We start from the raw sequence: 60948 nt of genomic DNA on the forward strand, positions 1-60948 counted from the left end.
GGTAGATCCAACGTGGGAGGAAAGACAGCATTTATGCACCAGAACTACAGCAGAGGACATAATCTTGCAGTTCTTCAGTCAATCTGAGGCACTTTTTAAAGGAAATGACTGCAGTGAATCCACCCCTTTCTGACCAACACTTTTATAATGCATTTGGACGCTTCTAGTCCTTCCTCCAGGGCAACATATATTTTTCCAATATTTTTAAGTATCATCCAGGACATGATGTTCCAGTTCAGCATTTCTGATGTATCAATTAACTTGAGTGACTTGGAAGGCTTACCTTGAAGTTGTGCACATAATGTTGACATTAAAAAAGAAAATGCTGCCAGCATTTGTTGAAGTGCCAAAATGAAAGTGCTCTGGTCAGGCTCACACCAGCCACCTCATTGTTCCCATCCTATCTCACAGGATAATCAGAAAGTGTCTAGGCAATTCTCCACCCTTTCCTCATTTTCTCTGCAGGGAAGCATGAGATCAGCAGCTTTCTCCTTTTGTTCGTTCCTTTTCATGAGTGGTATTTGTTTTGATTTATTCATTTTCTTAAATAGAAAAAAATATTTATCCTGGGGTAGAATACAAGGACACCTGCAGCCTAGGGAAGCTGCCTCTCGAGACCCCCCTATAGCCAGATCTACTTTACAGAGTCATTATCAGCACTTACATCTTAGGTTTAAATCTTAGGTTTCTGCTCAGAATTGCATTATAAGAAATTTCCTCCAACAGTAGAGGCTGCAAAGGGAGATTAACCTGGCTGGGCTAAAGAAAGCCTTTGTGAATGCCAACTTCGTGATTAGCAGGTTTGTAATTGCTAATTTGGCATTCCAGTGTTTAGCGATGCCTCTGGAAGCAGGAGCTGTTAGTGGTATAGAAATGTTTACATTTACCTCCCAGCTAGCTTAGTCACCATTCAAAGACCTAAACCTGCTGCTTCCAGGAAATTAAATCACTTCTCATAACATATAAATAAAAGGAACACAAATAGCAACCAAAAGAAAGATTTAAGAGTCAAAATAGGAAGCACAAAATAGGAAACAAAATAGGAAGTCTGGATAACTACATAAGCATTCAAGTAAAATCTATTTTGGGACTGTTACTCTCCCATTTCACAGAGATTGGTCACCATTCCAGGTCAATATCTCTACATCTGTAAAGTCTGTAGCAATGCCAGATGACAAACAACATATAGCTTCTATTAATATCCTCCTTTAGAAATCATGAATGGTACCTCTACCTATCAACAACATAAGCAAGTAGCCACAGGAAAACCTACGGGACATGACTTTGGTGGTGCAGAATTCCTTTTTTAAAGCTTCCCTTGCTTTACTTGCAGTAATTCTGATACCTTGGTTATCTATCTCTTCCCTGCCTTGCTTTCCTAGCTGTGTAACAAAGGGGCTAATGACACAAATTAATGGGATAAGAGCTTCTGGCCACAAGCTAATTCATACTATTCAAGGCAAGACAGGCCAATGAGAAAAGTGCCTGAAGTGTGCCATGGGCAACCACGGTTCTGGTAGCACAAGGTGTACTTTTAACGACTGGCAGAACAACAAAAAGAAAGAACTTGAGGTCAAATTGATTCCCAGACATGAATATCAAGCACTGACTTTAACAAAAATTCTTTGGTACGTCTAATGGCAGAATGACATAGAGGGTGATACTTCCATTGTGATCCACTTTTTCAGCCTCAGATGTGCCTCTCACTGCTACCCTCCTGCATTGCCTCATTTCACGGATTCCCATTATTTTCTGTCTTATTTCCAACCATTTTCTGAAGAGTCACTTTCATTCTTCTCTCAAAGCTGCTACAAAGTATAGCTCACATATGCAGAATAATATGAAGTGATTAGCAAAAATGACCAATTTCCAACTCTTAAACTTTTCTGTGTTCATCTTTTAAACCACATTTGGATCTACAGTAATTGCTAGCTTCCAGTCTCCTAATGTCATACTCCTTCCCTCCCTCCCTGCTAGATACCCATCCACGTGAGGATTTAAGAAAGGGAGCCAAGGCAAGCTTTCCGCCCTCTGGCAGTACCACAGGTTCCTGCACAGAGCAGAGAAGTGTTCCACACAGCAGTGCCTAGGACTCTCTGCCTATGAGTTTAGTGCATTTCAGTTGCATGCCACAAGGGATTACCCTGTGGATTATCTTCAGATACATGTAGCAGAGGTAATTCACCTTTTAATCCATATTTAGCAAAAGCCTTTCAAGAAAAAGAAAAAAAAAAAAAAAAAGAAAAAGAAAAAACATCACTATCTGTCACTACATGACTTCTACTGAATTCACAGTGCACTCCACATGAATTTCTGAAGCATCTTCAAGTCCCTTTAGACATTTACATGACCTACGCTGAACCTAGTAGCTTAGAAGTTCTATAACCCTTCTGGTCAATATTTCTCCCTTTGATTAGCTTCCCACATCTACTGAAGAAAACTTGTCTATAAGATTTAGGGGACACCACAGAGACACAAAGAGTACCTGATCAGATTTGGTATGCATGAGATTTCAGCAATTATGTCAAATTAGGTCCAGGTTTTCAAATTCTAGATCCAGTTAATAATATGCAGTATTCAAAGCAAATTAGGCTCTTTATATGTCTAAGCATCTAATTTGCATGTGCAATCAAATATGTAGATACTAATGGTCTCAAATGGATTTATTTTCTCATTCTCATGATAAATGGGAGGCTGAATTATTCCCAGCTGAAAATTTCGCCCTGGTCATTTAAACACATCTAAGGCAGTTATAGCATATGAGCTATGGCAGCTTGATATGAGCCTGTTGTATTTTAATCTTACCCAACACTTCCAAATACGTGATCTCTGTTCAGTTCCCTGCAACTTCAATGATTTGGAATAATGTTTCTCATGGCTTCATCTGTCATAGAGCACAGTTTCTAAACACATTATTACAGCTCAGCACATTCACTTCAGCCAGGACACCCAGAAGAGTTACTGAGGTCCTTGTCCCAGCCTGAAAAGCAAAGGAAACTGCTGTAGTTATTTGTGTCCAAAATCAGAAGATGTGCAGTGAATGAGGCAGCCAGGGGATGAGATGGGATGTTTTTGTGATCAGGGCAATGAAACACCACTTTGGGGAACTGGATTCTGTCATCACATTTGCCACATTCTCCCTTTTGCTATGATTTAAGTAATTTAAAACAAATGGTCTGAATGTGTTGACAGGTCAGTATTTCAAAGGCTAACTTGAACCTAGGAAGTCTCTATGGCTAGTAGAGAAGGACAGATTCCTCCAGAGGTGATCTGAAATCTCAAGTTAGACACTGCTCCAACCAATGTTTCTCAGCACGGACCATGGAACATCTAAACGTGATTTGCAAAATACATTAAATAACAACAGTAACTTAAACATGTTTAAATTTGGGCTATTCTTCGTTCCTGTAATTGCACATTTATATCTTCTTATAATTCTTAGTAATACTTGCTGCCTATTTTGAAAAAAATAAAATAAAATCCTAAGCTTACTTAACACATTTAGCTGTCATAGTCTTTTAGCTCCCTGTAATTCTAAATGTTCTTAGTCCTGAAATTGCTCCATCACTGCTTTTAATTTGGCCTTGTCTCTTACTGTGTTGTGCTTGAATCACAGCTGAATAATTGGTCTCAGTACAGAGCATGAACAACAGAATATCAGGAAAAGCAAATTAGTCCATCCATTACAGCAGGTACAGTCTGCTAATGAAATTATGGACTAGAAGCTCATGTCCTTGTAGCTAATGTAAAGGTTCATTAAAGAATAGGACATAAATTCTGCTTTTTATTCAGCTGAGCCTGTAGCTTTGAACAGATGACTTCCAAAACCCATTCTTATGATTGTAGAAGTAAGAGGCAAGTTAAAAAGCCTTTGGAAAACAAAATATATTTTAATTGTCAAATTAGGAAGCCAATATTTGGTATTTTAAGCTTAGAGGGATAGATATTGGACTTACTCTATAAAATGATCAAATTAATTCAGTGAAATTGAATCAGCTCAAAAACTAGAAGTTTCCATACAGGCTTAGACGTTTCTTTTAAGTTTACAATCCTAATGATCATACAATTTCTATTTTAACAACAAATATGCCTTGTTTGGATAAAGACTATCTCTGTGACAAGCATCTAAGAGCCACATGCAAAAAATACTGACTTTGTGGCATTTTTATTTAAGGGCGAGCTGAGTAGATCTCTTCAGTGGATGACCATAAAGTGCACTGAAAAAGTCAGTTTCCCTTCTTTTTCCTTTCATGTCCTTACAAGATGTACTGTCTTAGGAAGTAATACATTCACGAAGCCTCAGGAGGTAACTCCTAGTTGAGAAGGGAACAGCTGTAGTACCAACAGAAAGGGAAGGATCAGCTCAGGGTAGTGCAAGGACCCACGGTGGTATTTCAGGCTGTAGCAGGTGCAGAGAAATCAAAGGCTTCCTGGAGTCAAAGAAAAGGATTTCTCAGTTACTGGATCAAAACAACTTTGGTCACTAGTACTGAAACTATTTCTCAGACTGCTTTCAGCAACGTGGTTTTTACTGGAACTTCGTGTGTGAGAGCTAGCTGCTATCTATCTGAGAAGCCTACATTTGAAAACACTGGCTGTAAATAATTTTGGTAAGATTTTAAGGCAAGTTTCACTGAATATAGTGTCTAAAATCTTACAGGTCTGCCCCTGACTGATGCAGGGAAAGAGAACAACCATTCTTACATAAAATCAATACCGTGCAGGGCATGAGCACAAGGTCCACGGGTCAAACCAAAACTTGGCACCCAAGAAAATGTTTCCTCTCCATACAACTGAGATGATGTCACGTACACAAATGCACCAGGATCATGGCTTTCTTTCCTTCATCCACATGGACAGTAGAGAAGCTTGTTGCACTAGGTTACTGCTCTCTGCAGACACCAACAACCAAACTACCAAACAGAAAGGAAGGAAGGAAGGAAGGAAGGAAGGAAGGAAGGAAGGAAGGAAGGAAGGAAGGAAGGAAGGAAGGAAGGGAAAGAAACAACTGTTTTAGTCTTTGTTTATATAATTGAAGTGATGGATAAAATGCGACCAAATCATCTAAACAAATGCTCTTTCATTTTTAGTCATATTTTCTAAGCATAAAGATGGCATCATCTTAGGGGTAATATTAGTTTTAGAGATGTGTATTTCATAAGGCTTGGAAGTCTGCATTCTCTTTAAATTTGCATGTCTCTGTGTGATAATTCTATTTCTTAAAGTATGTATATACTAAAGTAAAACAGCCACATAAAAATCAGACTAGAGATAATACAGCATAAGTAAATCTGAAGTTTGGCATCTCTTGTGAGTTCAAAGCTTATTTTCTTCTTTAGAGTATTTGGCTTGTGGTATGATGATAGCATCAGTGCATCAGGCATAAGTTTCGCCTTCAAAAATTGCCTGGTTTAAAGCTTTAAAACTTTTTGATCTTTACTACAAGAATAGCTGTTGCTTTAGCATAGGAGATCCCATGGAGCTGGAATCAGCAGAGTTTTATTATTTTCTGGGCAATATGGTTAACATGAAGAATTTCAGAAGAAAAACTTCCAAAGTGTTGTTTGATTTAATATTTTGCTTGTGCTCTAGAGATAATCAGCATAATTTCTATCTTGAAAAATAAAGCACATGCTAAGGCTTAGGAAAGGCATTAAAGTGAAACCATCAGGAAACCATATATTCCAGCCTTCATTTCCATAAACAGCCTCCTGATTTGTATGAGTTGGCAGGAGGGGGGTAGTATGCCAGCAAACACCTCTGCATATTGGTGTGGGTAAGCATTACCATAGCCATAATACCTGTGCTAACCACTGCACCAGCACACACTAAGCACTAGCATTAACCACTGCCCCTCAGGGGCACAGCTGGCAAACTCAAAATAATTCCAAGTGCTTTCTGCAGAAGGCTTGTGCCACTGTTCCTGGGTTGTGGGGAGAGGCTAGGAGGAGAAGATTGCCCCAGGATGTGGAGATGGCTGTGGGTAAACACTGAACAAACCTTGCGAATGAAAATAAGCGGCCTCCGTTGCAGCTTCCTTGGCGCCAACGCTCTTCCTGCTGGAGCACAGCCTTGGCAAGCAGCTGGGATAAGCACTTTGTCAGACCGCGCTTCGTGCTTTGGAGCAATGCCTGACTGGCTGGTGACAGCAATCAGCTGTCATCAGCCAAACCTACTTTCATGCATTTTTACGTCTGGTGTATCAAACTGTTCGTCTTTGTTTCTCTCCTGGTGCATGGTTCATGGAGCTGCTGTCCCAAGCTGCTCACCAGTCATCAACATTTTTTTTTCCCCTGCTGCTCTTCTCGTTTTATCGATTGTTCCAGGCTGCCTATTGCCCTTCTACTTGACCTTTTTGTTTCTTTTGACATACACAAAATTAGTATAGTTAAGGTGTCTGGTCCAAAGACTTCTGAAGGCTCAAAAGCATTGCAATGGGGCACAGAGACTTGCCTTGAGGTCATTTGTCTGCTTCCAGCACAGGCCAGGGCTTAACAAAGGACATCTTTTAGCTGTTCAGTAACATAAAAGTGCACAGCTGGTCCCAAGCCAGGTCCTGACATTGATCATTGTTATCACAAAACCAGTCACCACAACTGCAATTAATTTAGACTTCTGTAAGCAGACACATGAGGGAGGTAAATGGCTTGGTACATGATACAATCTCAGTCCTGAAAAAATAAAAACAAAAATGTGCTTCAAAGCTCTGCACTGAAAATTACTTTTTTAACAGAACCAATGCAGGATGAATCATCACAGCTCTGTTGTAGTAAAAGTTTCCTTTCAATGTGAATCTGATTTTTTTTTCCACCTCATATTTAATGGTACTAAAGTAAGGTTGCACCTTTGCATCAAGAAGATTCAGGAAAAATTGTTTTACATAAGTAATGCCACCACAAAGATGGGTCATATAGACTGAATCCAGCTGTGTAAATACCTCTTTTCTGATGACATCAAAAAAGCTTCCTACAAAGTAATTCAAGTGTTGATAAAGATGATTTGTCAGGGGTGTAACACTTTTTTTCATTCCTTGTGGATCAGAGTGATAAGATACTATTCTATGGAATTCCCCATAAAGGAGAAGTTATGGTCTCAGAAGAGATCTACACAAAAAGAGGCATGCAACAGGACTAAGCCATAAGCAAAATAACACGCTCAAAAACTCTACCTAATACTGAAGTTCCAGAAAACAAGATAATCTGACTCGGATTAGGACCCTCTTCGCATATGACACTCCACTCTGAATTTGTTACGAGAGTTACAAGATTTGTGAACACTTGGGCACGTTACACTGCTGCCAGTGATAATCGCAGTGTAGATCATTCTGCAAGAAATTGGATTGATGTCTGTTTCAAAATGTTGTATGCAGAGTCATTCCTCAGCAGCAAGAACAATTTGGTTGGAGGTGCTGAATGTCTTCATGTCCTACCTTTTCTAACAAGACTTCTACGTTTAAGCTTTCAGGGAGACATCCCATAACCTGTCCTTTCTACAACATACCTAGCTCTGCCAGACCTGCTGAACAAACAACCTTCAAGGATGAGATTATTGCTATAAAAACAACATTAAAATTGCAGTCACTAGTGTATAGAAAGCTGCCAAGGCTTTGTGCCTTATTAGATACAGACTACAATATAAGACATTACATGATATATGGCCTTTTTCTGAATTGCTACAGTTTTATGGATATTGGGAAAAATCTACCTTTCGGTTATGCTCGGTCTAATAGACATTATCATAAAAACATTTGACTTGGACTAGATGCAGAAGATAACCCAGCTGGTAACTTTCCATCTTGTCAGGAACATTAAGCCCATTCCCTGAAATAAATTGCTTGTTCAGTTTCATGTGTCCACTGTGGCTAAGCACCCTGTTACTGTAAGATGGAAAAAGACAGATTCATCAGCAACCACAGAGACCAGTCCCAAAAATACTCGGGCAGAGATTAGGCCTTGGGTTGGCACAGTGCCTGGGAGTGAATTATATCCATGCCACTGGACTTAGTGGCCTTTCTCACATGGCTCTTACTATATATTCGTACAGTGACTTGGTATTTAGCTCCATTTATTGATTTTTTCCCCAAGTATCTATTCCATAACTATTAGAAGATTTCCAGTGATGGCATGTTTGGCACCCAGAAGCCTCCTCTCTCTTACTTAGTTTGGTTTTTATGCCTCTCTTCACTAGGTATTTTAGGTTCATTTTACTGTTCTTTGTCCTACCAGCTCTGTTTCCTGGTACAAATTTCTAGTAATTCACTGTAAGCATGGATGTTTGACCAGCCCCAGGCTTGAGAAGACTTCAGTGGGAGTACAAGAAAGTGACTTCTACCTAGAAAAGCAGAGGATGAGAAAAAAATATTCAGAACACAACGCAAACTTGAACTGGAACGCACTTTCTGCTGGAAGACTGACTTTATGTTGGTTGGCAATGGAGCTCCATCATTTGATTGTAGCAATTACTCCACAGAAAGAAAAGGATTGATCATCAAGGATGTATGGCAGGTCTTCACAAGTTATCCTTCCCCGTGCGGACACCGTGGGTATCATGACTCTTCCAATAGAGAAGCTATTGCACGGAGTAGCTGCACTGAACTCTGTAACCTAGTATTTGTTCAGAAAGCACAGCTGTTTTGCCAGTTATAGCCAGCACTAAACTAGGCTCTTTTCAGCACTGAAGAAGTATCTCATATACTATTTTTTGTTTTCAGCATGACGGCTTTTATTCAGGATATGACAAATGGGATTTCTGTGATCTCAGCTCAGCTCTATCTGCTGATAGAGACATTATTTTTGGCTGCAATGTCACTATTGCTTTAAATAATTTACATTGGAAACATTCAGGATGAATTTCACAAAGAGATGCCTGCAATGGAAATCACAGTGTTTCCTGTAGCATCCTGATCTGGGACCCTGTCTAGAAGAAAGAAGAAAACCTGCGCTCAGCCCCTACTCCCTCCTGTACATTAGGAAGGGCTCTGCACGGCTTCTCGAGAAACTCAGGCGCTGCAGGGCCTGCCTGCAGTGCAGTGCATATTTCCGAGATAACCTCAGACCAGCTGGCTAGGACCCACTAGAAATCCAGCCTTGGTGCTTTCAGGCTTCTGAGGGCAGGTGTTCAGGGCAGAGAAAAGCAGAGAAAGGAGGCGGGACACCATACAGATGTAAAGCTTATAGGCACTGGACCAGGGATCTTTAATTCCACTTTTTGCTTTTGTTAATTTATTTTACTTGTAATGAACAGCTTGCATCTGAAGAACAGATCTTGCCATATACTTCCATCAGTTCCGTTCTTAGGTTGTGAATTCAAGCAATGAAAAAAGTTGTGAAAATATATTAAAAAAAAAAAAAAAAAAGCACAGACGGTGTCCTTTGGCCCTGAGACAGTAAAGTGTACTGCATTTTTTCAAAGACTTGAGAAATGCTTGCTAGCAGGAAAATTCCTGAAAGTGAAAAATCCTAAAAGTGAAAATTCTAACATATCTGTCAAAAAAGAACTGTGTTTTGGGGAAAAGAAGATAAAAAATAAATAAAGCTACTGGTGTTTCAAAGCTTGCTGTAAACTGGGGGCAGCTGATAACATTTACATTGAAGAAGCCCAGGACCCCTTTGATCTTCAATTTCTTGCTTATTTGTGCTACTGATAATGACCACTGTAGCCAGTGTCTAGCCCATATCCATCCATTCAAAATATAAAATAGCTCCTGTTATAAGTCAGTAATGGTGGGTTTCTGTGTCAGTTTGCAGAAGGGGCTCTTGAAATACTGCTGGTTTTGGCTTTAGGGAAACAACCAGCACTCAGACTTCGCCCGTCACGGAAAGCGCTGTGCAAATGAGCAGTTTCTTAAATAAATGGCTTAGGAGTTCACTGATCCTGTTCTCAGTGCACTATGCCTTTATTACCAAACGTATGACCACCTTGGCAATAAAACTAAGTTTCAACAGAACTACAAAAAGACGGTAAGTGTATGGAGACCAAATTCACATCCACCCCTTAGCAAGGCTGGAAGAGTTGTGAGGTCCATGAATGAAGAAGGCTGCACAGCTGCTACCCATATTAAACACTGCAGTGGAGGAAACCTCACTCTATAAAAGTCAGTCATGCCCTAAGCAGCTTTTCCAATGAGGAACTCTCATGGTATTTGCTGGAGATAAAAAAACAGCATTGTTTAAATGCAAGGGTTATATTTTTATTGGAAGTAATCCTAGATCCACTGAAACTACTTGCAAATTTTCATTGATTTTAGGATGGAATCTTAACCACTTCTGATGGAGAACAGATGAACTCCATAGGATGGCAAATCACTTAACTTTACATGTTTTAGTACAGGAATTTAAAGAAGAGCAAGAGGCATCCTTCCCAGCATGCTTACAGTGAAGTGTAGTCACTGCCCTATTGTTCCTGCTCTTAATAACCTATAAATCAGGTCTACCTCAGCTGCTATCTGATTGCACATGTTGTCTTTGATGTCTGAGTTGTACAACATGATAGTAATATTCAAATTAATTGATAATTATAAATGAATTAACACAGCTACAATTCAACATGAGACAGTTGGGTTAGATGTCAGCCTACAAACATGTTAATGTTAGGTTTCAAAAATCCCAAGTGGCTGCCCGCAGTAGACAGCTGGAAAGCTCAGGTTTTTATATCACCAGCATCAAAATGGAGCCTGATCATAGGCCTGATGGCTCTTCCTAGGTGGATTTCTTCATGTACTCCATACCTTTCTGAAGTCAGCAGGCCTCCTTATGTGCATCAGTAACTTGTCTTCTTAGCCTCTGTTGCAAAGCTGAGAAGAGATAGAAATAAAGAAAATACTTCGTTTCTGATAAATGAAATAGTCTAATCAAATACAATGTGGAAAGCCCCTGCAGAAATGTATTTATAACACACAGGATGTTGAAACAAACAACTCAGTGATAGAGGGAGAATGACTGTAAGAAGCGAAGTGTCCAAGTAGTGCATCAGGATGTGAGTTGGCAAGAACGGTGCAGAACCAGATGTAGTCTGTGAATCAGCAGCTCTGGAATGCCAGCACAGAAAGAATGGCAGTAATGATCCAAGAGGGGACAAAGGCATGTAGAAATTGTTCCAAGACCATTTTAGCAAAGCACATGTTTCTAATCTACATATTCCTGTGATGGTAAAGTAATGTCTGAAACTCTTATTAGCTTAGTTCCTCAAAGCATTAATTGAGGTCAAGCAGAGTTCCTGAGATCCTGAACAGATGAAATCCTTTGCTAACCAGACACTCAGGAAAAAATCAAAAAGAAAAAAAAAATAACAATGACAACATAAAACCACCCATGTTTTAGGAAAAAAAAAAAAAAGACCTATTTTCTGGCGGGTAAAGACAAAACACTGACTTACTGCTGCTTAGTTTCCAAATCTGAATTTAGTGGCTGAATTCTGCTCTGGCTGGCACTGAAATGGGCCGAGGGTGAGCGGGGGGAGCGATGCCGCGCTGCTGGCGTTCTGGTGCCAAGCGCAGGATTCCTTTCAGCGGGTGGGGATGAGAGACATGCTGTGGGCAAGGGAAGCATTTGTCCCCAGCTAACTTTGGCTGTTTGCTAAACAGTCCTAGGAGAGGTGTGGGGCCTGTGGGAGAGCTCGGTGTGTATCCTTACCCTCACCCGGCTGGCTGCTCTCTCTCCTTGACAGTGGGGGAAGTAGGGTAGCACCCAGCCTTCAGAGGTCCTTTGGCCTCTATAAAAGGACACTTGTACAGGTCAGTGACAGTCCATAGACTCTATTCTATTTGTCACTATTCTATTTGTCTTCACTCCCATGAAGGGTGAGGGATGTGACATGGGCTGTGTGAATTCATAGCCCCTGAGTACTCCTAGAGAAAAACATCATTAGATTAGGTTCACTGGAGAAAGCACATGAAATTTCTGTGTCTGTACAGGGAAAAAGCATGTGATACAGTTGGAAGAATTATCTTTCTTTTGATGAATTAATCCCTACTACAGGAAATTTTGAAGGGGCTAGAATATATCCACTTCAAATGTCACCTACTGATTTTATAGTCAATTTTCCTTTTCATGTTGAACAGAAAAAAAAAAACACACATTGATTTATAGAATCTCAAAATAACCTTTCCTCCAACTTTCAACCCAGAAGAAACCGTAAAAGGGTTTCTCTTGGTTAAAGAGGTCTCTCACCCTCTATCAGCTGACTGAGGCTGTGCCCTGCTCTGCTCGGCGTACAAGGAGGACGTTGTTAGCAGCCCGAGAACACCGCTGCCCTCCACACAGAAATCACATGAGAAGACCTTCACGGTGCCTAGATGGGTCGGTTGGCAAGGGCAGGACTGATAGTGATGGGAAGCTTACTTTGTGTGTTTATAATTACCACATGCACTGCTCAGGATATTTTTACTTCTTTTTTTCTCGTGTCTCTGCTGTCAGCACAGTCAAATCTCTTTACATCTTCCATACTCTACCTGCAATGAATTAACTACCTACATTTTCCTTGAAATCTATTTTAGCATTAAAGTGGAGGAATAATCCTATCGCCGAGGAAGCAGTACCTTTTTTTTTTTTTTTTTTTTTTTTTTTTTTCTTTCAATTAAAAATGAGTTCCAGCTTTGACTACTTCTCTGAGTTACTTTGATCAGGTTCAGAACAGAGATGCTGTGTCCCTTTCAGAGAGCAGGACAGTAACCCCGCTGCTGTTGTTTATAGTAGTGAAGTCCTTGGGTGTAGTTTGGATGAAGATAGGACAGGAAAAGGGAAATACAGTGAGAACGTCTAGTGTTTCATTCTGCTTCTCAGTTGAAAAATCCCATCCAAGACGGTAAAGCATTTTAGCATGGATTTTAATCAGGGGAACATTGTTTTTAGAGGACAATTGCAAAAGCACTCTGCCTTAGAAGGGCGCCGTGCTGTGCTCTGAGGCACATTGTGAAGTTACATTCTTTTCAGTCCCACTGCGCCCAAACTAAGAGCTAAGAGAAATTTAATAATACTCTGTGTGGGCCTTTTGCACTTGTTGAAATTACAGCTGCAATTGTGTGACGGAAGGGAGTAGCAACACGAGTTTTCTCCCACTGCTAAAGAATCGCAATCCTAACTAGAAAAGACCTCTGGTAGGATACAAAAGTTTTGTCACTCTTCTGTTCCTTCATCACTGGCTGCTGCACAGAGCGCTTACACGTGACAAAACCATACCGTGAGTGCTGAAGATATCTCTGTGCTGGGAAGCAGCCTAATGTTTCTTGCAGAACAGCAAGCAAATAACTGGCAGGGATATGCTGCAACTGGTGGGACAGATGAGCCCACCAGTTAGAAGTGTAAGATGATGTTTCCCATTACAAAGCACCTGGGAATTTGAGAAATTTTGATTATTATTTTTTTTAATACTGTTTGAGTATGAGAGGAAATTGCTGAAACCTCTGCTATTTTCAGTTATTGAATGGAGAGCCTAATCTTTGTCCTAACAAGAGCTGATTCCTGTTCAATGCCTCTTGAAAAAAACTTGAAATAATGCAATTCAAAACAAATAGATCAGAGTAAAGAATTGTCACTCGTGTTTCACATGCAGTTGACCTACATACAGCCAGTGTGTAATCTTTCTCCTTCACTTCATGGTTTGTTTAGATAATATAGATATTTTGCTCTTTGAAGGAAAAAGGTAGAAAAGAAGAGGTAAAACAAAATGTCAAAAAACAATCTGAACAAAGAAAAACCCCACAAACAAACAAGAAACCCTGTGCCTAATGCCTTGTATTTGCAGATCAAATACAGAACTGTTTCCAGCTGTTCCTGAAAAGCTTACAGCTTTCAATATTACCTTGTTGAACAGAAAATTATGAAGAAATGGAAAAATTAAGAGAGAATTTGTTTGTAAAAGTATGAGACTTCAATAAATGGATTAAAATAAGATGATCTGTGTCTTGAAACAGAGATCAGAGGTATGGCTCTGCATTTGGTTCTTTGTCAGTTGTGCCATGGTCTTGGGACTTTTCTTTTTTTTTTTTTTTTTTTTTTTTTTTTGCGCTTTTAACCCAGGCAGAGAAATGGCATGCAAGGGAGAAAAGTTCTGGAAAGGTTCATTAAAGCTTATGTAAATAGCAGTTCCTGTTTTGGATGGGCACTGGGAGTGCAGTTTTTTAAATTTTTTTAACAAGGATTCAGTGAACACTGAAGCAGCCTCAACACTGAAGGTCTCTACATTTCTTTACAAACTTTATACAGACATACAAGGTAAGATTAAAATAAAATACATCTACAAAATAGCTCTAATTAATCAAAAAGATCTGCAGCTTGGATTACTCTATTAATTAACCTCAATATTTAAAGTGATGTGTCTTTTTTTATTATTATTATTTTTATTTTATATGAATCACAAGCTAACCACTAGCTGTAAAAAGCTAATACGTGGAGTTTTTTGGTACAAAATCCAGTAGACACAGAGCAATCAGGATGACTATGAGTTTGGCAAAGCCTACATATTCTTTCTGCAAGTTCACCTGGCTACCTTCCCAACCTGAATTGCCAGATCTTGATGACAATGATAATTTCACATTGAGAAGCCAAAGCACACGCCTTAAGAAAATAAAATAGTACATAGCAAAATGAATGAAAAAGTTTTCTGCACTGACTCTCGCTAGTTTATGTGGAGTTGTTTATTGTAGATTGTCATACAGCAGGTAAACAGCATATTGTGAAAATAATATAATACAGTCAGTTGTACAGATCCAATGCTTGTGTTTTAAAATGATGCAGCTTGTTGGGACAAATGCTGCAAGTTTTGTCATCAAGATACTTGTTTCTCTAACAAAGTAATTAAGCGTTCTGTTGAAAAGGGTATTTTTTCTACGGCAACCTCAGAAATACCGAAGCGTTTATGATAGTTATCCATTGCATTCCTTTGCATGGTTAAAAGGCAAATATCCATTATCTGATTATTTCAGTGACAGCACTTAAGCTCCAGTAACATTATTTGAAAATACAAGGCAGCCAAAGAAATTGAATTTTGGCAGTGTGTCATCACATGCAGGTAATGTTAAGTTCTTATTCGTCAGTCATCAGTTCAACTCACCTAGAAACATGGTATGGCAAAGCAGAAAAACATCAAAAGGAAATTCACTCAATCAAAGTAATGATTCCATATTTTGATTTCAGCAAATGAAATTTCCATAGTCTTACTCATCAACTTTTTCTCAGCCCATACCCCCTCAATAATTCTTTAGGAACTCATAAGCATTGCTCCAGGGTTAAGGCTGGACACAAATGCCTACCTATTGTTTGAATGAGTAATATTGCATATAGATGAGTCAGACTGTGATTACCTGCTGTAGGAGTCTGGTATTAGATAGGATACTAAACCATTTCCTATCTTCAAATTCCACATCTTGAACTTCCTTATGTTTAGTCATGACTCAATTGCAACAGTGAAATATTGCAAAATATTGATGTTGCTCTACTAGTTAAATTTAATTTTAATTGCACATGTGGACAATTTTATGGTTGGATTCTTAATTATTGAAATGCATTAAATGATAATAAGGGCCCTTTAACAAGCTGGAGTTTATGAAAATAAATTGTATATTTAGGGGCAACAAGAAAATAGTAAAAATGTCCCCCAAAATAACATATGGTAGCTTATTTTTCACGCAATTGCCTTTGTTGTTCCATCCAAAGAAGATGATTACTCTGATACTCACATGAAGCAATCTATAAATTAAAAGGAAAATCATATGCTGTGCTCTGTCAGTGAAATGTTGGATTTTGATCTTTGCAAAGTGTCCATTAAATATATTTACTACATGAGTAAATCATTTTTAACACCATGTGGGCAGATAACTTCAATACACAATTCCATACTTCAGGTTTGTTTTCATTAAATTAGCTCTATCTATCATTCAGTTTAACCTGTAGTCATTGCTAATAATGTCTCCAGAACCTGGTGGGAAAGGTGCTCAATAGCCCATTATTGGCAGACTGTTTAGTCAGTCTCTAAAGGATTCATCCTATTTTGCTCGTTATTTTTCTTTCAAGTATACCACAGGCATTTGTCTCTCCAGCATAGAAGTGAAATGTTTATTTAAAACATTTACAAAGCCAAATTCAGAGTTTTTGGTGGGTTTTGTTTGTTTGTTTGTTTTGTTAATAGAGAAAGTGTGGTACTAGGGATGACAGGAACAACTGAAAAGTCCTGGCACAGCAGGAGGAGGGGAGGATCTGCACATACATGTGTGCCAGCAATGCGGTTACCACAAAATCGCAGAATAGTTGAAGTTGGAAGCAAGCTCTGGGGATCATCCTGTCCTGCCCCTGGCTAACATCCTTTACATGAATACCATTTGGTGGCTGCATCTTCTGTGTGCTAATACCTCGTGTCAGAGTCTAACAAGTCCTTTCAGGGGTCTCATGACAGAGCTCTTTACAGAGAGTACTTCAGTACAAAGTCTGAATCAATAACATGTTAATGGGTTCTGTCTGATCTTTGCAAAATGCAGAGATAACTGATCTGGTTCGCTGTCACTTGAACACTTTGGTTCAAATGAGTGCCACACACAGATTCTGCTTTGGAAAACTGCCCCCAAAGTATATGAAATATGTGCAGAACATATGAAATTTATCATGTAATTTAAAAGCATGTTCTGAGACTGATGCATTGTTACTATAGGCATATTTTAATTTTTATTTCCATTTTTTATGGAAATCTCATTAAGGTGGATTCTAATTTGCAATTAAGAGCTCCATGAGTAAATTCAAGCATCTGACTAAAACTCCTGCTGCTTAAGGAGGATGTAATTCAGCATTCATCCCAGATAAGCTTTAGGCATCCAGAATGTGGCTGTCCAAAGCTAAGGCAGTTCACTTTGGCTCTTGAGTCTACATGGCCTCTTTTATTGTTTATTTTTATTTTGCCTTAAATTTAATGTTGAACCTTGAGGAGAGATCAAAGCCACAAACACAGGTAACCTCACAGGAAGCCTCCCTGAAGCAAAAAGAACCTTGTCTCCCATTTCTTTCTCTTTTATATAAATATACCTGTTAGCACCACAGTAAATTCTGTTGACCATGTATATAAATAGGTATAAAATTCAACTTATTACCATGTAATTACCATGTCTAGCAGGAATAAAAGCAAAGCAATATTACTTTTGTCACTTGTGTGTACAGATAAAAACAGAAGAAAGGGATTTGCAAAGTAAAAATCTGCCATGTTCATGTAATTTATTTTCTCAGAGCAGAAATGTTATTTAGATTTAAAACAAAACAAAACAAAACACTTTTATATACTGGAACACACTGGTGTTAGCACTCTGATATATTTAATGCAAATTACTTTTTCTGAAAGGGTTTCCTGTAAAATCTTCTATATCTTATCAGGTGTCCAGTGATCTTAATCTGGTCTTAAGATTTATACCTCACTGGAATTTTTAGTTAATTCTAAAGCAATGTAGCCAGCATGCTAGTACTTGGTTTTTTTTTTGAAGACCAAGTCATGCTATTGAGCTGCGAGGTACAGAAAGAAGGGGAATGCTTGTCTCCCAGAGAGAGAGCTCTGCCACTTTCCCGGTCTACATGCAAATAAGAGAAAACAAAAATATTCTTCATACTCAGAGCAGAAAAGTTCTTGGTACACTCCCAACAGCCACAAAATCCTCAGTTGGGATTTCTCAGGAAATCTTTTATTTGGCCAAGCAAGATGAGCTCTAAGCCATTCAGAGTTTAAAAAAGAGTCTTCCAAGCTTACAAGCACTGCTTCTTGTTCTCTGGGTTCACATCTTAGCACTGTCTAGAACATAGCAACAAAGGACTGAGAAAGACTTCTTGGGTCACTGAATGATGTCCCAGGCAGTCCAAGAATCACTGCAATGGATGCTTAGTCTTAGGAGAGCCCCACGACTGCTCCATGACCTATCCCACACCTCAGAGTGCACACTGCTCCTGATTGCCTCTACAGGTTTAAGACACGAAGAAATAAGACACAAAGACACAAAGGACAAGAGCTGTACCTCTGATGGACCATAAGAAGAAAGCATGAGTGATCATTTCCCAACATCCTTACCATAGTAAGAATTAGAAGCAAACTGTCCAAAAGCTCCTTCAATATTCCTAGATACCCCAGAAGCAGCAGCAGTGCATCTTGCCAAAGTGGTGACTTGGAAGCAAAACGGAAGATTACGTTGGTGAGACTCAGAATGAATGGGTACACAAAGACGAATTTGGTAACAATGGAGGAAGGGCCTGTTCCAGAGAAAACACTTCAAAAGGGACCCTGATACCCTCACAGAAACTTATGATGCTGCTAACTCTGAACAGCATTAAGAAAAATGTAAACTTGGCCTGAAGCACACAAGAACTGTTGATGTCTCACACTAGAAGTCTGATGTTAACTCAATTAATTTCAAATACTTCTTCACTTTGGAAAATCTTCTGAAGAACTTTGAAGTGCATCTGTAAAAACATTTTACATGTTATTCTACAATCATTTTACTGATTAGTATGAGTGAAAATATTTTTCATCAAGAATTAATTTCAATTTTTTTTCCAGAATTTCCAATTTGCCTTCATCCCCTTTGGAGTTTGTATCTATACAAGATATCAGCACTGGAAGGAAAAAAAAAACATGATACTCCTTATGCAAATTAAATTCTCACTGTAAGAATTTCAGTTCTGAACAGGCTGCAGAATCAGTGCTCATCACTGCGCACTTCGAGCATATGTATGTATATATACACAGATACCTACCTCAAGTGTGTGAAAAGCAGCTAACCTGAACAGCTCAACATGATGGCATAAGGTCTGTGCAGACCTGCTGAGCTCTCTCCTTGATAGAGACAAGACTTCCTATCTGCAGTGGCTTTAATAAATAACCTTCTACAGGCCGATCTGCCAATCTGCAGTGGCCAATGAACCATGTGCTTCAGCTTCCTCCCTCTCAACTCCTTCTTCTTATCCCAACCATCACATACTCTTCAAGGTAAACCCTTAAATCCACATCACTAAATGCTCTTTGGAGGAATGAGGAGATCTATTACCTTGTGTGCTGCTTGTTAAATTCACGGCCAGCACAAAGGAGATATAGAATATTCTGATTTTACTCATGGTAAGCAATGCTCTTAGTTAGGCTCTTATCATGCTCTCAGCTACCTGCAAGGGACTTTATTTCCCATTTTAAAAGACATAAATGCTACTGAAATCTCTGGTTGTTTCTTTCTCTTGTAGTTGGCAGCAAGTCCAATGCTTTTGAGGGATTCCAGAAATGGAGATTTTATCAACTGAGGATATAATTTCCTTATTTTTCCATGCAAGTACAAACCCTGTCTTCACAGCTGTAACCAAGGAAGGAAGCATTCTTTGGCAGGCGTGAAGAAACTATTGTTTCTGAAAGACGTTCATATGGACAAATCAGAAAACAACAGTTTAAGAGGCATGGGAATCACAAAGGCAATTTCAGTTCCACTAGTCCACTTTTTCTTTTACTTTCTGGCAATGTTTTGTAACATTCTCCAAACAATTATGAAAACAAAAAGGCCGTTGATGTTCGCTGAAGAACTTAGAAGTACCATGGTCTGCTTTGAGGATGAATCTATGTCTTCTTCATATCACAAATAAAAGGATTTTCATAAATTGTTCTCACCGTTCCTTTGCCTTCATGCATGTTATTCACCATTCTTGGTAGGTGTCATGATAGGAGTTATCATGAAGAGGAAGAGCAAATTACGGAAGAGAAAATTAAATGTGATTAGAGCAAGGGGTGAGAAAGATTAAACAAAGAGCCATACTTCTTTTGAACTGCCTGTGATGCCTGCTAGATATTGATGAAGCAAGAAATATATCAAGGAAAAGGCTGGGTAGGCAGGGTATGGCTATAACAAAGCTGAAACTGACTGCCTACATGAATGAAATACGGATGTGATGGGAGTTTATTCAAGATGACAAAAGCTCTTCAGAAGTTGCCAGAAAGTGATTAGTACCTGCCTCATTCCTTCCTTGCCTTCTTTTTTTTAAAAACTCAGCCACTCCTTAGTGTGCTAAGTCAGCACCTTGGCACCAAAGCTTCTGAATACCAAGAACCACTGCTTTTCCACATAGTATCTCCATGCTGTAACATCTGGCAAGCATCCAGATTATAAAAGAAGACTTTTGCTAAAAACTTGAAAAGCTGATGAAACCTCTCTACTGTATCCTGTGGACGGCACGATAAAAGAGCTTGGTGAAGAAATGACTTGGAGGAAATGGAGAAGACTGTATGAGTTACACTATGACAGCTACAAGTGCATGCATGCACACACACACACCCCATTCCCTCTGCTTAGGGCAGCTCTCCAGCTAACGAAGACTCACTTTTCTGCATGCAAGGCACGCATCCATTTATGGGAAGACGAGAAGTCGGGATGGTGAGTCTGCCTGAGGTCAGCAGGAAATTAAGATAATACAACAGGTTTATTTGGATGCACAGCTCTCCCATCCTCTCATCCCCCACGAATGGTTTGTTTACCATCACCAGAGAAATTTGTTCTGCATACAACTTTAAGAAGTGCTCCCAGCCTAGCAATTTCCAACTGAAAGTCAGTTCTGGTCTGTATATCTCATGTGCTGTCACCAACAATAAACGTCAGAACTGAGATAATTCTGTTGATAAAAGACCCAGAAAAAGCTTTGGATTCCTCTCCTCCAGCATTACTTCTGCAAAGCTTACGAAGTAGAGTAATAAAATACATTTTTTGCCAATAGATTTGAGACATGATTTTAAATATAACCATGCTTCTTATTTGCTAAGTAAAAAGCTGTGTGCAGTCAGCTTTTTAAAGGAACATGTGAAAAGATGTTTTTTGAAAAGCTACATCAGTAGTCTGCTTACTCCTTTGGTATCTGTAAATCCAAATTCAGTAAAATACACGAATGCAGACTTTTTCTACAAGTGCCTGATGAACCACACTTAATCCCAGTGGAGGCAAAGTGTCAGAGAAGGTTTCATAAGACCATCAGAAGTTTTTTTTTTTTTTAAATCAGTGAACATAAAATCTTGCTGAATACCCTGTACAAAATGACACTGAAGTGCTCTCTCTCTCTTTCTCAAAATGATGGGGCACTGCACACGATTTTTGACACCCTCATAACTAGCTATATGAAACCACTGCTGACACTGCTTTGAAGCACACGATATATACTTTGAAATACACAATATATAATACCAATGTATTTTGATAGAAAATAACATCATATAAATGTATGATGATAATACATAGCCTGGCATTTCCTTGTCATTCAATCTACTTTCCATTCTCTACTTTCTCTGAGTCTGGGGTCAGAAATAAGACAAATTAGTTATGACCTAACTGGGATTATATTGGAGTGATGCTTTTTGGCACATAAAAGCACTTAGAATATTAAAGCAAGCTGATCTATACGTTATATCAATGGGGAGCTGTGACTAAAACTTTAAAGGATGCATGATCTTTGGATCTATTATTGATTGTAAAGTTCACCATGTAACTTGTGTCCCTTAATTTTAATTTTTATTTTTTGCCATTTAAAAGTAAACAAATCTTGAGTGGTTTTAGATAATCAAAAGCACAGCTCTGACGTAGATTTCCCTAACAAGATTTGATCCTTAGATTCTCAGCTATATCTGCTATAACTCCCATGTGAAATAATTTTCAGAGCTTTTTTTTTTTTTTTTTTTTAGCTAACAATGCACATCTAATCTCACTCTTTGAAACAGCTAAGCCTTTTTTGCCATGACTATAAAAAAGTGGTTCAGGCAGGAATAAGCAAGCTAAAATACAATCCAGTGGTGATTAGTAAGGATTATAAACAATGGAAAGCAACTGAGAATAGGGATTTACAATGGGATGTTTCAGACAACACATGCCAAATGTTTTTAATGGTTAAAATATAAACACAGTCCAAAAGTAGGTTCCTTCTTCAAGGAAAATTCAGAGTCGATGCTTTAGGTAGTCAGGTTACAAAACATTTGTGTTAATTTGCGCAAAGAAGGTGAAATATCTAAAATCCAACATTATTCCTAGAGCTTGCTTTTGCTTCTAATTAGTCTAACATTGTTAGAAATAACCAAATACGATCTTGATGATTAGGAATAAGATAGAGTTGTTGTTTTTTGTTGTTGTTGTTGTTTTTCTGAGTTTTATGCATTTCCAGTAAAAATAAAATAAAATAAAATAAAACTGCTTTGTAGAACTACTCATATTTAGGACAAGATGTTGTTCACATAGCATCAGATGCTTGTTTCATCTTTCTAGTTCACAAGAAAGTCTAAACTTGCCTGGGACAGGAGATGTGTTCCACATCATACTGTTTACTGGAAATTAAAAAAAAGCTTTATAATTTCATAACTGAATGAAAGCTTCAGATAATCTAGTTTGACTTCAACGCTGTCTTAGGACACTAAACTTCAACTGCCAATTTTCTGCTGGTCTCAGTAATGTATTTAGTTATTGAGTTCCTGAAGCTGAATTGACCAATCACGGTCTATTGGTAAAGAGACTTTAAAATGCATTTGAATAAGCTGCCTGAGCCATATTTTTCTGTTACTTTTAATTATGCTTTCCCAGTGTCAGACAATGTCTCTAGAGTACATAAATCATCTTAATAGCCTTTATTTAGATAGAGTGTTACAGGCAACAAAATTTTTTGTCCAAGGTACAGCATATCCTGCAGGCATATTAATGCCTCTTTTGTTGTACAAATTGATTTGCAAATTCAGAATAAATTTGACCTGGAACACAGCTTAAATTCTCAAAAGTCACGTGCTGTATTTTTCCAGCACACTGCAAATTAAAATGAGAAGAGCACTTGAGGAACACTGAATGTCAACAAGTACTGTCAACTGATGAATTTCAAAATTTAATTCTTTAAAAAGGCAGGAGGAAGCAGCTTTAATTTGCTTCTCCACAAACACCTGGTTTAAAGATTTATTCAAATAGGTATTTTTTTTCTTTTCTTTTTCAAATCAAAAATTTTTTTCTTTTTCAAATCATTTTACTCTACTGAAACAATTTTGTTGGTTAATTACATCATTATCCAGATACAGTTTCACAGGAATGCTCAGGTTTGCCAATTCTCTTTGTTTAACATGCTTTTATTGCTAGCAAAGACCAGAGATCTAAAGGAATGCAAATCATTAAAGAATCCAGAGGTTTATTGCCCAGGTCATGAATGAGAAGAAACATACATCGCTCTTTACTGAGAAACTTTACTGAAATTACTTGTCAGATAAAATGTTTCTTTTGAAAACGTATTTGATCTATAAGGTCACACCAGGTTTAAATACCAAACAGAAAGATTCAGTTTTGTGACAATCAATGCATATTTTTCTTTTACTATGATAAATTACTTTTAAATAGTTTCTTAGTGTAAATTACCAAAAATGTATGCTACAGACAAAGCATTACGTAGCAATATGGAAGATAGTAAGTATATTTCCAATAGAAAAAGAGGAGCTTTTTGTAACATTTTTCTGTGACAAAATGAGAAGGATATTTACCAGGATATTTGGTCTTTGCTCTGTTTTCAAGAAAATGACACCACATCTGTAGACAAAAGTCACATGTTACAGCCAACAGAGGTAACATCCTGCCCTATTTGTGCACGCTGCATCGTGTCAGACGTAAAGTAGGTCTGGTAAGAGGATGAATGCTGAATATTTTGAACAGCTGATCACTGAAGAGAAACTTCAAAACAGAATACCAGAAATGGATATGAGAACGTGCTTGTTTAGTTCAGCAGAGCTCATGCAAGAAGCCAGTGTAAGAAAAACCATCAGTCAGTTCTCCAATGAGCTTCCCTAGAACCAACAGCCTAGAAGTGGGCAGTTTCTTCTCCATAGTTGACACTTCCTGGTATTTTTTATTTCCATCATAATTAAAATGAATAATCACCTATTCACAAGTTTCTATTCTTTGTGAAGTTTGCTGTTTAAACATTTAAAAGGCAAGTGAGCCCAAACATCTATTTTCTTGCAAATCAAGTCACTATGAGGTTTCTTCCTTACTGAGATGTTCATACATTGGGTATTACAGGTCAGCAAAGGTAGCTAACGATACACCCTCTTTGGTTATGGATAACGAGAACTTTAAGTTTCTTAAATAGGCTGGGTAAAGGATGTGTCAGCAGCTGAAATACTTCTTGGACTAGTAGCCATAAAACTGTTGATTTTGCAGCCAGCACATATTCATTTCTCATGAATGAAAGCAACTGAATTGGAAAAGTAAGAAGTATGTTACGTGCCCTTCATCAAAATAATGCCCTCCTATCATAGGAAATCTGTGAGAACCCAAACCCAGCAGCTGTATAAGACCATCCCTCGCCATAAGCCTGTGAATAATCCCAGAAATAACTGCATTAGACACATTAATATGTCTTACTGACTGATATAAATTCATAATTTCTAAAACAGCAATCAACAGAAATAGGCTTTATGACATCTTAGGGCTAACAACGATTATGTTTAAAACATTTTATTGAAAACACAGATAAACAGAACAGTAAACAGATGTCCATATATCACAAGCTAGGTGTTGTGAAGCAGCAGTGCACCTTCTAAAGACCTGGTAAACACCCTGGCCTTACCAGACAACTATTTCCACATGTACTGATAGGCTGGGAGGTGTAATTATTGCTGCCCTGAATAAGACTGCACAGTCCTGCAGAACTAACTACAGCAGAAAAATAAACTTGTTACAACATGAACTCAATCTAGAAGACTTTGCTTACCTCATAACAAACTAGACACAAAAATATTCTTTGTATTAGAGTGTAAAAAAATGCAGATGAAACTAGATTATTAGGTATTTTTTTCTGTCCTGTGGATTAGTTTGGAAGCAATGTTCACCCTCCGTACCTAACCTACGTGTAAATATACCCTTCAAATCCTTCATCTGCAAAGGGCCTTGAAAATGGAGCCTGATTTCAGATGGTCCCTGTAAAATTTGAAGTCTTTTACTGTTATTAAAGGGTTGGTACTCTAGGTCATTCTGGACATTGACTAATTTAAGAAAAAAGCTCCCTTTCTTGTTAACTTCTAGACTATATGAGAAGTTTCCATTATACCTCGTGATTTCTGTAAGGAAGCAGCCTGAGCTGAGCTGCGAGCTCGTACTTTGCCCGTTTGAACGTTCATACTATTCCGGGATGTAGGAGGTATGGTGGCAAACCTGTGAAAAACTGATCTGAAAGATCTCTGATCTTAGTGGTTTGGCTGGACAACATTTTAGCCTGCAATCCGTAAGTTTCTGTCGACTACAATTAGAGCTGTGATCAGTACTGAGCAAAACTTGGAATAAACCAACCAACCGAAACAAAATACTGTTGTTTTTGTTTGTTTGTTTGTTTTTTAAATTGGGCTGAAAAGGCATTTCTACAGCCTTATTTTCCCAAAGTCGGACACGGCAAGTCCTGCACCTGGTTCCACTGAAGGGCTTTTTGGTTTGATCACCGCACAAACCACCAAAGGGCGGTTGTAACACTAAATACGGGTGTGGATCCATGAAATGTGGATGTAGATTTCAACATCCTGAAGCCTTCACCTCACACCTTGGGCTCGGCGTCCCTTACCAAACCCAATTCCCCCAAAAATGAGGGCCGGGGACCACCCTCACAACCCACCCCCCAGCTCCTGAGGGAGCCCCGCCCCTCACCGAGCCAGCCCCCTCACCGCAGCCCCGCCCCTCCCTCACAGCACCCTCTGCGCATGCGCCTTAGCCCTCCCGCCTCATCCCGAGCCCGCCCCAAGGCGGGCAGCGGGGCGGGGCTCTGCGGAGGGTGACGTCACCCCCTGCTCGGCCCGGGGAGGGGGCGGGGCCGGGCCTGGCCGGCAGCGGGCGCCGCCATGGCTGCCATATTGGGGCGGGAGTGAGAGCGGGAGGCGGCGGCCGGCCGGGGCCCTTCCCTGCTCCCCGTTCCCCTCAGCCCGGGCGGACTCGGGTCTCCCGGCGGCGGAGCTGTCTTGAGAGACCCCGCCCGGAGCCGGACGGGCGGCGGTGAAAGGAGGAAGGGGGGGTCAGGGGGGACAAGAGGGGAGCGGAGCTGAGCTGAGCGGAGCTGAGCGCCCCGCGGGCGGCGGCGCCCTAAGATGGCGGACCCGGCGGAGTGTAACATCAAAGTGATGTGCCGCTTCAGGCCCCTCAACGAGTCCGAGGTGACCCGCGGCGACAAGTACATCGCCAAGTTCCAGGGCGACGACACCGTCGTCATCGCGGTGAGGGGCGGCACGGGCCGGGGGGGGAGGGGGTTGGGGTGGGCACGGAGGGGGCCGTGAGGTGGCTGAGGGGGGCGGCGGGAAGGGGGGGGCTCCCTGAGGCGCCCTGAGGCACCCTGAGGCGCTGTTGGAGCCGTCGGGGCGAGGAGACGCGGAACAAGGCGGGCTGCGGCTCGTCGGGGCTCCTCGGCTGTAAACCAGCCATCGGCCGATAACTTTGTGTTGTTTTTTTTTTTTTTTTTTTTTTTTTTTTTCCTTTCTTTTTTCTTTTCTTCAAGCCAGAATAAACTGAGACCATTTGGCTTATTACGCGCCTATAAATGCGTTTTAATTAAGCCGCCTTGTGAAGTCCGAGGCCTGTTATAAAACAATCAGAATCTTGCAGGGGAGAAGATAATCCCCTCCTTTTTGTGCAGCGTGTCACATTGAGCTGCAGAGGGGAGCTGGAATTTAAAATACGGGGGTTCGTGGCTCCGGTTGGTTGGTGTTGTGCAAGCACTTTATTCACAGTATTTATTTTTGCAAACTTGTAACTTGTGTTTTCATATAAATACTTTTTTCTCTAGACACATTGCTGGCTTTGCATCGGCGAAAGTAACTTGGAGATTTCAGTTACAATCAGGCTTCAATTTAGTCTGTGGTGTACCGTTTCTTGAGGCTACCAACAATAGCTTCCTCTTTCACCATACCTGAAGTCGAAGCAAGGCAATTTAGCAATGTGCCCCTTTTTAGTATCAATCACTTAATATTAGTCTGTTAAAGTTCAACCACGTTTGTCCATAAAATATGGAATTCAATGAGTCTGGAGCTACAAGAAGGGCAGGAAGCTCATGAAATGAGGTAATTTGAGACTTACTTCAGTTGGCAAGTCAGTGTGTTGGAGTATATCTCTTATTTAAGTTGTACAGGTAAACTCCTCAGAGTAAGGAACCAAACCTGGAAAATTTAATTAGAATAAGTGATCTCACTTCAATCATTGAGGATCCGTTCATTATGGCAGTGTATGTTCTGCTTAAAATCCAAGATTAGTTTTAGAAACCTTGATGTGTTCTGACTTTTTTTTTAAAACAATTTTTCCATATCTTCTTAAAGTAGCTCATGGTCTAGAGAGACCAAAAAAAAGCATTCATTGTTTGTATGCTCTCTAAATACACTTTAAAAAATATCTGAAATGTAAACTAGGCTGAGATAGCACTAAATCTGTGTAGAGAACAGTCTGATGGTACGCTCCAGAGGGATCATGTGGGGCTCTCTGCTGGGACTTGGCAGGGAATTAATATTTAGAGTTACAATTTCCCTTTGGTGTTTTCTGCATTGGTTAAAACTAAAAAAAACCCTTCAGTGGTCCCAGATGTAGGATTTGCTGTGTCTGACTTTAGAAATATAACCACCTAAAATTAGTAGATTGGATAGCAGTGACAGTATTTGAATTTTGTTTCACAAAATCTTACTATAGGGTTGATGTTTTGTGGGTTTTGACTTTTTATAATAGTGGATATAGGACAAGATTGACGTTCTCAAAGTTGGAACTAGATTATCAAAAACTGTTCAGGCAATTACTTTAACCTATGGACTTTTTTTTTTTTTTTCTTTTTTTAAAGAAGCTGACAGGTCTTGCAAAGTCTTGGACCTTCCAACCTAATGATGTAGTCAACCACCTCTCCTGTGTGTTGTGGGATTGCCAAAGAGAGGATGGTAACAGAAACAGGTCTTCACATGAAACAGTTTCTAAAAACATTCCTCCACAGGCTGAATGTTTGGTTGCCATCAGCTGATTGATTTCCGTATTTATTCATGCAAGTGATTTTGGCTGCCTGTTGAACAGCAGCTGAGCCACTTTTATAGCTGCTTTCCTTAGCTGCCTCGAACTGAGCAGCCCGAAGGACTTTCACCTTTCAAATCCATGCTGAACCAGTGAGGGCTTCTTTAATAATATTCGGGAGTTGCCTGGAATGGCAGATCGGAGGTGAAAGCTAGGAGGCAGTGGAAGCAGAGCGTGTAGCAGACTGCGGATTTGACTCCTCTGTGGAAGAGGGTGGGGAGGCAGATCAGTGACTATGGCCAAACCCTTTTCCTCCTCCCTTCTTGACTCCCCTGTCATCTCTGAGCTATCTGTCCTCCCTTCCCCCTTCTTTCCCTAGCTCCTGTGTAATTACGGCATGGTTGTCTTTCTGGACAAGTGAGTTGTTTTCATTTGTGTTAGATAAAATGCTTGTTTTAATTGTAGCTAGTGCATAGCAGCAATTTGAGGGGACATGTGGTGTCCGTCTGTTCTGAAGAGTAGACTTTGGAACAAAGTGCTGTCCTTCCATGGGTTCTCTTTTTTTTTTTTTAAGCTAGTAAAGAGCTTTTACATTATTAATTTAAAGGATTTTTTTCTATTTTAATACACGACAAAGTGTTTTTAAATGGTTCTTTCCCTTAAGTAAATAAAAGGCTTCTGTTAAAACGGACAAAGGGGTGGCTTGTTATGAGTATATGATGTTTATGTTAAACATGATAAATCTACCTTTATGCTGCAGTTGATAGGAACTTGCTCATGAGTTTCAGGCTTTTGAATAAGATGGAACAAAGAGGAACAGCAAAGCTATAATAGGTGTGATTGTCCTTTGTTTTCTTCAAATGTAAAACTACTTGAGACTGGATAACTTTGTAGTTCTGCATAGCATATCTGCACCTTTTTAAAAAGGAAAAATCAACATTTCTATACCCAGTCTTGCTTATCTCACAACCGTCCAAAAGATAAATCACTGAATGCAGTCATACTTGGTCTTTTTCGGACTGACACCTGAACTGAAAACACTATCAAATGGCTGAAGTGGTGAGGTGTTATGGACAGTCGCACAAATAGGCGGTATCCCTTTGTCCTCCAGATGTTTCAAGGCATGATTATAGTATATTAATTATTTTATGGCTTTTAAAAAAAAAATCTGCCTGCCTGTATTTTCATATTTGTTTAGAGTCCTGTTTCCTAGGTTTAAGCTGTAACCACTGTGAAGAATTTGAGACATTTAGCTTTCTCTTTTGTTGCCTTTTTAACTAATATTGGATCGTAAATGAGAGCAAAGCTAGGTTTAAGTTGCATTAGAATCAGATTAATGAAGATCACTTGTTATTACTGGAGCTTTTGGCACAAGATTATTCAAAAGGAAAATGTAATTCATGTGTGTTGCTGCAGGAAAGGCTGTGCTGGACCATGTAAATGTAAGAAGCAAAGTATGTTCTTGAAAACTTTTCTGTTATTTTACTAGTTTGAATAAAAGCACGCACTTGACTGGAAACACAAAATAATTAGTGCTTGCAGTACAACTTAAAACATAAATCAAAAATAATCTTTAGCTGAAACAATGGTGTTATTTCACTGTTGTTTTTTAGTACTTTTATGAAGTGGTAGATAATGGAGACATTTTTCAGAGGATACTGGTGTGACAACTTAACAGAAAGCAAATACTCTCACAGTGATATTTAAAGGATGATGCTCAGTGGCTGCTGTACCACTTTCTTAAAACACCTTGCTTGTCTCATGTTTATTTTTTGTTCTGAAATTCAGTGACTGTTTTTATGCTAGCAGCATTGACTTCTCTTTAGAAGAAACATTATGCTAAAGCAAAGCTTTGCTCGAACTCTTGTTCCAAAACTTCTGTTTTTATGCTGGAAATAGTTTCCAGTCACTTTTTTTTTGGTGATTAAAATCTTGTGTTTTAGTCCTTCTTCTGCTGCAAAAATTAACTGTTTTCATGTTGATGCTTGAAATGCAGTATTTGCACAGAAATAAGAAAAAGGGCAGAAAGAGCTGAGATTGGCTAACTGCTCAGTATTTCACTAACTGCTCCGTATCAGCCACAGTTTCCTAAGTGTAGAGCTAGGACAAGAAGAAAGCACTGGTAGGTGTGTTCGAGCAGTAATACCTTAGCTTAGCGCTGGGAAGAACTGAGTCAGGTATTTGACATCATACTTTCCAGAGATCATGGGGTGTGAGGCTTTTCTTTTCACGTATTTTGTGCTCGTGGGAAGAACATTAAAGTTGCAAAACGTAAAGGAGGGAGGTAGGCCCGTTACTTCTTGCTTCAGCCTCCCTCCAAGGCAAAGTTAGGGCAGGTGTGATGGCGTTTCAGTGGTCTGTTATAGCAAGAGGAGGTTAACAGCTGGTCTTTAACTGCAAAACTCTCTGCTTGAATGTAAACCCTGTGTTCAGGTCAGCTACTGCTTCAGTCATGTAGGCAGATGTTCTTTCTGAGTGCTTGCAAAGTTTTTGCTGTGGGACAACATCCTTTAGTACAAAGAGCTATGAGAGCTGTCTGCTGGCTGATAGCAGAACAAACGCCAGGCAAGGAGTGAATGTAAGTATCAAATCCCCTCTCTGGAGAGAGGAAGTGGGAGGCTCTGCTTAGTTGCTTGATGCATTGTGTCACTTATAGGGCATGTGTTTAATTTTTTTTGTAGGTTTTAGTAGGATTGCTGAAAATTTTGGAGTATGTCAAGCAGTGTCATATCCCATTAATGCCAATACATTGCTATCACCACTGTGGATGTCTTGTGGTAATGCTGCATGGACCTCTTATATTTTCATTACCTTCATGTTATCCAACTGTTTACTTCTTGGGGAAGAAAAGGCATCTGATGCAGAAAAAAATATCTGACACTTTAATCTGTCTTGATTAATCCCTTAAAGGTAATGGCCAGGCTTTCTAGGGCAGGGTAATCTGTGTGATACTATTCCTGCTTTGTTTACAACAGAAAGTAGACTGTAGGAGCAGTGATAAAACATGGTATGCAGGTGTCATTGATGTGAAACCACTAGGTGGGAATAACTTGTATTCTTAAATGTAATTATCCAGGAACCTGCTTGGTTAAACCTACTTGGTGAGGTATTGATTCCCTAATGATGGAGGAGGGACGTGCCTCTGATGTGGGCTTGTCACAGGTGTGATAAAGAGATGTACTGCAGGCTGGGAGGGGAGGAAAGGATGTAACTGGGGTTTTGAATGCTTTGAAGTTGTATTTGAGCTTCGTCTAGAAAAGTGCAATGCTGAGGGCACATAAACAAATACACCATGCACCACCCGCAAGGGATGGGGTCTGAACAGGGCTGTTTTTGAGAATTCTTTGGGTTGTAATTAATTTCTGTAGTTGGTAGCAGTTGTTGAGGGAGATTGATCTCTTTCATTTATACAGGGAAAGCTGTGAGGCACGTGACAGATTCCAATTAAAGGCATTATTGCCTGCGTGAAGTCCTTGCAGCTTGGCTTCCTCATCATACTAATCTATGGCATTCATCATGTGCACTACTCTTTATATTAACACTTTCTAAATGAAAAGAGACACTAATTATGAGATACTCTCAAGTTACCTTTCAGATGCCTTCATAAGAGAACAGAGCCAAATTAGAGTAACTAGTCTCGAAGTATTCTGTGTGTAGGGATTAGTCTTGAGTTACTAAACACGATTTTCCTTTTACACAGATGAAAAAGAAGAGTGTAAATCATTCAGCCTTCACTTGCCAGAAGAGTGTGTGTGTATGTGTTGGGGAGGACCTTGCTTCTGAACAGCATTTAAAACTTAGAGAAGGAAAGCTTTTCGGAACCAGTAAGCTACCGGATAGTTGCAGACCAGCTCAGGTCTTTTGTACAGTAGATTATAAACAAGGCATCTTCCCGTACTGGGAAGTGGGCTGGTTTCATTCATTTAGTTATTTTTAGCTGGATTTCTTTGAAGGGAATAAAAAACTGCTGTTTGGCATTGGATATATTCTGTAGTAATATAGAAATATGAAATGTGTGTACATTCAAATATAGTATGGAAAATAATGCTTGCATTTCAGTGGACTTCTCTGTTCCCATAGTTGTCATGCTCTGTTGGGGACAGCAAAGATAAGTTGTGTTGGGATCTGTGAGCAGGTAGTGTTGTTAATAGTAGCTGCATAAACTGTCCAAAGATCCTGTCCATGAACTTTCCAGTATTCTTCTAAAATATTTGAAAATTTTATGAAGATGCAACTTAATTGGAGCTATTACTCCTGAAAATAGTTAGATAATAGTTTGGAGAATTTAACAATTTAAGCTAATAAAATTTAACGTTGCATGGATTATTTGCAGTGATCATAGAATCACAGGGTGGTTTGGGTTGGGAGGGACCTCTACGGATCTTCTAGTCCAGGCTCTCTGCTGTGGGCAGGGACATCTTTCACTGGACCAGGCTGCCCAAAGCTAAATCCAGCCTGCCCGAATATCGCCAGGAATGGGGTATCCATGCTTTCTCTGGGCAACCTGTGCCAGTGCCTCACCACCCTCACTGTGGAAAAATTGATTTCTTTTATCCAATCTAAATCTACTCGCTTTCAATTTAAAAACTTGTCACTCCACATGCTGGTAAAGTCACTCCCCATCTTTCTGATGAACTCCCTTCATCTATTCAAAGTCATAAGGTCTCTCTGGAGTCTTCTCTTCTCCAGGCCAAACAGCCCCAGCTCCCTCAGCCTGTCTGCACAGGAGAGGTGCTCCAGCCCCATGATCATTCTCGTGGCCTTCTCTGGACTCATACAAACACACAGATGATCTTGAGCGTGAAACAAATCTGCCTAAAGTTTTGCCATGTGGGTAACTTGCAGTGTTACTTGCAGCCAAGTTGAAGGCTTTTTGAAATAATAGCTGCTCGTGAGAGAGAAAATGTAAGACTAGTGTTATCTTTTCCACAGTGACTTAACCTTTTTACATAACGTGTTCTCAGCCTTAATTTTCTTACCTGAGGGTTACTTGGACTTGGTTGTTTGTCTTCTGGTGTATATAGTGGCATCTGTTCTACCTCTAGAACATAAGAATTGGAGGTGCCTTTAAAGCTAAAATGAGTAATTGGGAAGGCTTGTGATTTCCCCTCTGTGAAAGAAATGTTCTGGCAGACTTTAGCACCTTAGGGATAGTTCTTGCCTACTGAGTCTTGTGGTTTCTTAAGCATATGTACACAGTGAACTCTGTAATTATTTTATTTTTTCCAAGAGAGAGCTCATCTATCTGAATTTGAGCCTTCTAAGCGGATGGATATGCGTTGGATCTAACGAGCTTTGTTTGGTGTTCTGCTAGATGTTATTAAAAGGCAAATGGAAGGTCAGGCTGGGGAATGTGGTGGGTGGGCGAAAGATGGAAATTAGACTTGTTTCACTGCCAGGGAGGCAGTTCCAGAGTATCCTTGGGGGAGGGAGGGACAGGATGCTGACGAATTAAATTTAGGCAAAATGGAGCACTTAACAGTTGCAGTGAGCTGAGCAGCAGGAACTGATTTAGAACCTGTGTAAACCTTGGCTGTCTGCAAAGATGCTAAATCAAGGTCCAAAAATGCTATGAAAACTTCAGCTTAAGATGAGCATAATAATTCATATCCTAATGGTCTGTCAGCTGGTTATAACTGTTATAAAAATCCAGCATTCCTTTCAGAAAGCTGTGTCAGAGCTTCCTCTTCTGGGGTCTTCCGAAACGAGCCTTCTGTGAAAGGTTCCCTTCTCCCAAAGTGGCCTTTTCCTTCTGTTTATGGAGCCTTATTTTAGGGTTATCATGTATGGAGAAATAGTTCTTGTGCTGACTGTAGGTGATCTCAGCTTTTCTTTTGGTTTGAGGTTTTGAACGAATATTATGAACACAGCTATTCTGTGTGATGTGGTGTAAGTTGCTCTTAGTAATTTAGGTTTACCAGAGTAAACACACTACCAGAGGAGTGGAAGAGAATAAAGAAGACAATAAAGGGTTCTCAGATGTACAGACTAGGCATTGGTTTACATTGTAAATCAAGTAAGTTGAGGTGATGTGGTAGAATAGTTTTGGAGAACTATTTAGGTTGCACTTTGAAAGCAAATATATTTAATTCAAGGCCTTATTTGTAGGCAAGCTTGTGAAGAGTTAGGCAACACAACTATATACATAAGCCGATTTCCTCACTACAGCCTTGAAGTGCTTAAAATAAAACGTAAGGTTGGACTGAGACTGAATAGGCTACTTCTAAACTATATGAACAAACACCTTTCAGTTGTACTTACAGAAGAATTACTTATAAAAAATCCTGTGTCTCTTTCTACAGTCCAAGCCATATATATTTGACCGTGTATTCCAGTCAAACACATCCCAGGAACAAGTATACAATGATTGTGCTAAAAAGATTGTCAAAGGTAAGGTGGAACAAGCTGTGTCATATTTGTGTGGATTTTGAAGTTGAAAACTAATACTTCTGTTGCTTCCCTTTATCTTTGCAGTATTTAATAAGAGCCAACATTGTTCATAGCAGTATAAAATCGCTCTGTAGTTGAGCTGATATGTCAGTACTAAAAAATGCTGTTTCAGCTGTTTGCCGTGTTTGATAATATTTACCTGTCATTATATTTGTAAAAATCTCTGTAGAAGATTGCTTAAAACAATTAGTATGAAATTAATAAAAGACTGCTTTTGTTTGAAAACAACTTGCGAGTAGTTTGTTTATTTATTGGTATCGGAAAACATCCTACAATTGTTTTAGTTTGGAGGAATGTAAGATGAAATGAAACTTGAGAAACCATATGTAGACTATTGAACTTTTCTTAGCTTTTTAATTTAATACACAGTTTAAAGGAGGCTTTTGATGTGATTCTTTTTCAAACTCGTATTAATCAGAAAAGTGAATTGCTGTAAAAAAAAAAAAAAAAAAATCCATGCTCCTGCGAGCATTTAACTCTTCAGTGAGTTAAATAGTAATCAGGATTAGATCAGAAGTTTGTTCCTTAAAAAAATGGAGTTAACTAAGAATTGTACCCAGCCGCTTTGCTCCCCTTCCCCCATCTAAAAATCTAATCTTTGTTTCTCTTTGTTTGCTTGTTGGATGTGATTCCACAGTAACTCACCTTTAAATAAACAAACAAAACTACCTTACCCCTCAATTTAAATCTTGGTGTTGGTTCATTCATGATTTAAAATACAAACCTATGGCTGAAGGGTAAGGTACTTGAAACTTAGGGCATAGCCTATTGCCTTAACGATCAGATACTTAAACTTTACTGTGAAGGCAGCAAATACCATAATGTTCTCATGTATGATTTCTTCCTCTGAATTGTCAAATGCAATCTGTTCAACCTAGCAGTTGGATTGATTTCCTTTTTGTTCCTGACTCCGAAGTCTTGATTTTTCTGGCTGAAGGAATCTAATAGAGTAAACTTCTAAAATAGAGTCAGTGGTAGCTTATTACATTTAAAGGGGTAGGGAGGAACATCATTCCCAAACGTGGAATGATTTAACTTGATAAATGCGTTAGAAACTGTCTTCTTGTGTTTCTATTTCATTTGACTTTCCTTCTTCTAAAGGAAATTAACACTAATGAGAATATTCTTTCCTTCTAGATGTACTTGAGGGGTACAATGGTACAATATTTGCTTACGGGCAAACATCATCTGGAAAGACACACACAATGGAAGTAAGAAATCTTGAAATAATTTTATCTTAATATCACTGTCATCTATTTTCATCACAGTAGTCTTATTTTCCTAGACAGGTGTCAGCTTGTTCTTGTAGAATCAGAATGGTTTGGGTTGGAAGGGACCTTTAAAGACCATCTAGTTCCAGCTTCCCCTGCCACAGGCATGGAAATCTTCCAGTAGATCAGGTTGCTCGAAGCCCTGTCCAACCTAACCTTGAATGAATGCTTCCAGAGTTGGGACATCCAGATCTTTCATTTCAATTTTCTTTTCCATTGCAACATTTGGATACCCAAGATGTTTTTGAGGACTGAGAATGGCAATTACTGAATTTATTTAGCCCTCAGTAGCTGGCTTTAGAAACACAAGAATATCATTCATGGTAGATTTCTCACTTTTAGCTGTTTGGAAGCTCCTGGCAAAAGCTGGGCCTAAATGGGCAGTCAGACATTTCCTCTACAGATAACCTAAGTACACTGTACCTGCCGGCATTTTAAAATTAGCTTGTCTGACTTTTTGTTTCTCCTTCAAGTACTTGGTGCTGTTGTATTAAGTATGAATGTTTTGTTGTTTCTCTTTCTAATAAGGGGAAGCTTCACGACCCGGATGGAATGGGAATTATTCCAAGAATAGTGCAAGACATTTTTAATTATATTTACTCTATGGATGAAAATCTTGAATTTCATATTAAGGTAAACTTTTCTTTAGTGTTAATTATTTAATCTATGCTATAACTACAAGTAGTCTGTGGTTAAATTGATGTTCTTTATCTGTTTCAAATGCCTGTAGCTTGGAAAATCTAAATGTTATTTCAGAAGTAAATGGCACTTAACAAATTAAGTTAACATTTCAATCTTGTTTCCATTAAACAGTGATGGTGGTTATATTGATAACCAATGGAAGTGCTGATAGTGCTTGAAGCTTTAGATAAAAATGTTTTCTTCCTAAAGGTGTATTTTAGTTCATAATAATCATACTGGATCTTTGTGGTTGAAAAGCTAAGCATTTTTGTTTTCTTACGCTGTATCTGTATTTCCCTTTGCACTTCTAGGTGTCATATTTTGAAATATACTTGGATAAAATAAGGGACCTTTTGGATGGTAAGCCTTTTATTATTGAACATAGCAAGTAAATCTGTCTGGAGAGAAATGTGAAGAAAAAAAGTTGTAGTGTGATACTAAGATAAATATGCAGTGTGCTAATAGTAGTCCATATGTTACAGGTACATCAAAATAAGAAAGCGTGCAGCTAATCCATATGATGCAACTAAAGCTGCAGTAGTGGTTGTTTAATTTATGTTTGGTTTTGAAAAGTGTTGCTGAAAAATAACATCTGTGACTTGTATGTGTAATAAATGTCCAAAAATATCATAGATGCCTTAGCTTTAGAACTTTTCTCTTCCAGTTTCGAAGACCAATCTTTCTGTTCATGAAGACAAAAATAGAGTTCCCTATGTAAAGGTTAGTGTTGGTCTGATACCATTTTGGTCTCCTACTCTTCTAGTGTACACTTCTTACTTCTGGCTTGTTGGTATTTTACCTTTTGTTTTGCTCTTTTTTTTTAAAGGGTTGCACAGAGCGTTTTGTATGTAGTCCAGAAGAAGTTATGGATACTATAGATGAAGGAAAGTCGAATCGACATGTAGCAGTTACAAGTAAGTGTTATCCTTATCTCCTTTAGTGCTTTATTGGTTACCTTCTGGTATATCTTAAAAAGTGTGGAAGACTAAAATGGTGAACTAAATTGTGGTGTTTTAAAGGTCTAATGCAAGCAGTTTCAGCATCTTTTTAAGAAACAAGTCTTTCAATTTGTTTCTTGTTAGGTGTTATGACTTAAGCTTGGATTGGAAAGAGAAATTAAGTGATCAGTGAAGAGCTCTGAATCATTAGAGGGGAAAACAAGTTTAGTCCTGTGTTATGAATAGTGCAGGATACTAGCTTGTGAAGTTCCAATTAACCTATGCATCTACAAGTAAGGCACAGTGGCTCAACTACAGTTTGTCAATTTTGTTTCAACTTCTTAGAAGAGCTGATCAGAATATATATTCAGACATGCTGCAGATTTAAGCAGCATCCTATTGTCCCAAGCATTTTGGCCTGAGGCACACAGCTGAGTTGCAAGGAGTCATGTCATGGGTCTCCGAACTCTGTAAGATCCAGGATTACAAAATGACGGAGGTTTGTCAGTTATTTTTCCCATTTATTTAGGAGAAGAAAGAACATGCAGTTACAAAAAAAAATTAAAATATATCCCATGTCTTTGATTAAGAATTGGGAATTGGGAAAGAAAAAGTCTGATAATGCAAAAATTCTCTTTATTGTTCGTAGGTGTTCAGCTTCTGAAATGGAGACTAGGCAAAATAACAGAAACAGCACAAATTTGTAAAGAAAGGTGTTCTTTCATGTTCAGCTGCTTCTGTGGTATCAGTTAGCTGGTCCTTTTAAGCCTATGAAGGGTTTATGGTTAAAAGGAAGAAGTAGACAGACATTATCATTTAGATTGCAGTCAGCTTAGATTATGTTAACGATTTAAAGTAATTCAGGTTGAATACGAGTTTTTACCCTGCATGCCTCACAGTAGAGGGGGGCAGTAAGTATTTAAACCAGAAGGAGATGTGAGAGAGTTCGGCCATCTAGTTCAAATTTTCATGAAACTATTAAATGCAATATACTGCGAACAAAGTGCTGTGGTATCATAGTGAATGTGTGCCTTCTGCTCTAATACATTAGATTAAGTGTGACATCCATAGTTGACAGGCTAGCCAACCTTATCAGCACGTTTGTGGTATTAATAGAAGCCCAAGGGAGACTGGATCTTTGTTACTCTGTTAGGTGGTACCACTGGTTGCTGCCTCTAGCTTTACTGTCAGGGAGAATACTGCGTTCAGTTTCATTTGCTTTAAATTTCTTGCTTCACTGTTGGGAAGATGCTATTTAGTCAAGTTAGAGTGGTTATACAAGTATTTTTGACAGTTTATATGTTTCTTTTTATTATAGATATGAATGAACACAGCTCTCGAAGTCATAGTATTTTTCTCATTAATGTAAAACAAGAGAATACTCAAACAGAACAGAAGCTAAGTGGAAAGCTTTATCTTGTGGATTTGGCAGGTAGTGAAAAGGTAACGTTACATTCCTTTTCCATTCTTTAAAGAATGATCTACTTCTCACAATTGAACACTTTCCAGTAATACTGATTGTTCAGTTGTCATCTGTGAATTGTTTTTTTTAACTTTGATCTTGAAATGTGGTCCTAGTCTTTACTGGCTTTTAAATACTACCTCTAAGCATATTTGCATTTCTGGAGTGAGGGCTTGTAAATATGGCACAGGGTGGGGAAGTAGGCTAGAGTTCAGTCTCAGTGTCTGAGAGCAAGAAAAACTGTATAGGTGTGTTGGCTAGACAGGTACTGGAGTCAAAAGGGTATTTATGGATATGGGATATCTAAATTTTCTTTTGTAGTGGTACCAAGTTCCTTATTTTGAAGTTCTGATGAACATTACAACGACAGCTTGCTTTCCTGTGTTAGTAGTTTAAAGAAGGGAAGGAAACATCATCTACCATGTTGCTTATTCTATATTACTGTTACACTTCTTACTGTAATTTACCTTTTTAAGACCTAAATTTTTGATGTTTTTCCTTCTGGGATTATTCTTATTTGTCTCCAGTCTGTCCTGCTTAGTGTTGCCTTTGACATTGTTCTATAACATTGTCATCTCTGATCCTTTGTTTAATTCTGAATGTTTCTTCATGGTCATCTTTTTTAGTTTTTGTCTTTTTTTTTTTTTTTTTAATAAGAATGAAACTGGAAGTACTAAAGTGAAAACAGACTTTAAAGGATCAGGCTGCAGATCTCCATTCTCTGTAGCCTTGTTCCTTTCAATGTATATAACAAACTTTTGTTTAGCAATTCTGCAAGTCCTCTTGAAAGAAATTAGTTTTTCATGCCTCGTCTTGGGTTACATTAAACATAAGCAAATAGAATTGTTTATTTGTGTTCATGATCGCAGCTTGATGAGAAGAATAGTAAAAGCAGGGTTATAGAACTGAGTCAAATTTAGCTGTGAGGCAGAAGAGCTAAGATAAATAGAATTGTCAGGACATAACTTTTTTCCACGTTTCTGCTGATGCCTACAGAAGTTCCTAGAGTATTCCTGTAGGTCAAATTCAGCATTTAAAACCTGTGTTCTCATAAGGTTTTCTTGCTAATAAGACTTCCTGTTATATTCAGTGCTGGTTATGTAGCAGTGTTTTTTGTGGGCATGTTTGTCTTTTTTTAAGGTTGACCGCTGGCTAAAGGTGAATCAGGAATGGGGTTTGAGGAATAATTTGCTTATTCTAATGCAGCTGGCTTATGAATACTTCATAAAGTCAGGAAGACTGACTTAAAAGTGAGGAAATTATTCAAGTTTTATATTAAATATGAAGATTTTTTTTTACAGATGTATCTAGTAACTTATTAAAATATTGTATAGGTTAGTAAAACTGGAGCAGAAGGTGCTGTGTTGGATGAAGCCAAGAACATCAACAAGTCTTTATCTGCTCTTGGAAATGTCATCTCAGCTTTGGCTGAAAGCAGTGTAAGTGTTTTTTCTTTTTGTTTTTGTATGCTTCAAGGTTAAAGGCTTGTATCTGAACGATATATTATGAAGTTCTCCGTTGATATTAGTGATTTGTGTGGAGTCTTCTAAACTAATCCAGTTACACCAATACATTGCAAACAAATGTTACTCTTGTACTGTGTTGTCACTAATGAATAATAAAGTTGTGTTTAAGGGACCTAAACACTAAAAATTTTTGTACTCTAGAAGTTACCAAACATAAAAAGACTTTGTCATCCTGTACAAATATAGTGAATTCATGAAGCTGCATGCTTTATGAATTAAAGTAGAACTTAATCTTTCTAATGACTCTATACCTAGATAAAATACTGCTCTTCAACAAAGTAAATAACACGTCCGAAAAACTGTAACTGATTCATTTAATTGTTTTCTTGGTAGACTTATGTTCCGTATCGTGATAGCAAAATGACTAGAATCCTTCAAGATTCACTAGGGGGTAATTGCAGAACCACTATTGTTATTTGCTGTTCTCCGTCTTCATACAATGAATCTGAAACAAAATCTACTCTTCTCTTTGGCCAAAGGTGAGTAAATGACTTAAAAGATAAGAGGGACAAGAAACAGAATTTCGCAAGAAAAGTTAAGCACTGTGTGTGCAGTTGTGTATCCTGCCTAACAACAACTGATAAAGTAAACCTCTAACAATAAACGAAGTCCATTCTTAAAAAACGTGGAGTTTGAGATCTTAACTGCTGATTGATTGCACATGTGAGTGTACCTCAATATTTTAATCTTACTAAACTCAGAAATAAATGCAGAATGAGAAATAAGCTACTCAGTCAAGATTTCTATACCTAATTAGTTAGTGTTTACTTTCTTTAATTCTTCAGTGCACACATGGCTAGGTGTTGTGATCTATACAAACATCTTTAAACTGGACAGGATCCTGAAGCCAGTATTTCAAGAAGGACCATGTGCATTTTGGCTCAAAATGCAGTTTAGTGTATAGTTTTGGATTCAGGAAGATATAAGGGAGAGCCTGTTGTCTGCTACCCTTTCTTTTATAGTATACTGAATTACATTTTCTAGTCTGTTTCCTGTCTTAGTGTTCTAGTAACATTTGAGTTAATACTTGTAAATTCCTATGTAATTTGTAACTGAATTTTTAAGTACCTACTCAGAGTTTGATATCTGGTTAGGCATGTCATCTTTGCCACACTTCTATAAATGTGGAATGTTAATATTCCAGTTTCTGAATGCTAGGCTTAATCACTGCATTTACTGGAGCAGATTACAGAAGCTATCAGCATTTCATTTACTTCATCTGTTTTTTTTTTTTTTGGTTAGTATACTTCTTTAATTTTCGTTCAATGATACAGTTTTCAACTTTTTGGAGAAGACTTTGCTAATGGAAAGTAGACTAGATGACTTTGGAACTCCTTAAAATCCGGCAGAATATAGGCACTTAATAGCTGTTTTAGTAATGACTGTGTTCTGTAGCAGCGGAATTCCTGTTTGGTCTCCTTCTGGTATCTAGGAAGTCTTTTCCTCATAGTATTTCTAGCACAAGATATCAGGAAATGTCTTCCAACTGTAGCTCTGTAGATTCACTGTTCCTTGCTCTTGACTTCTGGAGGAGCTGCAGGAGTGTATTTCTATCTCAGTCACCTTCATTAGTCTGATATATTATCTCAGCCTTCTGGGGATGTTAAGTTTATGCTGAAACCCTCAGGAGTAGTAACTGAAGGTTAAGTAAATATTACGTAACTTAGCAGGAAAAGCAGTAATTGGTCCCAATGAGACTTTGCAAAAGATCCTTATCGGAGTCATAATATTGGATACTGCGGTGTATTCCTAACTACCATTAAGTTTTCTTCTGTTTTCATCTTTGGGGAGGGTGCTATTTTGTGGTAGTACATAAGAGCTACTGAGATGTACAGCACTAATGTAAAAACTACATGTTAACTTCATATAGTTTTATTAGTGCTTGTATCTTTGTCTCCAGAGCTGATGCATTTGGGTGAGATTTGCCTGACCTTGTGTCACCTGAATTAAATGCATTTGAGCTTTACAGCTCATATACCTCTTTAGTTAGTGGAGATCTAGTCACTGGATTTTTAGGGGAAATGAGCAGTTCTTTAAGCTAGATTATTTACACCCTAAACATATTATGCTCTGTTGGAGAAATGTTTGTTAGATATGGTAAATGCTGCCCTTTGTTCAAAGATGTGCACTGTCCCAGCTCTGGTGAAAGTATACAGCTGATTTTTTTCTAACTCAACGAGCTTGAGATTTTTCAGTCGTCTTAAAGCTTGTTTTATTACTCTGTCCATTAATGGTTGTATTTATCCAACTGAAAGGATATTAAATTGGCATGGAGTAGAGACAAGCTTTTGCAAGAGGTGGAAGTTGCTTACGCATTTACCAGCAATATATATGAAAGTTTCACTTAAAAGCATTACGTTCTTTTCTTAAATAATTAAAACAAAAAACACGGTTTCAGTGGTCTGTCTCTCTATGTAGAGCAAAGACCATTAAGAACACAGTCTGTGTCAACGTTGAGCTCACTGCAGAACAATGGAAGAAAAAATATGAGAAAGAAAAAGAGAAAAACAAGACTCTACGGAACACCATACAGTGGCTAGAAAATGAACTCAACAGATGGCGGAATGGTAAGAAGAATTTTTTATTATGCAAACTTCAGAAAAGCAGACGTGAAAACTACTGAAGAACCCCATGCCAGACAGAAATAAGAATATTAATGCTAGAGTATTAGATTGAGATTATTAGGTTGACATTGGAGCTTTCTGTTTCTTGTTGGAACAGCTTTTAATAATCACATACTGGTAAAAATGTCTGAAAGTATGTTGGTATTAGGTTCTTCAACACTTAGTTTACTAGGAGAACTGGACCTAGGTAAACTATTAAAAATACGTATTCCTCATACATATGTCCCAAATACATATACGTTATTTGTAATTGCAGAAACTGATGAAAGTTTTCTTTCTAATTCACATAAGTCTCATAAGGTGTTGTCCTTGTTTATAGTTCACTTTTGTAGGCAAAAAAATAAATAAATTCTTAACAGTAGATAATACGTGCCCATCCTCCCTGAATGATTGAGTTCTTTTTCATTCAAGCGTGGCAAAGTGCAAGTTAATTATGAAACCATAAATTCAGGAAGAGAAACATGGAAGCTACTGACATATGTATGCTGGAGTTTACAGCTTTAGAAGATGACTTTGCAATCATGCAGACAACTCCTGCACCCCATCTTAAAGTAAATCTGCAAAAAAAAAAAAAGGTCTTACTTAAGTTGAGTGGGATGTGATTTGTTTCATGTCTTGTGTAGAGATGGTATGAGGCCACACCTGAAAAGTTAAGTATAATGCTTTAAGAATATTGACACAAGATACTGGAATGTTGGAAAGAGCCCATATCATCCAAGGACTGTGTAAAATACTTTGTAATAAGGCACTAAGGAATGTAGTTAGTTTACCAGAGAAGTGCCTTAACTAGAGTGTGAGGCGTTTTTTATGTGAAGTCAGTCAAGTATTCTCATCAGAAAAGGGTTAATGAACATAAAGGGATAAAAGTGTAACTGAACAAATACTCTTAAATAGGAAGTAGATAGTTTAGCAGTAAAGATGTCTACCTATCAAAGTAAAAATACTTTATATTCCTTTATTTAAGGGGAGACTGTACCTGTTGATGAACAGTTTGACAAGGAGAAGGCCAACTTAGAAGCTTTTGCAGTGGACAAAGATATTACTATTGTTAATGATAAACCAGCAACCACAATTGGAGTAACTGGCAATTTCACTGATGCTGAGAGAAGAAAATGTGAGGAGGAAATCGCTAAACTATACAAACAACTGGATGACAAGGTATGCCATTCTTATTCTTATTTAATGTAAGACATCTCGGAAATACGTCTTGAGCTACATTATGCAATGCTTAATTTGCCAGTCTTCATTTGTTAGCACAGCTTCTTTAAATATTTGCCAAGAGCACCTATTCTATTTCTGAAGTTCTAATTAAGAGATATCAAAATTGCTTCATCTGGTACTAAGTGAGCATCCTTTCTTAGATCATTTCCCCACTTTGCTGAAAGTACTAAAAAGCGTACTGAATGCAAAAGTGCACATGGCAAGAAAAAGATTTTTTTTAAAAAAAAAAAAAAAAAAAAAGGAAAAGCTCATGAGAATCTTGAGTGGCTTTTCTGCTTTCTGGGTGTATGCCATTCCAAGCTGATAGTTTGGATTAATGCTATCAAAAGGAGGAAAATGAGTAGAAAAAGAATAAAAAAGGTATTTGGAAGTAAAAACACTTACTTTCAAATAAAATGTGCATACACTGAACATCATTTCAAACTAAAACAGTAATACTGAATATGAAATATCTTTTAATTATATCTGATTTATTTATTGGAAGCTGAAACAACTTGGAGAAGACTTGCAGAAGCACAGGCATAATAATTCTGTCCTTGAACCATAGTGTTTTATACGTATACACCAAGTTAATGGATCAGCCTGTGATTCAAAAATATTTGTTTATTGCTTTGAGTTGTCTAATTGTCTCAGAACATAGAAAGGTTAGATGCCTGATGCTGCCTTCTCTTAGATTATTATTTCTCAGTGGTATTTGTCAATGTATTGAACACAGTCTTAATTCAACTGCAGGATGAAGAAATTAATCAGCAGAGCCAGCTAGTAGAAAAACTAAAAACACAAATGTTGGATCAGGAAGAGGTGAGTTTTTTGCTTTTGTGTCTTTGTACTGCTTTTCATTGACTTTTCTTTTGGAGATGTTCTGAATGGGCTGTAGTTTATGACTAGGGAGTAAAATGGTTGATTATTACTGTACAATAGTTTTTTTAAGTCAGACTTGAAATGCTGTGCTTATTCATTCTCCCTGTTTGTGCTGTGCTTCTGGCTACATTTGAGTCAGTTTACTCAAGGTTTGAGTATCCATGAAGGCAGAAGGAACCGAAATCTTTAAACAAAGACACAGTCTCTTGTTTCCTTCTTACAAAGCTAGCAGTTTGTCAAAACTAAAGAAACCTTGGTTTACTGTAAGAAATACGTTTTATGGTTTACTCTTGTCAATATTGCTGTACTGACAGATGGTGAGTGGGGGTATGCGTGGAATTTGATTGTCCCTAATAAAAAGAGAAGTATTTAAGTGCTACTTCAGGCTGCACTTGCTAGAATATTTGAACCATTTGTATGTGCGTGCTGTCAGTGATATAATTTAATTATATATCAGAAAATACCTGGCAATTTCATTTAGCCAAGATATCAGAGCAAATAATTCTATGTTTACAAAGTCTAAAAAATAAAGTGAAAAAAAATCTTGGTGTATAGGGCAAGAAGGAAATGGATTGAGGTCTCAGGAAGTTGGAGCTGTTATTTGCTCTTAACTTAAATAAACCTGCATCTTTTATCAACTCATTGTTTTGTTCTAGCTATTCTTCAGCAGCTAACAGTGTTAAAGTGCTGAAAGTTTAATCCCTAGCCTGTTGACAATTTCAGACTCGAGTAGTGTTTGGTGACCTTTTTGCAGTTTTCCGTGCACATTTGCAGTTGCTGGTCTTAAGTGCTTTCATCCTTAATCATTTCCATTTTGCAGACTTCAGAAGCTGAAGAATTCTATATAAATGTACCTCGTTTTTATCTGTCCTCAGTGTCCTTGTTTTGTTATGCTAGGCATCATAAAAATATAGATATAGACAGTTACAGCAGTTGAAAGCATTACTAAGATTTCACTTGTTAATGCGGAATTCTTGGTGGTGGTGACATGTTTTAAATAAATCTCTATCAACATTGTAGCTTTTAGCATCAACCAGAAGGGACCAAGACAACCTGCAAGCAGAGTTGAATCGCCTTCAGGCTGAAAATGATGCCTCTAAAGAGGAAGTGAAAGAGGTGCTACAAGCCCTTGAAGAATTAGCTGTCAATTATGATCAGAAGTCTCAGGAAGTAGAAGATAAGGCAAAGGAGTATGAACTGCTTAGTGATGAACTCAATCAAAAATCGGTAGGAAAATGGGTCAAAAAATTGTTGAGTCTTCAATAAACTCTTGCCTTGTATCTCCAAGCTGTTTCTTGCTTGGAGTCATTTAAAGGTTTTCACAAGGGAAAGTGAGTTTAATTCTAAATCCTGTTTAATACCAGAAAACTCATTTGATGACCTAAGTGACTGATAAATTTTTTATATGGCTTTCTTTCTCCCCCTTATTTCCCTTGTATAAACCTCTGAGAATTCTTTCCTGACTGATGTGGCCCAAAAGGTTTGTTCTTGTGTCAAAGTCTGTTTACATCTTCTCCATCTTGGCTCTGATAGTTCATTTCACACCACCTAATCTTTACAGGTCTACTGAAACTATCCATGGTAACTGTGCTAGTCTTCTCTATAATGTTCCAAGATTATTGCACAGTTTTGATGCTGATGCAAGTTGACAGAACTGAGAGATGGATATAGAAGTAAAGATACTTCAATGTTCTCAGTCTGTCACAGCTAACCCAAGCAGTAACTATCCTTTTGTATCAGTAGTTGGAACTTTCCTGCTGTAAAACTTCAGGTGTTTTTTTAAAACTGATCAAAGAGCCACCAACTTCTGAATGTGCAAGCTGCTTTAGCTGCCACTACTACAACCACAGCAGCTCAAACCAACTCTAAGTCTCCTGTCAAGTAACTGCAGCGCTTATATGACACCTAATTCTGAGTGTCCATTTTAATATTCAAGCAGGAGAGAGTTAAGAGCTCTACAAATATAGCAAAAAGTGTTTGACTTGTTGTCCATGTACCTTTTTTCTTATAAATGCAATCCTCTGCAACGTTTAACCATATATAATTCTGAATACTGCTTAACAAAGTTGACATAAATTTTGTTGCTGAGTTGTGAGATCACATTTTGTGAGCTGAAGGCCTCTGCCCCCAGTACTTAACTTTTCTTTCAGAAGAAATAGCGTAATTGTAGAATTTCTACGTATTTACTATGTGGAATATTTACTTAAGTTGAATTTTTTTTGAAACATGCTTTTTTGGAAAACAATGTGATACTTCAGTACTTGTTTTAATGTAGCAACTATATATTGCTATTTTAAATAATATGAAACTAGTTTTAAAAAATGTGTGTTGTTTACTAAAATACAACTGCTTTTACTGTAGGTCACTTTAGCCAGTATAGATGCAGAGCTTCAAAAACTGAAAGAAATGACAAACCATCAGAAGAAACGAGCAACAGAGATGATGGCCTCCTTACTAAAAGATCTTGCGGAAATAGGAATTGCAGTAGGAAATAATGATGTCAAGGTAAGGTTTAGTTGATGAAGCTTTTAATGCCACACACAGACACACGTACATCATGGGTAGGTAGGGTCAGTTTTCTTACTACAGTAAAAATAACTACCATAGTAACCCTCATACGCATTAGTAATTTGGGCACACGGTCATCCCTTGCTTCTCCTGTGACTTACTAAGTCCCAAACAGAAATTGATTGTGCACAGACAAGATAGAGCAGGTATGGTTTCTGAAGTAGTGTTTTCATTCATACTGTTATTAGAACCATTTCACATGACAGTTTCAACTGCATCATCTTAGACTTGCAGTGGCAATCAAGATGCTAGTTATGTTAAAAATGGAACATGGAACTGAAATAAAAGATAAATTGAGAAGATGACTGTAGGACAGGAACATAAGCAGTATTGTATGCAACTCACTATCTTTGTGTAAACAAAAGCATTTGGACGGGGAGGGGAACAACACAACATATAGTAAATGACTGCTATAACAAACTCTTGAAAGTAACTTATTGGTAGTAAGTTGCAGGTACAAGTATAACTGGCTGAGTCACGTCTGTAAGTGTTAAGCTTGTAAGGGGTGGGGTGTTGAAGGTAACCTTTTAAGCGTGCTGTACTTTCAGGTTATTCATTTAAGTTCAGAATTAGAAATTATAAATTCAGAATAATATTAGGTAATATGAAGTTATGTTTTGGTGCCCAAGTGTTCTGATTACCTGCTGGGGTGGGGGCAGGGATGCTAGGCACTAAGTTACTAAGTTGTTCCACCTCATCTTTAATTCTGTTTCTGTATCTAAGCTTTCTAAATGTGATTGCACAATTTTCAGCAGCCTGAGGGAACTGGCATGATAGATGAAGAATTCACAGTTGCAAGACTGTACATTAGCAAAATGAAATCAGAAGTAAAAACAATGGTAAAACGATGCAAACAGTTAGAAGGCACACAAGCTGAAAGCAATAAGAAAATGGAAGAAAATGAAAAGGAGTTAGCTGCCTGTCAGCTTCGTATTTCACAGGTAAATATTTCTTGTGTTCTTCCTAAATGCTCTTTTGAGTCCCATTAACCTCTAATGGGGGGAAGCTGCAGTAACTTTTTTGACACCTGACAAAGTAAGTTGCGTTTGAACAGCCACAGGACTTGGCTGTGTCCTGAATACTCTCTTCAGTTTGGGTCCTTCTGAGTAATGTGTGACAGGATGTCAGAATTTCTGCAATATGTCTGCAGCCTGATAATGCTTTTGCAGCAATTGTATTACATACTACAGTGTGTTTGTACTCTGTCACAGGATCCCTTACAAATACAAATCTTACAGGAAAGCACTGTCTTGTACTCTGCCCTAATGCAGCAAGTTGAAAGTGGGAGAGGTAGAATTAGCACCATGATACTTCAGTAGGTTTGCATAGCAGATGAATCTTGCTTCTAATGCCTGATGGGCTATATTTTGGTATTATTATTTTCTCTATATTGACCATACAGATGGTCATCTTTTATATCAGATGTGTACAGTACTGTTTTCTAAATGCAGTGAATCACTTTCCTCTGATAGCATTTAATGTGCAAAAACATTTATTCTCCCAGTAGAAAATTTACTTTCTTTCATTGAATGGCATGAATGTAAGACGTTGTCTTAAATTACAGATCTACTCAAGTAGTCATTCTTCTTAGAAAGTTTAGTTGGCACCATTTTTGTTTTGAGATCAGGATACTTGTTTAAAAATAAGTATAGTGTTTATGCAGAAGTAATTCCATGGTACCTAGTTCTGAAGTAAATGAATTTTTCTTTCCTACAAGCATGAGGCCAAGATCAAGTCGTTGACTGAGTATCTTCAGAATGTGGAACAGAAGAAGAGACAGCTGGAAGAGTCTGTGGATTCCCTTAATGAAGAACTAGTTCAACTCCGAGCACAAGGTAAGCATAGCTTTTTATAGTCTGTCCTTGCCCCACCCAAGTTTAAATATGTAATAATAAATAGGAAATTTCATCTGTCTGGGTTGAAGAGCGGTGCTTCAGGATAGCATTTTGCTACTGAACATCTAGAACTAGTCAATAGAAAATCATACTTGCTGTTTCAAGTGCTAAGGATACGGATAAATTCAAGATGCTGCTGATTCAACTGGTACATGTGGGGACAGGTGGATAACTTTTTCCAAATTTTGAAGTGTTGGGCTGAGGGGAATTACTTCTTTCTTTCCTGTAAATGCTTAGCTTCCTGACTAAAACGTCTTTTCTCCTCTGTTCCTATTAGAAAAAGTCCATGAGATGGAGAAAGAGCACTTAAATAAGGTTCAGACTGCAAATGAAGTCAAGGTAAGTTAATGTAATTGTTGTTTTAAAACAAAATGAAGTATAACAACTTCTGAAAGTGTTTAATACATGTTTTTGTTTTTTATAATAGCAAGCTGTGGAACAGCAGATTCAGAGCCATCGTGAGACACATCAGAAACAAATCAGTAGCCTGAGAGATGAAGTTGATGCAAAGGAGAAACTTATCACTGAACTCCAAGAGTAAGCAATTGTCATCATTTTGGTACTGCCAAATGGCTGAACTGTGCAAGTACAGAAGTGTGGTAGGGTGGGAAGGAAATGGCAAAGGTTTTCTCCAGCAGTATCTAATTAGTGTTGCTTTACTGCATGTGGTTTGTTTCAATCAACTGACCCATTACAACATATCAGAAGCCTTAGTTACTGAGTGTTGATAATTTGATCTGGATTGCAGCTTAATGGGCTTCTGTTTGATGTTTCTGGTGACAGGGAGAAGGCAAAGATCTCTTCTGCTTTAGATTTAATTTTGTTGGATATCACAGAGATGTGCAGGTCTGTTCCCTATTCTTTCCAGTCCTTTTAAAATTACACCTAACATTTACTTTTGTCTTCAGCCAAAATCAGAAGATGATGCTTGAACAAGAACGTCTTAGAGTTGAACATGAGAAGTTGAAAGCAACTGATCAGGAAAAGAGTAGAAAACTCCATGAGCTTACGTAAGTGATAATTGTGCATAAAATAAGTGTTCCTGCACACTTTTATTTTTAAAACAAACGACCTGATATGATGAAGTCATTTTTCACTGCCTTAGTGTATAAAAGTGGAACAAAATTAATGAAAGATATACAAAGGCCAAATCAAATCTCAATGCTACAAGTTGGAGCAGTTAACGTTTTCATTTTTATAGCTAAGTTTTGCATGCTCTAGGACTAGAATAGGCTTACCTTGACTTTACAACAGTTCCCATTTTCTTCTTGGTTCTATGCAACTTATCTAGTCAGCTGGTTCTAACTGGCCTGTTGTTGAGATTCAACAGTTGTATACTTCATGAAGTAACCAAATAGTGTATTTTTTGAAATAGACGCTGAAATGTTAATGCAAAACTTAAAATTGAATTCCACTTGTGAGTAAGCTTCCACAGGTTAAGCTGAAAAGCAGTTATGAACTTAAAGAAATTTCACCATAATCTATAAATTTTACTAGACTATCTAGACTATCACTAGCACCCCCATTTCTGGTATAAACTTGTCTTTAAGTTAGGTATTCTTAACTCTTTCAAAAGTACATACTTTTTCTTTAGAAGCACCAACCAAATTTCAGGTTTTTAATCATAAAATTCACGTAATCAGGCTTGATTGGTCTGTACAAGTAACCAATCATAACACATTCATTTCAGTATCCTTACTATGAAATACAACGTTGGTTTAAGTGATTTAAATTTTAATAGCGCTTTGGTCTTGTGAATCCATCTTATTCTCGTTTATTCATATGCCACTCAGTGTCATTTACAGTAGATTTTTCTTGTCTTACGAGATATGACAAACGCACTTGTGGTTCTCATTTCGTTTTGCAGGCTAAAATATGTCTTCATATATATGTGTGTGTGTGTGTATCATTAATCCCTTAAAGACACTTGCTGTGTTAGAAACTTTGCTCTTCCAAAGACCCATAAGAAGCATTAAAATTCTCTCCCTTCAGTCCAGATATTTTCCATTGTATATCATAAATGTGCATGGCAAAAGACTTTTTCCAGACCTCACTGGAAAATGGATGATGACATTCTTCAGAATATTTTATTGCCTCAGATGTTTAATCATTTAACTGTGGTCTAATAATGTAACTGTATGAGGAGAATTTTCAAGAGAAAAAGAAGCTCAAATATTCTGGCCACTTACTGGGAGTGGTTCGTTTTCATCTACTCCATGGCCTTCTTTTTCTGACTTGGATTCAGAAAAAGAAAAGTCCAAATCCCTTCATTGTGTCCTGTCAGAGTAAGGCATGCACTGCAATATAATTCTGAGAGAACATTAGTGGTGCAGTCAGTGCTTTCACATTAAATAGGAAGACAGCAGCTCTGAAAAGTGGTGTCATTAGGCTATATTCCTGGAAACAGAGATTCCACTGCTTATGATGCAAAGTTTGGCAAATGTAGTAGGGATAAGGTGGTGGAACAAAAAAAAAAAAAATCCTAAAGCCATCAGTTGGTACTAATTAACACTTTCATAGCTGGTCAAAACTAAGAGCATTTTACAGGATAAGATTTTTCCCAAACATTGCTGAACCTGATTCTGAAAATCTACCTTTACCTGTTTTAGAAATTCATAATTTCTGCAGCTGAAAGTACGTGTTTGTATTCCTTCAGTGTTAAAAGTACTCCCTCTTTTCTTCTTGCAACTTTTTCTCCCCCACTTCATGTGGATTTGAGTGTTGTCATCCATTGGTGATGTCCTTAACTGAGGACTTCAGCTGAAAGACAGACATTTTTCAATTTATACATAGAGTGTTTACCACTCTCTAGTCTCCTAAAACATTTCCAGTTTTGCTCAGATGCTTCAGGTTGAATGTATTCTCTTTTAGGGTTATGCAGGACAGGCGGGAACAGGCGAGGCAAGATTTAAAGGGTTTGGAAGAGACTGTGGTAAGTTAGTCAGAATACTTTCCAAAGTAAGTGTCAATACTTACTTTTTTCCTTCAGAAATAATTTTTGTCTTTTCCCTCCTCCTTAACTGTAGGCTAAAGAGCTTCAGACTCTTCACAATCTTCGGAAGCTGTTTGTTCAAGATCTGGCCACCAGAGTGAAAAAGGTAAAGTGATGCTGTAAGGAAACTTGGTGTCTCTGGGACTGTTGTGTAAATTTCAGTTTAAAACTGAACTTTGAATTGATCTTTTTTTTTTTTTCTGACTTGATCTTAACATGTAAGTTAAGATTTGTACTCAGCATCTTTTCTCCCTCCGACTTTGTTACTGCAGAGTGCTGAGATTGACTCGGATGATACAGGAGGCAGTGCTGCACAAAAGCAGAAGATTTCTTTCCTTGAGAATAATCTTGAACAGCTTACAAAGGTTCACAAGCAGGTACAGTGAGGCTTAATTTCAAGTTTAATTAAAAACAGATAAGCTACTTAAGCTCCATTATTATATAAGTAACTGAAAACCTATTGGTCATAAAGTAACTGTTCCATAATTAAATATTTCCATGTCTCTCATTGTGTTTCTTGATACAAAACAATAGATGCAAGGTTTCCTATAGAGTCATTTAATAGACATTTTAAGTGCATGTGGGTATATAATAAAATAGTTGCATTTAAACCAAGAAAGATCAAAAGTTAGTGTTTAGAGTTAACACATCAATTTTGAGGGATGCTTGCCTGTTTCCCTCTAATTAAATAAGGATGTAATCTTTAAGTGCCTGTGTTGGATAGCTTGTCCTTCCACAGTAACGGGCTTTCAAATGATAATCTTAGTGCTGAGCTTACAAGAAGCTTAAGTATGCATAGCATAGTAGCCCTACTATACGGTTTATATGTACAGTTCAGGGGGTTTTTGGTTGGTTGGTTCTCCCCATGGAGAGAGACACCAAGAAAATACCAGATTCAATTTTTGTAGCTGGTACGTGACAATGCAGATCTTCGCTGTGAACTTCCTAAACTGGAGAAGCGACTTCGGGCTACAGCTGAAAGAGTTAAAGCTCTGGAGTCTGCACTGAAGGAAGCCAAAGAGAATGCGTCTCGTGATCGCAAGCGGTATCAGCAGGAAGTAGACCGTATAAAGGAAGCTGTAAGATCCAAAAACATGGCCAGACGAGGACATTCTGCACAAATTGGTTAGTAGAGAATCCCTTGGCTCCTAAAACTTCTATCTCTCCTGATTTTTTTTTTTATCTTCTTACATGTGCATTTTTCAACCATAGCTGTGTCCACTTGCGTGAACACAATGTATTTTCAACCACGAGTTACATTGTGGTTAGCAGTCAGATTGTGTTGTGTTTTGTTTTGTATTTCTTATTAAATGGATCTCTTCTATGACCTGGCTTCTGATAGCTGGACTTTTCTACAAGCTGGGAAAGTCTTACCTAGGATTCTGTCCTGAATGTGTTTTCTGTTTCCTAGAATGAAAAAAATACACTGAATGTGTGTCTTAGCTCTGTAACATCATTTCATAAGAATTTCTAAGACTAAGTAGGTGTTTCAGGGCAATGTGAGAGATTGCCATTGCCTTCATGAACGACAAAAATTGTCTTGCTTTCTGTACATCCAGGTTGGGAGGGGGCAGACAGAAACCCACAACTAACATCCAAAGAGCCTTAATCCGGTATTCTTGGTTCTTTGTTCCAAAACATGTAGTATTCGGTAGTCCTCCTTAAACTGTGATAGCTAGTAGAATTTCTTACTGTGTGGTGGAAGGCAATCATACTCTTGGTCCTCCTTCTCACCTGCTATTATGCTGTCAAGTACTGAGGACCAGGATGGTTTGTGACCTGTGAAGAACTTACCTGTGCCTGTTACGATGTTGTTGTTGTACCAGTAATTATGGGATCCACCTGTATCAGGACTTTAGTAATCAACGTACTTACCTTAAATTCTGATGTAACTGAGACGAGCATTGGAGTTGAATTTTGCTTGTATTCTGTAGGTTTGTAAAGAGCTGTTCCAGACTAAAATGTTTTTTGTGCCTTTTGGGAGGGATTCTGGTATGGGTTTTTTTGGTCTCTTCAAGTGGCAGCTCAAAAACTGATGCATTCCTGCTTTATCTTTCTGTCAAGTGATCTCTAAGACAACAAACAGAATTCTTTAGTGAGTTTACCACAGGTATAAAGCTTCCTGTATGTAGGTGTCTGGTTGAACACATGTTCCAGGAGATTAGTTTGCTGCAAGGCAGAAGTTGAGAAGTGTTTCTCAGATGTAGTTGCTACCTGTTGTTTAATATCTGTTTGTATGTTTTCTGTTTAACATGGCAGAACTCTGTAAAGTTATGCAGTTGTGTATGTTTCGTTAAATTGCTTTCAATCAGTTTTGCACTAGCTCTTGTGAAAGCATATGTAGCTTGTGAATTTCCTGTCAAAACTACTTGAATTCCAGAATATAGTAAGTTATATAATATATGCTGGTAAGTATTTGTTGGAGTAGTGTTTATTTGTGGAGTAACCAGTATGCAGAACAGCTTGTAGAGCAAAATAACTAGCTTGTAGAGCAGAATAAACTAGTGACATATTGAGCAGGTGTAAGAGAAACAGCAGGATATAATGGTTCTTTATAGGAACATAACACACAAAACTTCAGGTGATGAATTATTTGAGTTCATACTGACAAGAAACAGAACTCTTAAAGAGAAATACATTAGGTGGGGTAGATAACACGTGAGGAAAACCATTATCAGAAATTTTGTTAGCTTTAATGCTAGTAGGGACAATAAAAGGAAAACCTTGTCTATTTTTCAGGGCTGATTATATTTGATACTAATCTGACAGGTTCTTGGAATACCATCTCCTAAACTTGTTTTCCTCTAATTCAAAGTACATTCAATTTTGATTACTTCTAGGCCACTGCAAAATAAAGCATTAGTAAATTTGAATAATGAAAGATAAAATTGATATGTATATATCTGTAAATCATGTCTTCTTTTGTGCAGCTAAGCCTATCCGTCCTGGCCAGCATCCAGCAGCTTCTCCAACTCATCCAAGTGCAATTCGTGGGGGAGGTGCATTCACTCAAAACAGCCAGCCAGTTGCACTGCGTGGAGGTGGAGGACGGCAGGACAAAGTGTAAGTTTGGCTTGTAGGATTTGTTTTAAGTGTGCAACTGCTTTTTGTTAGTACTATTACAGTCCATTCTGTTGTATAAAATCACTTGAGTAATCAAATTAACTTATTTCAGGAATTTATAGTTAGAGGAATAATGCACCTGACTAATGCTGTTGTTTTTGTTATAAAACTGGCGTTTATTCTAAAATGGTGGTTGTTGAGTTCCTATGAAGTAGAACATAATGTAAAAAACAGTCAATTGGATATCATCACCAGCCACAGCAAGCAGCTAGTGTTTGAGAAGAGTTTGGAGAGTTCAAATTATTTTGTCTTGCTAATATTTGTAAAGGGTCCCCTTCAAAAAGCATTCAGCAATGAAATAAAAAAAGACCCTGTTCTTATGTTGTTTGTTCTAACTTTGTGCACTGTTTCATGTGTCTGCACATGTTTGGAAGTATTTAATGGAAAAATTCGTGTCGTTATCCAGTAAGTTTTAAATGTTGCCTGATTAAAATACACTTACGGTAATTGGAATCAATATGTGCACTTTAAAAATGGAGAATACATCTCATAAGCTCTTTTAATCTCAAATCATTACATTGAGTCAGGTACTTACGTATATTAAGTTACTTTCAGGATCAAGGCTTTTAATTAACATCTGTACTGTAGTTGGTCTGTTGGTTACCCAAGAGTAATGCTTTATTGCATCCTCCATCATCATCTTCACTTTTGAGTGTTGTAATATGAATGCCTTCTAGAAATTCTTAGTTAAGAATATCTGCATCTTCAGTTTGAAAATAATCTTAAAATAATCGATTGCATGGTGTGGTGCTTAAATCCTGGGCCTTCTTTTTTTGAAGTGCACCAGAGCAGCTTATTAATCTTGTTTTCATTCATTTCTTTCTATTAGCTGAATCTCTTTTCAAAGTCTTCCATCCAATTTAGTGAAGAAAATCAGGCTGTAGAACTAGTTAGGGTACCTGGTTCTGTTCAGTAGCCACCCTTAAAGTAGAGGTTGAAGTTGTGTACGTACTTTAAGCTTGAATAAGGTTTAATTTGAATTACCATGGAGCTGGCAATTCATGGATGTTTGATTATTACTTTGGCAAGGTGAATGTAATCTTGCAGCTACTCGAACTATGAAGTCAATCTAGCTCTGCTGTCCAATGCAGAGGCATATGAAAGTGTGATTGACTTAATGTATTTTTAGATGCCTAGAGCATGTAGAAACTCATGCTAAAATAATGTTGCCTAGAACTCCAGCAAAAGAGTCTATTTAGTCTCATACCTCTTTAAGAGTACTTACCGTAGATATAATCAGTGATATGTAGCTCAAAATTGAGCTTCTATTTTGCTTTGGAGAAGGATCACTGTTGGTCACTGGGATTTTAAATAGGAAACTTCGCACTTTGACTTTTGGACTATTTGTAGATTAATCATCAGGGAGTGAAAAATAGCTAAGTATTGGCTAAAGTCCCTTTTAAAAACAAACAGCAAAACAATAAAAGAAATCCCACTACATGATACACTTAGAGGATCCCTTAAGCAATTGTAAAGCTTTCATACTACATTTGGCATCAGCACATTAACCCATTGCTGCAGAATCAAACTGAGTTTAGCACTTAAAGGCAGAGCAATGGTCTTAATTTATTTGAACTCTCCTATTTTGGTTTTGGAGGAACCTCTCCCTTACAGACGTATGGGGAAAAGAACTTTTTTAAGCTTCATTTTGCTATTAAATATAGACATCTGTTGAGTTTGGGAATACTTAGGTAACCAGTCAGTAGCGCTTTCTCTGTAGTACTATTATAGATTTTTTTTCTGAGGATTAATACAGATACTAAGCATCGGAATTTCTGGTTAGGGTATAAGTTTTGATGCAGTAGAAACATGGTGTGCTGTTTAACGTTTAGAGACCACCATTTAACTAATTATTCTGGAAATGTGAAAAAAAAAAAAAAAAAATGTCAGCTGTTATTTCCTTACATAGATCAAACGTCTTTAGTGTAATTAATGCCAAATGATCTCTTCATTCCCACCTCATTTTCCCAAAGAGCCAAGGCAATACTTTGAAGCAGCTGTTAGGTGGGTACGTGGTACCCAGGCAGTTTTCTCCCTTCCCTGCAAAAGCAGCAATGTTGTGGGAAATGGAGATGGGTTATAATTGGCTTGATTATAATGTTCACTGCTTTGGGTATCCGGTCTTGATTGCATTAGTCAGCTTATCTTGGTGTAAATTTGTATTGGTAACAGCCAGCATTGCTTAAATGCTTCCAGCATTGCGTAATTTCTTATTCTAAAGCAGATGTTGTGTTAGCATTTATCTAAGTGGTTTAAGAACTGAGCTCTTAAAAGCTATGTAAATAATGAATGTGATCTACTGTAAATATAAATAGCTTGGCTTTTTTGGTTTATGAGGTACAAACACTTAACTTCTTTATTTCTCTCATTTGCAGTTGCTGAATGATAAATGCAGCGTAAGAAGGCTTGGATATCATATAGAGGGAGTCATTCCATGACAATAATCTCTCCCTTTGGGGACTGTAGGATTATTTTTTGAAAATGTATAAATTATACCTGGCCTGTACAGCTCTTTTCCCCTTCTACAAATTCTGCTAACTGATTTCCTAACCCCTGCCCATACCCCCCCCCAAAAAAAAAAAACAAAACAAACTAGAGTGCAATTTTGGCGTCTTGAAAAATGACATGTTAGTTAAAGTGTAGCTCTGCTCATTACACGGTTTGTCTTTCATGTCTTAAATTTAGTCTGCACTGTGCCAAGCTGAATGTACATTAAGAAAATCTTAGTTCAATTTTTCTAGCTTAATTTTGTGTACATTTTATTGTCTTAGGGAATGTGCAACAGTGTTTAAGTATATTTTCATTTTTATCACATCACATAACACTACATGTCCCACTGAATTAGAACAGCACTCTACATTACAGTATGGTTTTCTTTTGGAATGCTACATAGAGCATTGGAACTAAATTTCTTTGTACAGTGTAAGAATACTGAAGTGTGCTTACGACAACTGCCATGAGGCACTGCAAGCGCTGCACCACAGAACTAAAGAGTTCAATATGAACAAGGCTGTGTAACTGTTATCTGATTAAATGCCCGTTTATCGGGTTATTTAGAGTTAAATATTGTACAGTAATAAGAGTAAACTGAAGTTTACAAAAGACTCTGGCAATGGATTATCTCATCTGTCCTGTTCCTGATTCTACACACAGTATAGTCTGGTAGAGTGAAAACATTCTGCTTCATTCTGATGAGCCTGTTTATCCATTTTGTCTATACCTGTGATGGTTCACTTTCGCTGTTGTAAAATAGTGAAATGAGCACAATCTAAAATTTAATTTGATATTCCACTGCATACACAGTACTGGAATTTTCGGCTAAAGTTTTAACTTTCAATTAAAATTAATTTCAGCAACAATTTCAGATACCTGATAAAGGATACAGCTTTTTAAAACTATGGATCTGGAAATCCCAGAGGTGTGTTTAAAATAAAAATAAATAAAGCACTATAGTGAATTGTATTTGTAATCCGTTTGTAAGTAGGTATATGAAATGTCCAAAGTAGTAGTTGTTGAATATTTTTCTTCTCTTTGCAATAAAGTCCTCTAAAGTGGCTAATGAAATGAAATGGTTTTTTTTTTGTTTGTTTTTGAGCTCCAATACTTCCACTGAGCAGAATCTGGGTTTTAAGTTTTTTCTAGTATAATTTGCCTAACTTATTTATTAGGGTTTAGCCACTACAATTTTTAGCCTCCTTCTGCATAGAAACTAGTTTCCAGGTCTTTGAGAAAGAAGGAACTTAATGTTGCTGAAAGAATTTAGATAGCTTTCCAGGCCCTGTTAATACCACTTTGTGTGTTAGTTTGAATTTTTTGATGGGTACTCATCAGTTATTTTGGAAACAGTAGAGATTCTATAACTGTTCAGGCAGCAAATCACTTTCAACTTTTATATTATAAATAGACAAGTATTTATATTATGATGGAGTGTAGTCAGATTTTAGACCTTGAACCACTTGTTTTCTATATCTACAGTAGACTGAATTTTTAATAGTTTGATTTTTAATGGTTGAGTGTATCAGTCAGAAATCTCACTATTTGGGAGTTTTCAGCTTTTAAGACTGTTTATTAAGACTGCCAAATACTCCAAACTTGCAGTTGTTTCAGAGCATGTCTAAAGACAGCACTCTGCAGAAAGAAAAGGAACAGCAAACTCCTTTCAGTTGAAATTTCTCATAATGGAAACAACACTGTCTGTTATCTTCCTCATTGTTAACTGCAGGTTTTCAGGCCTCGATTTGTTAATTTGCAATCAAAAGCAAAACCCCACTTTCTTTAAAATGCATTCATATGAAGCAGGATTTTTTTCTCATGCCTGTGAATGGGGGTTTCATTCCCATAGGTAATTATTGTGGGTTTTGGTGCTGAAAATTCCTGTTTAAAATAAAGAAATGATAGCCTGTAGCTCAGTGTACCTTTTTATATTTAAACTTTTTTATTTTAAACATTTTATGAAGTTTACGAAGAACTGCCTCTTAAAGTGTTAAATAAATAAAATATATACTCTTTGTTTTCTGGTTTGGCTGTCGTAGGTCAGCTGGACAGGACAATTACTGTTTTTTGTAAATTAATATTCAGTCTATACAGGGAATGTTCAACACTGCTGTTTCAACTTGCAGTCTTTGGTTCTTTTATGTTCCTCTAGATCATATTTTTTTAAAAGATGGTTTAGGATAGGAACTCGGTGAAATAATATTTATTTCTGGTGAACAACTAAATTATTTACATAACTTAAATGCTGACTCACTACTGTGTGTAATTCTAAATTTGACATGAGAGGACAAGTCTACCTGTGGAATATGATTTAACTTCAGTACACTTAAGATGCATTTAAAACAATTGGTTTGGGGGAGACGCCATATAGTTTTAACTTACCTGCATGCTGTAAATGTATTTGTGTTTAAATAAAGAGAAGAAAAATCTTTGAATTTTGTGCATTTATTCAGTCTTCACATGAGTGTGTCAAATTGTCCCTGTTTATTTATTTCACTTGTTTCCTGACCGGTTATCTTTGCTTAAATTGTGATTATCATAAATCTCCAGTTACCTACACTGATAAGCTGCAACTGTCTCAGGCATTCATTGACACAATCTAAATTGAGGGAGGGACAGGGACATGCCTAAAGTCCGTCCAAGTTTGTTATAGCCAGGGGCTTGGGATAGCATACCTTTTGAATGAACCAAGAAGCTGTAATAGTGATTTTTTTTGTAAATGTCAAAATGTATTACTGTATATGAGGTATGCTACACATAAACCTCTCTTGAATCACTTAAGTCCATCACACTGCCAAGGGATACAGCAAACACATCTGAAAAATCACTAATAAAGATAAATCACTAATAAAGATTGATCAATTTATTGGGATTTTTGCCTTTGTGGTTCTGAG

General features: G+C 37.8%; 1 protein-coding gene across 2 annotated transcripts; it reads left to right on the forward strand.

The window, feature by feature from the left end:
- The first annotated feature begins 25828 nt into the window (after positions 1-25828).
- KIF5B (kinesin family member 5B) lies at positions 25829-60489 on the forward strand. 2 transcript variants are annotated; one of them, XM_032180727.1, is made up of 26 exons: positions 25829-26187; positions 34252-34339; positions 35537-35610; positions 36199-36303; positions 36663-36711; positions 37016-37071; positions 37178-37265; positions 38608-38732; positions 40086-40190; positions 40611-40756; positions 42696-42844; positions 43866-44059; positions 44855-44923; positions 46004-46210; positions 47345-47488; positions 48307-48492; positions 49269-49386; positions 49724-49785; positions 49874-49983; positions 50355-50456; positions 52318-52378; positions 52473-52544; positions 52711-52815; positions 53347-53563; positions 55369-55501; positions 57937-60489. In XM_032180727.1, the coding sequence occupies exons 1-26, from the start codon at positions 26062-26064 to the stop codon at positions 57941-57943; spliced, it is 2898 nt and encodes a 965-aa protein (XP_032036618.1). In that variant the 5' UTR covers positions 25829-26061; the 3' UTR covers positions 57944-60489. The 2 variants fall into 2 exon arrangements, with proteins under 2 accessions (XP_032036618.1, XP_032036617.1); XM_032180726.1 differs by having other exon boundaries at positions 25830-26187; positions 48304-48492.
- Positions 60490-60948: the final 459 nt, after the last annotated feature.

This window comes from Aythya fuligula, chromosome 2, assembly GCF_009819795.1.
Source record: "Aythya fuligula isolate bAytFul2 chromosome 2, bAytFul2.pri, whole genome shotgun sequence".
Lineage (NCBI taxonomy): Eukaryota > Metazoa > Chordata > Aves > Anseriformes > Anatidae > Aythya > Aythya fuligula.

What these genes read in the sequence shown, in the direction of transcription:
- KIF5B (XM_032180726.1), top strand. Translation starts at nt 26,062, where the DNA reads ATGGCGGACCCGGCGGAGTGTAACATCAAAGTGATGTGCCGCTTCAGG. An exon ending in ACTCTTCTCTTTGGCCAAAG is followed by an intron (nt 40,757 to 42,695) that starts GTGAGTAAATGA and finishes CTCTCTATGTAG; the next exon opens with AGCAAAGACCATTAAGAACA. An exon ending in AGGGTTTGGAAGAGACTGTG is followed by an intron (nt 52,379 to 52,472) that starts GTAAGTTAGTCA and finishes CCTTAACTGTAG; the next exon opens with GCTAAAGAGCTTCAGACTCT.